Here is a 72,089-nt window from a genome sequence, read left to right on the forward strand (position 1 = left end):
CACAGCCTGAAGTTTCACAGGCACATGGGGAAGGTGGCAGGGCTCTGCCTGCAAGCCTGCGTCTCGTCCGGCTAGGGGCCTTGGAGAGATTGCAGCACACCAGGGACCCTCCACATCCCAGCATCGCTGCTACTGCTCCTCTGCCACCGCCCCGGGATGCTCTGGGTGGGTGGCCGCAACCAGAGCTTGCAAACACAGGCAGCACTTCGGCGCTGTGTGCAGGGAATAGCCGCAGCCTGACAGATAGTGTTGGCAAGTCGTTAACACAAAGCATTTCCTAATCCCTTGTTCATTTGCAGTAACTCTGTAATCAAATCCCAAAGCAAAGCTCCTGGCAATCACAAGGCCAGCCCTGATCCTGCCGTTCCTGATCCTGCCGTTCCTCTGTCTGCAAGTGGCCAGCAGGATGGGAGAGCCTGGGCAGAGCACGCTCAGGCCAGCACGCAGGTCTGATCATTACAGTTTATCACAAAATCACTGCATTTCATTGAAACCAACAAAATGCAGACCAGTGTCCGAGGGATCTGAAAGCGCAATTATATCAAAAGGAAACCTGAATTTTGTTGAGATTATTTTCCCTTTCTTCCCTCCCTTCTCCGTGCTGTCGGTGCTGGCAGGTGCCCCCTGTTCAGATGAAACCTGCCCGAGGAACCAGCCCCTGTGATCTTACGTCCACCCTCAGATGCAAACAGCATGAGCATCAAAACATTCCTGTTAACATCAACTAGATTAATATAGATCACGCAAGTATTTCAAAGTATGCCTGCATGCATATTCATCTTTATCTGGATAATGTGTAACACCAGCCCAGCAAAGCCCATGTCTAATCAGAAATGCTCTGTTTGAAAGCACTGAGCTGCCCTTCACACCACACCAGCCAGCATTTGCTCTTCTTCTTTTTTACCTCCCTTTCTTTTTTTTTAACACTGTGACTCTTCAAAGAGAATTTTCCACACTTTGGACACATGCTGTGTTTAAAGGCTTGGGAAGCCTTTTTAATTTGAAAAAGGCACCACTGAAAACAGAAACACTTGAAAGGAAAAGCACTCAGGAAATATTAATACGAAAGAGGTGGGATCCATGTGTTTTCCTTTGAAAAGTTCTAATATCTGAAAGCTCAAACATACCTTGATAGACAACAGCAGGTCAGCCAGGATGTATGACATGACATTTCTGTTGGCCACAGGTTCTTTCTTCTTTCCTTTTAAATAATTATGCAATGGTTTAAACTCTGGAGGCTGCTTACAATCCATATGTAATAAGACTGTCATGTTTGAACAACTGATTATGCAGACTACAAATATGCAAGGATGTATTTAATTATCTGAAATTACAGGGTAAGGGGTTGCATTTTTTTCACACATAGTTGGATGGTGTTTTTTTTGAAAGATCTAAAGTCAGTTTACAGTGTAAGAGGAGTCGGGACCAGCCTGGTGCCAGTGAAGATCCTGGAGCAGAGGGTTGCAAGTATTTATGAAGAAAATGCACAAAAGTATTAGTTTCAAAATTAAGTCTCTAAATCTAAGTCAAAAGCATCCACCTCAAAGCATGGGATGCAGCCATTTGCTCTCATCTGAAATATTCCTGAGTTAAAAATGCAAAATACTGTGGCAGCCTGGAATCAAAAGCGGAGTGCAACCAGATGAGACAGTGGCCATGCTCTTGGGCTCACGACAAGGGTTTTGCACAACATTTAACTTCAATGACTATGAGAACCCCCAGCACTTCTCCTTAGTTTTTTTGCTGGCCAGGTCAACCAAAGCTCGGCACCTTTGCTGGCAACACAAGGATGCTCCCCTCAAGCCTCAGTGCTTTGGAGATGCCTGGATGTCTCCTGCTCAAGGGCCAGACCAATCTGCCCAGTTGGTGAAGTGCAGTAAGATGACAGGGCTGAGGTACAGCCCATGTGGTCGTTCGACTACACGTGTGCCAACCTGCTTTGAGGAAAAGCTGTGAGAAAAGAAAGAGGAACGGGGGGAAATGAAAATTCAGTTATTCATGATTTTCTTCTAGAGTCCAAGTGCTATTCCAGTGAACACGGGTCACATGGGACTTTCAAGGCTGAAATGCTTCTGTAACTCAAGCATCTCCCTACTGCCTTTCTCATGCATTTACACCCTGAAACACTCTTCCCAACAACATGTCAACAGTTTCTTAATATTGGTGAAACCACAAATTTACACCAGCTCTTTTCTCAAATTTCTCCAGTGTCCTTCCAGACTAATACAAAACACCTACTGCCTGGTGAGTCTCACTCTGAAGAACAATGAATGATTCCTCATCAGCACACTGCAAAGGACAAACTCCACATCTCACACTGCCTCAAAAAGCTGCAATCATTCACATTGTCATCAGGAAATGCGGCATGCCTTCAGCTTCCGAAATCATGCCGCGCTCTTTGTATTGCATCCCATTAGCTCCAAGATAATAAATAATGACAATGTGCAGCACTAACATAACACTTCTATTCTTGGAGCACAAAACACTTTATGAATGCATGCAAACACCATTAATGCAATTTTGCAAGTGGGGAAACTGCATGGAGAGCTTTGGTTATTTTTTTCCTGAAGTCCTATAGGGAGTGAAGTGGTGGAAATTTGTTCCTTTAACCCAGTCCCATGGTGTATTTAGGCACAGAAAAGCCAGCAGTGGAGTTAACTGCTCAGATGAGACAGGCTGACTAGAAGGTGTGAAAGTTTCTCCCTCTCTCCCATATTTTGTTTGCCACTTTGGACCCAGCCAAAGCCGGCAGCGGCTGCGGTTTGCGAGCTCCTGTGCAAGCATTCAACACTTCCCAGGGCTGTCATCCACACCACGAGTATCTAAACAAAACAAACCCACCGAGCAGAGCTGCAGGGGCTATGTGTCCTCCTCGTGAGCCCAGACAATGCTCCATTGAGGTGAAATACTGACAAGCAAAGGTGGATGAAAGTATTCTGCCAGGGTTCATACCCAGAGCTGACTTCCCGATCAAAAATTAGACCCTTTCCTTCCCAGCACTGAGATCCAAGCAGCACTCCCACACAACAGCTCATCCCGCAGCTAAAATATTGCTGATTTATATGTCACCCGGATGTTTCTCCAGAATCACATCCGGATGAGAAAAGTGGTGGACTAAGTCAAGAGGTCATCTATTTGGTGCTTTGGGCTAAGCAGCCTTTCTGCAGCTGAGCTCCCTCATCTCCACAGTGGAACAGAGACTAACACCAAAGCAAGCAAACCAGAAGGATACACAAGATTAAAGAGGAAATAATAAACCTAAAGTAAATGGGAATGTGTGATTCCTGACAGTGGGGACAGACGGTATTTTGTTCTTTCTCCATAAAAAGCATCTAGATGCATGCTGGTCTGTAGAGGATCAGGAAAATACACTGTGCCCAGGATTGTGAATGGACTTACCAGACATAGTATGTGCTGGGCAATTATCAACTTTTATGTTACTTCAAGAAGAATACATAACACTAACATACACATTAGCCTTGGCTACTTTAATACCCACCGCAATTTAAGCAAGCACAGAGAATGCCTGTATAGCAGAGAAAATAACAACCAAAACTCATAGCAATGCATACATTGCAGGCAGGGGAGGAATAAAGTAAGATCTGTAAGGCAAAGCACACCAGCTAAAGCACTGTTTGAATTAACAACACAGAAATGAGGAAGGGCTCTCCAGCGGTTAAGCAAGCAGCCTGGCTAGTGGCTTAAATAGTATAGGCTGCACAATTTATTTTGAAGCCAATAGAGAAAAACAAATCTGCTGCTGAAGTAAACCAGAACACATTTATATGGTTACAGCAGCAGCTCAAGCTGACAAAATTGGAGCTAAATATTGGCACACCAGGCATGCCAACACCACCGCACTGTTTGCTACCATCCGGCCTCCCTACATTGGATGTCAAGATGAGGTGACACAGAGGTGTCACCCCTGGGCTCTGTTCTGGTGCAGGGCTGTGCTGCATGACAAGGACCATGCAGATGCTGCAGCCCAGCTCCTCGCAGCCTGTGCAGGGACAGGTTTTGAGCTGCAGCCCAGTGCAGGGTCTTCTCCCACCACAATGCACAGGAGCAATGTGGCATAACAGAAGGTGGCCTTGGAGAGCTGCCTCCAGATGGTCCGGCTTCTGAGTGGGACACCTCCCAGTGAGACAGAGGGGAAAACAGGGATGCAGCAATGATTACATGGGTTACTTATTCCCTACTGCTTGCTCTGTGATAAATGATTGCCTACCCTAGCCAAAATGCAACAGCTCGGTTTGTTAACACCAAAACACATCCATCCTCCACAGGCTGATTACATTCAGATATCCACAGGCAGCCTATTGAAAGTCTATTTTTTATTTTTGCAAGAGTTGGGCAGAGCTTAATTAACCAACCTAGTGGAACAGGGAATAAACAAGCCAAACCGTGAGTGCACAACTGCAGGGCAGGCTGCAAGGACAGAGGCACTGAGCTGATGAGTGGCATCTGGCACCAAAATTTTACATTAAACTTTTAAAAGGAGTGAAGCTTCAGCCAACAAAGTTTCCTTAAAAAAAAAAAAAAATATCAGAAGTAGACTAAGGGAAGGCCCAGAAAGCTTTTTTTGAATAAAAAGCTTTGTAGAAACAGAAAAATCTGATAAATGTTTGCTTATTTGCAGTGGTTTACTGAAAGGGGTGTTTTCCCGCTTTGAGAGGCTTGCTGTTTTCATTACCCCAAGACTAAATTTTCTCTGTAAAAATGACAGTAATCTCTCAAATATTAGTGAAGCTGCATTAAATCTTCCCTTGTTGCCTAAGAAAGTTGGTATGGTGGGTTTTTTTAAATCTTAAAAAAGTTCACTTCCAGTTCTAGATTAAAACCCCCAAACCATCACCATGCAGTTCCCTTTATGTGCTGATGCACTAGACCTCCAAACGATGCACAGCCTGCCTCTGTGGGTTTATTCCTTCTTTGCTGTTGGATAGGGGGGTATTTCCCAATCCAAAAGTCTTTCTGTCTGTTGGGGGGTGTTGTGGGGCCCACAGCCACCACATGTGGGCATTTTTCAGCAAAGAGCCTTAGCGCAGTGACAGATAGAGCACCGGATGGAGCTGTTACTTCCTCCTCTGTTCATAAACATCTCCATTACAGTGAAGACCTATTTTACTAGGCAGAAGATTTTTCCATCTTCTCTTGACCATCAGCAATCTAGGCAGGAACTGATCTACCTCCAAGGGTTTTTTGGTGGAAGGGACCTCATCTCCAGCCTCTCAGCTTTATGCTGCCCTTTGGTGTTTCTGCCAGTTAGAAACACCACAAGCAGAGGTTCAATTTGCACCATCACTGGTTTTCAAGGACCCATCCCAAGACCGGGATTTTGCCATGGAGCTGAGGACAGAAGCAAGGTGATGAGGTGATATTCCCTTTGCAGACTGACTTGCAGGAAACCTGCAAACTCTCCTTTGCATCAGCTGGAGCTTTTTGCCTTGCATTGCTACTGCTTTAAGACATTGGAAAAATTAAACGATCCAGCTTTTTGTTGAAAAATGCAAGACTTGAGTCTTGTTCAATCTATATGGAAGGAACAACCCAATTTACATAAACCCAGAGCTTGAAGAGGCCTTTTTTCCTATTTACCCTCCTGAGAAATGCCTCTCAGCGATATGTCAGGGGGACTGCTGGGTATTCCCAGCATTTCTGCAAACAGAAGGTGCATGAATTTAGTAAGGGGCGAGTCCTTCAAAACTGTTTCCTCTCCACCCAGCTCATTTCAAGCCCCACCTGACAGACCTGAAGCCAGCTGTTCCTCGAGCTGGGATTTCTGCAGAATTTGTGACTTTTTCATAGTAGAGAATTTGGGATAAATGGCATACAAATGACTGCTCTCAGAAGACCAGTGACAGAAGAGTTCATGACTTTCCACCTTTTCCCCATCTGCTACAAAAAGAAGGGGGAAAGGGAGAGAGCTCACAAATACTCACCTCCAGCCCCACAATCCAGCTGGAAAGGAGCAGCCACAGCCGGGCAGCCCCCAGGGGCTGGGGCTGTAAATGTTGCCAAGGGCTGCAGCACCATTGCAGCCATCTCCTCCTATGGCATCTCTGCATGTTGGTCTCAAGGGAAGGCACGATGCTCTGCCGTGCTGATAAAAAGGGCACCTGCTGAGGGCTGCAGTCACCTCCTGTGCCTTAAAAATTCAGCATGGAAATGCAAGGTCGAAGGTGGGACAATATCGCAGACATTTTCAGGGGAAATTTTCTTTTTTTCCCTTGAGTAAAAAACTAGGGAAACATTTTAAGCATTGCATTTTCATTCGGCAAGGAATCATTATTAATGTCCATCAAGACACATTAAAGTTCTCCCACCAGCTTGCAGAAAAAAAAACCCAAACCAGACCATTTAAACCCTTAGAAGGAGGTTTCTGTTTAAGCAAGGATACTATAGGATGAAGCACGCACGCAAAGGCTATCACTCTTGTATGCAGAAGCTTCCACCCAAGGAGGTCACTGCAGAGACATCTTAATAACAATCCTTACCACATGCAAGTCCAGTAGTTTCAATGTAATTGGAACGTCAGGGTTGCAGCATAACTAAATGTTTTAAAGAAAAAAGTGTCTTTCAAAGTGCTCACAAGATCAACAGCACCCAGTTCTATGTAGTCATTCCTCTTGTCAGGGTAGGCTTTAGCTGGCACCATTTCATTAACACATGTAAATTACACAATCTGTAATTTATACATAGGGCATCCTGCTAGAATTTCAAGCCATTACAGCAGCAAATAAATTCCACCATACTCATGGCTGCTGCATCTCTAAATCAAACCTAGCTGCATGTGGCCCTTACATACTACTGCCCCTTAGTTAATCTGTAGTAATGACAGCAACTCCAGCATCAGGGAGGATAAAAGCCTTGCTGTCGGATGGGAGCAACTTCCTGGGGATTGTCTTTGACCCCTGCCTCTTCCTCAGTTCCAGAATGCAATGAATTGGCAAAGGATTTAGCCCGAGTGAGGCTTCATTAACACTTTTTCCTCTGAACAAACCACACATTTTCATGGAGCAAGGCTGCCAGGTAGTAAGAGAAACACCTTTAAAAGGAAGGGCCCAATGAACCCAAGTAATCAGCTCACCAGCATTCTACAGCAGTGCCTTTGCTTTTACGTTTCAAGGTATGCAACTTTTCAGGAGATACTAAAAATAAACCTAGAGCAGAAAAATAAATCACTAACATCTATGTCAGAGCCTCACTCAACTCCCATAGTACCTGGAGACCTGAGAATATTCAGACTACACAGAGATCCCACAGCAACGCCAAGGCGTGGAATCAGGAATTACACAGCAGGCAGCGGTATCCTCATAAAATCATGGGCATCATGCAAATTGAGACACCTCAGGTAACACTTATGTCACTCTCTCTTCCCAGTTCTTTATGCAAAATCCAAAAGATTAGCTTGAGCTTGTTGTGACAATCCACTTTTCCAAAAAAGTCAATACATAAATTCAAGGTATTTACTGCATTTGTTCTTTAAATGATGTACTTTGATCTCCACCCTGATAACAAGCAAGTAATTGAGGCTAGCCTAAAGCACAGTGGCAGCATGTTGTTCTGCAGCACAGCACAGCCAGCAGCTGGGTGTACTTGGCATTCCCACAGCTCTCACTCGCTACTGAACAGAGAACACAGCGTGACTCTTACAGGTTGGGGAGTCCAGAAGTGAGAGACTCCAGCATCCAGACTCTTGGCCCCAGCACGCAGCTATCCCAAATTCTGCAAGTGCCACAGCTTTTCTCATTTTTCTAAAAAAGCAGTTCTCACTCAACAGAATCCTTTTTGAAAATGAACTTTGTTCAAACACAAAGAAGCTGAGCTTAGCTTTTGACTTCAGCACCTCTTGCAGCACTAGCAAGGATGGCACAGAGGGGACACAGCCCTGCAAAAAACAGATCAGTGGGGATGTGAGCATCCCCGTCGCCAGCGGGAGGAGGAACATGGCTTTGGCCTGTCGAGAAGCAGATGCTCCTGGATGTCAGGAGCTGCCTTCACAGAGTAGAAGCTGGAAGCAAACTCGGTACTCAGTGTTATTCCTAAGGAGAAGAAAAAAAAGAGAGAAAAAAAAAAAAAAAAAGAAAAAAAAAAAAGGTGAACAGGCACCACATCATGAGTCCAAACCACTGAGCTCTGTAAGCCTGTCTCTTCCACTGACCCAGGGCCTCACATAGCTGGGACAGGGAAGGCTTACATCGCAAAGTTTTGGGGGTAAGTAAAGAACTCAACAAAACTCCTCAAAACAGCAGTCCCAGCTCCCAGCCAGCTGGGAGGAACATCTCAAATTGGGGGCATCTGTAGCTTACAATTAAAAAAAAAAATGGCTACATTTCATCATTTAGCAGTTCATGGTCAGTATTTCATGAATTATGACCAGAATTGTCAGGCACAACTTGCTTCCTTATCCCTGGCTGCAAAAACCAAACCCCACACAACTCTCTCCTGAATTTCAGAGACAAATGTGTTTGCTCCTTCTCCTCTCCTCCCAGTTGAACATTTGCAGTTATGCAGAGCTGCCTGTTTAGGGCAAGGCATGATAAATAAAAAGCCTGTCTGACACCGAGCTTTGCTGAGGCAAACTCCAAAATCATCAGATTTTGATTAAGTATGTCTCTATGGAAAAGCAGCCTCTTCTTCCAAATAATACAATGGCAATTGTGGGGGCTACGTGCCCCGAGATACTCGCACTGTAGTCATTGGTCTGTGTTCTGACTAGCTCTGAAGTCATCTATAATTGTTTCTATTTAATGCACGTTTGATCATTTATACAATGAATTTGGCAAGTCCTAAATTCAACTCCATCATTATAAATTCGCTATTGTGCTTTACGCTGGACTACAAACTCTAAGACAGGACTGTCTCTCATTATGATGATGTAGATACACCCTTAATCTCTTCTTCGTAAGGAAATTGCTCTGCTCTCATCACTGTAATAGCTGGTCGTCACATTTATCCTAATTTGAATTCATCTTCCTGACCACGGGGAACAGAACTTTGTACAAAAGCAGCCAAGATCCCCATCACAATCCTCTCTTCCACCCACGATGTCCATGCATCTCCTCTGGGTATTCCTCATACTCGCTCCAAGATCAATGTAAGAGAGAAGCTCAGCCCATAGCTGATCACCAGGCAATTCCTTTCGCAGCCTCGCCCTCCTTGCCAATTCTCTATCAGCCAACTCCGTTCTCTTTGGTGTGTAATTCTCCATGCGACACTGTGACAAACACTTCCAGACATCTGGGAAGTTAAGACCCAAAGTGCTTCCCTTGTCTGAAAAACCAGCTCTCTCACTGAGCAATTGGGATAACCTGGCTTTATCTCATTTTAGTTATCTAATAAAATAATAATGTGATAGACGTCACCTAGACTTTCACCTTAGCAGTAAATTTTGATGCCTTTTGGTTGACTCTGCTGAGAAAGCCAGTGGATAGAGAGCACAATAAAAGTGAAAACCTCAAACATGTTCCAATGGTCACTTTGTCCATAAAGCCCAGTGGCCAAACGCAAACTTCTGGGGAAAAGGTGGATAAGGAAGGAGAGTCTAATACATCTGGGGAAGGGGCAGGTGATAGTGGGACTTCCCACGTCCAGTATTAAAACCATGCAGGAAACACAGGAAGGACAGCATCCCGTACGTTTTTAATGCAACTCACAGTCTGAAATACAGGAAATCTCACGTTACACGGATGTCTAGCAACCCTACCTCGTGGAACACCGTGGGAGCTGGACCGGCGCCTGAATTCCGCCTCTGCTTCCAGCTGATGTTACACACACTAAGAGCACAGTGGTCTGATCTCAGAGGGGACCAATGCTCAAGCCTCAGCTTGAAAATGGTGGGTAAGATCTACTGCAGCCCAGCACCCCTTCAGCTGCACCTAATACTATACTGGGGCTCCAGACAAAAGGAGGCTCCCAGGCTCAGGTAACACATGGGGGAAGCTCTTTATGAGTCCAGCAACTGAGGAGAAGAAAAATGTGGCAACAAACTCCAGGCCAGGCCATGCCAAGTGCCTCCTTAGAGCCACAAGCAGGTAGTTCACAATAACAGGAATCAGCATGTTGAGAAAGGACAGGGAGTGTCATGCTGCCCAAGGCCCTCGATGCTGTGTGCTAATACTTCCAGCTATTTCATCAACCACCTTCACTTGCATTGAATAAAATAACATAGCGCAGTGCAATGACATCACATCCCGGTGATGCATCTGCCCACAGTTGCCTCTGGTGAGTTACTGGAGTCCCACTGCAGAGGTTTGTGCTGCTAGGATAACAGAGCTGTCTGGGCAAGATGACGGCACCTTGATCTTTACTGCAGATTCCTCTCTGTTTTCTTAGGATTCCTGCTATTAGCAAGAGCAGTACACAGTTGTTTTCGTATGGCAAGGAAAGCACGTGATTAAAAGAAGAAAAAGCCTCTGATCTTCTCTGAGCAGAATGTCTGGCATTGCTCGCTCTTGCAAATCATTCAGCATAGTGCCGAGTCCCTGATAGCACATGGAGCTGCTTGCGACCACTTCAGTGAGCTGGGCTGCTAGGACACTGCACCAGTTTAGGAGAGTAAGAGATGTTAATATGACTTGGAAACAAGTACAGCTGTTACAGATGTTCAAGAAGAAGGGGGACAGTGATGCCCTCCATGCAAAATATCACGCCGGTCATGTCAGCCATGGCTCGGGCTGCCACGCCGCATTAAGCACTGACTATGCACCTAGTGTGATCCTGAAATGCAGGGATGAAGGTGGGTTTTCCTGGTGTCTGCAAGTCTCTACCAAGAAACCAAAAGTATCGGAATTAATCATTATTGGGATAAAGAGCCAGCAGGAGTCAAGGTGAAAGCCACCCATGAGGTGCTGTACTTTAACAGCTACAGGGCCAGGTTCGTAGCTCCCTGCTTGAGAAAATATAAAGCAAATGGATAGAGGGTATTTAAAATAGAGCTACTTCCCTTTTCTAAGATCTTTCAGGAAACAAGATACAAACTGAACTTCAAGAACATGAGTTTCCTCAAAGGGAAACAGGAGAGACATTGAGAGCCCATCACGCAGCAACATCCCTGGAACACAGGCTTCGAGGGCAGCTTTGGGGCCAAACCCTTGCATCACAGATGCCATTTACTCTAACCAACCAAATTTCCTAGTGGCCAGCAGGCATTAAAGTAGAAGCTGGCACTGCTGAAGGTCCTGTCTGACAGCTCCAGCCATATGAAGAGCAGGGGTGGGCTTGCCCTGTGCCTCAAAGACTGCTACACAGAGCTGGGCAATAAGGACAGCCAGACAGGCGCAGTCTCGGCAGACACTGCCGACAGAAAGAAGATGCTCCCACATGCTGAGGGATAAATGTTCATCACTGAAATGAAAGACACATGCAATCACTCAAGGATGAGTCCCACACTTCTCAGCAGATTGCACAGCACACTGAAAACTGATAACAAACAGATCAGTCTTCTAGTTACCCCAGTGCAAGCTAAGGGTCAGCCTATGGCAGACAGTTTACATGAAAGAGCAGGATTTGTGCTGTGCCCCACCATCCCCCGATCAGGTTGTAAAAGGAGCCCCAGAGCCAGCACACATCTGCTCAGCAGGACTAATCACACAGGTGCTACTCAGGATGGGGTGGGATGCTGCCAATTGAAAGCAAGGGACAGAAGGGAAAAAACAGCAGCAAGTTGCAGTGATCCAACAGGAATTCTGGGGAAAAGACACCTGAACCCAGCAAGCCTGGAGGGGAATTCTTGTCAGCATGGGGAGGCATGCCCTGGTACCCCTCTCCTACACTCAGGAGCCAAGAAAAACAAGTGCTGTGAAAACAAACACTGTGACACTCACACCTGCAAGCTCTCCTTTGCACAACCCAGCTCTCCCCAGGGAGCCCTGCCAGCCACCCATCCCATCCTACTACAGAATCCCAGGCTCAGCTCTCCTCCCTTGGTGTCTCCAAAGAACTTGTCCCTGTAGAAGATTGTTCTTCAGGAGCTGCAGTCTCTTGAAAACCTCTAAGGCTCTCTAAGCAGTAATTTCCATCAATTATGGTCACGCTACTCAGTCCCTTCTTTCCCTAGATACCCTTAGCGCATCCTGCTCAGTGCTCTCCCTAAGCTGTCCTGCTGGCAGAGTCCCCCGTAAGCTGTTCCCCTTGTGACATGTCCCACAGACACCCCGGGGCCATGAGGCTCCTTGCCCTCTCTCTCCCTGGCTGTGCTGTTCCTCTTGTTCCCAACCCTGTCATTTGACATCACCTTGAAGAAACTTTGCTGTTCCTGACAGATCCACCCTCACCCCCATACAAATCTCTTTCCCCATACCAACTATTTCATCACTTGATAGCCAAAAGTCATTTTGACTAGAACCAAAACCAAATCCAGCCAACACCTTCAAACAGGCACTGTGACCACCAGGTAGGTTATCTCAGCTTTATCAGCTTTGTCTTGAAACAATGCTGCCAGCAAACCCTATCTATGATTTTAAAGACAGCAAAGCTTCTTTAATAACTCAGCCACTTATTTTTCAGGTGATAAACCCTGCGCCCGTACGCATCTCTCCTCGCATCCACATCCTGCAAACCAGAGTGCCCACCACCATGAATGCCTAGCCACCACCACAAAAACAAACAAGCAAAACAAAAAAAAAAATCAAAACCCACAAACAAAAAAAATACCCAACTAAAAACGCAAGCCCTGCTGTGCTAACGCATAGCTGAGTCGGCAGCTGATGCTCAGAGACCTTTGTAGAGATGATGTGCAGAACTGCACCCTCCAGACTCTGCATCTGCCCAATGCCCCGCTGAGCACGCCACGGCTGCATAAAGGAGTCACTTCTCCTCCTCTCCATTTGTCTACCCTTGAAAGAAACCTCACTCGTTTTGCAGTCACCCACTGAACTGAGAGTGAAACTCCAGTATCAGGCAGGTTTCAAGGTCTCCATGTACCAGACACAGCCTGGCTCTGGGGTGAGGAAACCAAAAGCAAGAAAATTTCTCACCCATTCAAGCTATCCTTAACTCTTCTGTTAGGGCTTCCAGGTTTAACAGCAAAGGAGGGGGAAGAAAGAGAAAAGGAGGCAGCAACAGCAAGGTAGCCCTGTCCTGGGCAGTGCAGCTGGGTCCCGCCGCTGCTGCCGCTGCATGATGGACTTGGGGCCAAGAGAGCGCCGATGGCAGCACCGCTCCCCAGCACCGCCAGCAGTGCGGTCTGCGGGCACAGAGCCAGGCAAGGGGCTCTGTGAAGCAAAAGAGGGAGGGAAAGGGGGAAGGAGAGAGAGAAAAAAACCCAGAAAACCCAACCTCCCCAAACAACCCTGCGCTGAAACTTAATAAACAGCAGCAGCCTGCATGCACCTTTCACAGAAACCCCTCTTTATTATTCGTGGGCAACTGTATTTTTATCCTGTGGCTTTCTGTTTTTCAGACGCATTCCAGCACGAAACCAGAGACAATACGCACCACTGAGCAGCAGAGTTTATTTTAAGGGACAGAACATTTTCCTGAGAGGATGCTCTATTTGCATCTGCTGCAGGAAGCAGTAAAATGGCAGGTGTGTTTCCATGTAACCCAGAAACACAAAACAAAATGCACAATGCAAAGCAAACGCTTTTGTCTTGCAAATCTCTGCTCAGTGTGCTGAAAAATAGAGAGAAAAAAAAAAAAAAGAAGAAAAAAAGAAAAAAAAAAGAAAAAAAAAGAAGGAGGGAGAGGGGTTTTCCCCGGGGCCTGTTTTCTAGCTTATTAGTCCTGCAGATGCTCAAGACCTATTTGCCAGGAAGGAGATTCATGCCCACCGGCAGGAGAAGGCAGCAGTCTCAATCTGCAGGCGTAACCACCGCTCCCATTTGCATGCATGTAAAATTTGTAATTGCTGCCGTACATGCCGTGCCTTGCAGGAGGCTGCGCTCCCTCCAGCAGTACCTTCAGCGACCATCTTCTGGCGAGGCCTTGCTCAGGAGTGTGCAGGCAGGGTAATCTGGAGGACAGAGCAGGTAATTGTATTTAAAATATATACAATAACCCTACCTGGTTTGAATGTAGCTTCTTGAAGCCACAACAACTTCTTCAGCACACCAGCCCAGTTTGACTTGCCGCTGTAACAAGCCTGTTGCAGTTATTTCCTCTGAACAATTAGTACCTCCAGCACAAAAAAATACAGTGAACTTTCAGGACGTTACAGAAAGAAATCAAAAGAGTTTTGCGCTCCTTTGTTTCCCCCAGCCTTACACTTTGTGAAAGATGTATTTTTTTATACTTTGAATGCAAATATATATACCATTCTGCCCTGGCAGTTATTACCTCATTTTGCAAAGGTAAATGAGAAAAAGCATGATACAATGGGCAGCATTATATAGTGAAAAGAAAAGGGGTTTCATTTGGGTTTTTTTTTTTAAAAAAAAAAAAAAACACCACCAAAAAGCACGATGACTCCATGTCACAAAAGACCACCCTTAGTAAGATACCAGGAACACTGCAGCATTTGCAAGAATTAGCAATAGTACTTAGTGTTATGTTATATGGGATGATGTGCCACAAAGGATGTAAAAGCAAGCATTAGCTGCTCATGGGCCCATAAAAGATAGTGTTTCTATCCAAGTTAAAAGCATATTTATGGACAAACTAACACAAAGGGCAAAACAGGCAAAATCTTTTACTCAAATGACACACTTTTCAGGAAATTGAACTGTTTTTCCCTTTTTCTATTCTCTAGAAAATTCTGAGGTAACCCATGGGTGTTGCTGCTGTTTTCACTTTTTCATTCTGCAGAGGACAATACTCCTCTACCTGTTCCATCAATCTGCAGTCATCCTTTTCCCTAAGTACCCTACCTGTTACCTTGCAATCCTTTCCTATTTCTTTTTCTTTTCTACCCGTTATGGCTCACGGTTTAAGTTTTGTTTCATGGGAGTCTGAGTTATCTTTGGCCACAGGCCTGGATGGGCTGCAAAGCCATGGGTCTGATCTGGCCTCCAGGCAACACTGCCCTATAAACCCTAATAAAACAATAACGTCTGTGCATAATTTAGACCAGCAGAGCTCTCTAACTCTGAGAACTTAAAAATAAATATTGTGCTTTCACTCTGACTCTTGGTACGCGTGTGGGCACCTCACTGCCACGAAGGAGTCTGGGAAGCATCTCTGAAAGTCTCCTCCTGCTGCCAGGGTGCTGTGGCCAGCATGCAGAGACACTAAACCCCACCGAGTGTACCCAGCTCATCACCCACAAACATCCCCTGGGGCTGCCCCCCACCAGCTGCAGGAGCTGGGTGCCCTCTCGCACCTTGGCTCTACCAGTGTGGCACCCATGTGTGCTCCAGCCTCCTGCCCGGCACTAAACCACCAGGTGTCTCCTCCTAATGAACGGAACAAGCAGACATATCATCTCCAAGGTTCAGTTCACACGCAATTGAAAAGGCAACTCGGCTGCATGCTCAGGGACTCCTCCAATTTATTTTCACAAAGCACAGGGACATGGACAACACCCACACAACCATCCGTGCAGCCTTACAGCACCGATGGTACAGATGAGCTTCGCCAATGTAAATTTTTCTTATGAGGGAGGTTGCCTTATAGCAAAGTCACCCGGCAGAGCTGAGAGCTTAGTTTGCTAAACCTCACTGAATTGCCCACGCGATGGGAGGGATACAAGCACGGCGCACGGGTATGGGTTGCTGAAAAGGAAAGGGCTGGTTGAGCACAGCACTGCAAGGGGTTCAATTTGCATATCGGAAAGTTAGTGAGAGAGGGGAGCAGCTCCTCCCAGTATTGTATTACTGACAAATAATGTCACTGTGCCCTGTGTTACACGGTCAATAATTAAAAGATTATAGGTACCTCCCCTAAGGAAAGCATGCAGGGACAGAAGCTGGCAGAAAACAAGATGTTTCCACTGTACAAAAAAAGACAGAATATAACTTTATTTCATGCGCAGGGAGTTACTTCTACAAAACAGTTTTCTGTTGCAGAACAACAGAGAGCCCAGAGAGTATTACATTCCTATTATAAAGACTAACAGCAAAAATAAAGGGACAGCTTGTGCCCTGCCTCCATGGAAAGGTTAAGGGGATCTTTGGGTTAAAAAAAAATGGTTGCAAATCTGGAGTGCCAGTGCAGCCTCTTGCCCCACAGCCCCCCTGCAGCACCAGCACTTCATCTTTTGACACCCTAGCTCTCCAGCTGCAGAACAGATGTAATCCCTCCCACCCTGTTCCCCTGAGGGGTTTCATGTGTAAGCAGGGAGGAGGACACAAAAAACCCACCTCCCTTCTCCAGTGACCCCTGCACCACATCTCCTTCAAGGCTGGGAGAAGCAACAGGGGGCTCTGGAAGCTGCCCCACCTTGCAGAATGGATGTGATAAAGGCCTGACATACTGTTATTTTAACAGCAAGCAATATACCTATTCCTTTTGTCCCATTTTTTTCAGTCTTTTTGAGTATTTTTGGACTCACTAAAGCATGGAAGTTTTTTCTAACTCACAGCTGAGCGGCAGGTAACCCCCTCAGGACTTCCCCCATCACGCTGACAGCACCAACACACTTCCTTAGTGCCTGCAGCGCTTTCCAATGTCATGACAAATTTTGCCTCCCACTGCCACTCAGACGTAAACCGCAACAGCTGGCTGCTCGTGAGAGAATGCACCAACTCTCCACACCAACGGGGCACCGCTTGCCATTGCACCCTCAAATCCCACCACCAGCAAATGGGACAGCAAGTTTGGACAGTGCCACTTGAGAGAGATGGGTTGAAGAAAGCAAAGACCAGAGCTACAAAGTTGTTACAGGGTACGCAAGATCTAAGAGCAACCCAAGCCTCCCAAACCTCTCAGCTAGAGGAGTTCATTGTTGCAGCTTCGTGCAGCAGGCTCGCAGGTGCATAGCTGCCTTCCCCACCTGCCTGACCCTCTTCCCAGTGCTCATACACTCTGCTGCCACTTGCCTGTGTCCCTGCTGCACTAACCAGTTCCCAGGACCTTTTTCAGCCCTCGTGTTGCCAAGTGCATGATTCAACGGAGTTGCTGGCCTGGCTTTTGCAGTATGCACGGGCCACATATTCCTCCTGGGCCAAAACTCAAGCTCACCTAAATCCTGCCTGGCTCAGAGCCTGCGGATCAAAGTCAGCTCCTGCATGTTGAGCTCCCAAGTGGCTGAATGACTCACTGCAAGGGTGGCAATGGATAGACTGTGTCGACAGCAAATGAAGCTTGACAAGAGGAGCTGGATGGGCTTGGAGCCTTCTGTGAAGCGCTACGGTCCAGCCCAGGTGAAGAGCAGCAGAAGCATCCCACAGGCAAAGGACAGCACGTGCAGGACAGTCCCAACCCTGCGAGGCACCTACCACACAAACCCTATCACCTCTGTGAAACCATGCTGCCCAGCATGAAAGCATGCTTTTGAAAATGAAGTTTCCTGGTTTAGGTTTGTGCATGACCTAACTTCACCTCCACAGAGCTGAGGCTCACATGAGTGCTTTCAACCCAGACAAGAACCTGGAGAGCAGCAGAAACTGGAAGAGGCATCAAAGCTGCACTCCTGTGCCACCAGCTGACACCCTTTACCATTGCTGAGAAAGCAGAGATGGAGGATCAGGCCAACAGAGGTGATAAGGCACTGACCCAGCCAGCTCAGCTTCTCCTGGAGGCAGAGGTAAATACCAAGGGAAGGTGAAACAGGGCCACATCTGACCACCATTCACTCCTATAACACCCTCCAGGAGGAGGAAATTCCTCCCTGATGTTCACAGCAATCCATTTAACCTCACCAACGAACAGGTGAATCTCCATTTTGCAACTCAAACTGCATCACAGAGAAGGACCTGGGACCAAAGCTGTCCTAGTACCAGTGGGAGCATCTGCCCACCACTGGCCATGCATCTCACATCTCATCTTTTCTCCTCCTGCACTGTATCCCGCATGCTGGCTGAGCTATTTCTTTTCACTGACTCTAAGTCCACTGCCCATTAGTGGCAAAGTGACCTCTTTGTCCCTTTTTTATGACACAGCATAAAGAGGAGATGCAGCCGATTTCCCCTAAGACTTCAAATATTCACATACTCCCCAAGTCTACTCCTTTCCAGAGTAGGTAATATACTGACATGAAATGCAAATGGAGTGATTTTCCTCTTTGAAGTTATCAGCTGTAATCTTCAAGTTTGTCCTTACGTCCAAGCGTTTAAAAAAAATAATTTATATTAATTGTTCCCACTGCAATTTGGTTCACACACCAACCTCCCAGCATAAAAAAACTCCACCTAAATTCCTGACATGCCCAAACCTTCCATTAATTTGTGCCCACTCGTTCTCATGCTCATCTCTGGCCCAGTAACATTGGGAAATCATTTGCCTTAATTCCCCACATCCAAACACCAGCCAAGCTAGTCCCCACTTTTGACACAAGTTTTTTGACAACCTTTCTGGTACATTGACCAAACACATTTGGCCTCGTAAAACCTGGACAGCCATAAAATGCACCATTTTCCTCCATACAGACAGGAGGACAAGCAAACCAAGCTTTGACAAATGTGGTCTTTGTGCATCGTGGTGGCACAGCTTACTTCTGCAGTGCTCGCGTCTTCTGGAGAGGGTGCTAGGGTTGGCACCCTGCCCTGCATCTTGCAAGCTTTGCAGCCCTGATGCAGCAAGAGTTTTGTTTAGCATAAAAAAATATATATATATATTATGGGGTCCACAACAGGCATGCCAGAGGAACAGTGTGATGCTGTGACTCATGCTGGGACCTAGAGGTACATCACGGCACCATCCCATGCCAGGAAGAACTTTTCTGAGAGTACGATGCACAGCTCTGTTGCAGCATCAGTAGGTTTTGCATCAAGTTGCATCTGGGCTGCAATCAGCCTTCCCAGCCAGGGTGCCTGGGCTACGGACACTTAGGTGTTTTCAGCCCAGGCCCCCCAGCAGCTCTCTGGGACACCCCTGCTTCACTTCTGGTACAGACCACACAACTTCCCAGGTTTTAACATGGTGAAAAAGGAGCAGAAGCTGATACTGGAAATATTCTGCCTTCACATTTCACGGCTCTGCACAGATTTTTGTGGTCAGTGCCCAGAGAGGTAGAAGGCCTCATCTCCGCATCTCACTCTTTTCTTTTGAACACACACTTCTCCGCATGCCTGTGCATACAGAGACACTTCTCAGCTTTCTAAGAAGTCTGAAGGAAACCCTGAGCTGCTAAGTCCCCAAATGAACAAGGCTAAGGAGTTTCAGCAAGTCGCCAAGAGCTGAAAAGGCTCATTAATCCTCACCCAAATCTAGCAACATTACAAATCCTCTGCTGCTACAAATGCTGTATGTTTTATCATACCCCACAGCTCACCGTATTCACCAGTTCACCCCAATAATAACACAGATACTTTCTTTACCGGGGAGCTTCAATCCACTTTCCCTACACACTGCTCATTTCCTCGATGGCAGCAACTTGCCTGACGCCCATCCACGCTACAGGGGGCTGGGATGCTGTATCCACCTCCAGCAGCTCTTTGCACGGCAGTGCAACCTGCAGGATGCCAACACTGGCCTTGAATCAGAAAAACATTTAGGAACATGATTAAGCACAGCATTATTCAGGACGGCAATTAAACACATGCTTACAGGCAAGCACATGCTGAAATGCTGTCCCGGATGGCAACGCTTTCAGAAATCAGGGCCCCTTCCAAGGAAGATGCAGTTGCTGGGTGGATTAACACCGACCTGTTTGTACTGCTGCAGTTTCAGTATGTGTGAACAAACTGGGGAGAAAAAAACTGGACCCCCCCCCCCCCCTCAGCTGTCTACACCAGGTAGCTGGGCTGTTTACTACAGCTCTATAAGTTCTGAATTATTCTCCACATCCCATAGTGACTGGCACAGAACTGAGCAACACTTGTCACATACCCAGTCCATCTGCATTCGTTCCCAGGTTCAGGCACCTGCCTGGCAGCGCAATGGTCCCCAGTAAAGCACAGGGGGGACACAGGGGCTGCCGCAAGCCCTCGGGTGGCACGCACTGGGCACTGCACTGTCTACGTTAACTCCATTTCATTCGTGCTTTATCACTGTTCAGTGGCTATTCCTGTCCCCAGCTGTGAACAGCAGTGGAACAAATGGCTCGTTTCTGTTTTTTCTCTAGGATGCAGCAAGACAAAAGGTCCAAGTGCAGGGAGTCACACAGACCCCTCTGCCCCGGTGCTGCCCATTCGCACCCTTGGGCTGTTACATGCTGCTCAGTGGGGCTCTGCCACTGGGGTAGCCACACGTGTGCCAGGCCAAGTAACTGTGTTTGGAGACTGGAAACATGTCAGGGGGAAGGAAAAAAAGGTCTTTCAGTTGTTTTTCTATTAATACTGGCTTTAGGAAATGTTTTCTTTCCTATTTCTGTCAATGGCACAGAGTATAGGGTGAGTAGCTCCGGGGGGAAGAGGCTGCTATCAGGGTTACCTGCACCAGCTTCTTCATTTTTGCTTTGGGCCATCAGTCAGAAGCGTGCAGAGACCGGAGCACTCTGGAGCTTGCAGCAAAAAGAGGGTAAAAGGAGGCAAAAATGGCTAAGCCGAGTAAAAAATGTCATTGCACCAAGCTGTCACTGGTGAGGAAGCAGGCACTTCATGGGATTCCACAGGAGGGAACAAATGCACCAGCCCAGCTCCAAAACTCATGCTCACTCCTGCCCAGCTCTGCAGTGAGAGGAGAAAACGCAACAGCCACTAGCCCACCACATCTCTCCCAGGCAGCCAAGGGCACCAGGACCATAGGCACAGAGATGCAGGACATCTACAGAGGCCAACCCAGTCCTAGTCACCAGGTTACAGATAGGGGAAGTCAATCAGAATGGAAAGAAAATCAGATTTAAAAGGTTGCTCTGCTCTCTGCCCTGATTCAGCTGCAATATATTTACATTTCTAGCAAACTTAATCCTAAACTCCTTGGGCCAGATATTCTAAGAAAGGAAAGGAACTTTATTAATTATGTACTAGAGCTGCACCCACAGCGAGCTGCTCAAGGAGCCAGGCTTGGACTGAAATCTCCAGCACTGCATAGCCCCCAGGAATTTCTGGATGTATGTTATGTTGGTTTTGTTAGTTTACTTTTTTAAAAAATATGTGTTTTGTAAAATCCCAGATTTTTCCACTAGATATTCTCACAGGTATCAAGGTAGCATTCAGGCCTCTTGCTCTAAATATGAATTACACTATCTACAAGAGAATTCAGAGCCTGGCAGGCTGAAAGCAAGCAATTCACCTTCAAGCAAGCGCTCACCTACTATTTCTATGATAATGAATACATAATTTATTAAGTGAATAAAATGCAGGAGACCAGAATTATTAGCAGCTGCACTGTGAATAACCTGTGTTAGAGATCTAACACCCCCGCCTGAAAAAACAGCCACGTATCTAAAAATTAAACTTTTTCTTAGTTTTCCAAAGTTTCCTGCAAGTTAAAACAGTTTTCATATGGGAAAGTTCTGAAATACTGTCTCCTCGTAATGTCAGAGATCTGTGTGCATCTGTTTTACCGATACATAGGACAGACTGAAAAGCAGACATTGCATGTGGCAAAGCCCACGAGGCCGGCAGATGGAGATACCAGCTTTGTTCCACGTTAGCCTTTCCTGTAAACTGTCACATTTTCATCTCCCATTTCTTCAGGTCTGTTCCAATACTACATTTTATACAGCTCCAGAGAAGAGATCTTAAGGCTAACATTGCTTTGCATGCACTGCCACAAAACCAACCTGTTTTACTACAAACTCCCTTTGCCACAGTGCTCACGATAAAGACAAATTTCGTTCTGCATGGCCAAAGCAGTGAGGGTGCGAGTGGGGCTGGAGCAGCATCACGGCCCAGCCTGCCAAAAGGCTGTTCTGGTGCCCCTGCGGCTGCAGCTCAGGTCGAGGAGGAGCAGAACCCACCCTGGGGTACCAATCACATCCCTGCATCTGAGAGTTCAGCAGGAGGGAAGCATGTCGGCTCCTTTTCTCAGCTAAGGAGTTCAAGCGGAAAATTTCTCTGATGATGTCTTCTTATGGCTCTAGTGTTATTACCAGCATATCTCCTAATGAAATTATTCCTGGGGCTGCTGCTCCTTCAGCTTTCAGAAAAGCTTCAGTGCCACTATGCTCTAAGGGAAAGTGAAGAGCCCAGCCTTTCAGGGCTGGCTGGTGTGGAAGTGAAACTCCAGCTAATTTAATTTAGGAAAAAAACAAAAGCCCCCAACTCTTTGAGCCTGAATGACTTATGACTTTCCCTTGCAAAATGAAGGAAGAATTAAACCCTATATTAATACCATGAGGATGCAGGAGTGAGGAGCAGGCAATAAGCACAGAATGTCCAAATTAACCTAAGTCAGTCTGAACTCATTCCTCTGTTTATGTACATTTTAAAAGAGGTTTAATTAAGCTACCACATCTTAAGATGGGATTTTCAAAGCTATATAAGCAATTTATAAGAATCCAGACGGCAAAGGGCAGTTCAGGCACTCATGATTCTTTGAAAATCCTCAACTGGTGTAATAGAATTCATTTTCTCCTGCAAATTAGATACATATTTAACAAAAATAACCCGGGGCCACGTACAGAAGTTACAGATTATCATAACCTAAGCATGAGGGCAAAGTTAAGGTTACAGAGTCAAATTTTACTGCCATGTTCTCATGTCAGAGTGTCAAATATCCAAAGTATAAAAATGACAAGATAGAGAAAAATCTGAGCATCTTGCAGTAAGGAGTGGTTGGGCAGAGTCACCCAGTGGTGACAAATGTACCTGTGAAATCAATCAAATAATCAACCAAATCTAAGACTGGTCAAATTCTTTTGCTAAAGCTTTAGATCTGTTTAAGGTATTTAAGATAATCTAAGCCCTTATATTAGCACAAGCTGTTTAAAATGATCCGAGGCTTTAGATTGGTTTAAGCTGCTTATGCAGCTTTAAGGTTTTAAAAGGGTTTAGACTGCTAAAAAACATTCCCCAAAAAGCAAGTGGGGTTGTTTGTTGGGAGCTGGTTGTACCATTTCATGGATGTTAATATGGTGCAAATGCAGAAATAAGTACACAGGTATAAAATGTTTTGTTTGCAACACTAAAAGTCAGTGTCAGTCAGTCCCAAGTCTACAAATACCGAGTTTACAGCTGATTCCTATTGGCATAAGTTTGAGAAGAGCAGCATGCCATAGTTAAAGCACCAAGAACTCTGTCTTCTTTAAATTAACAAAAAAAAAAAAAAGAGGAAAAAAAAGGTACTATAGGAAATTACACAAAATTAATGCAATTCCACCCTATTATGAAAATACAGACAATGTGCTAGCATATAAACCCTAAAACTCAGCTTTGCTCTCTTCTGTTCTACTGCTCTTATTTCCAGCTTTGTATCACCAAAACACAGTGTCCCTTGTCACCCATTTGCAAGCCTACAAGTGTCTCTGGGGATATGAAATCCAAGGTGCCCAAGTGGTGCTGGGAAAGCTCAATAGCAAGACCCCATCACCCACACATTCACTTTCCTCCAGCAGCGTTACTGTACCACAGCGGGTGCTGGAACACACAAGGGCCAGGAAGGCTCTTCCAGGAGGCGAGGATGGGCTCCACTGTGATCTGCATCTTTGCAGCACAAAATTATCCTCACTCAAGTAAATTTTTTGCAAGGAGCATGCTCAAGCCCCACGCTTCAAGCTAACTACCCATCTCGCTGAGGTGCAGAACTCTTACCTGCAAGGAGCACTTTTTATTTTCTTAAGTCCTCCCTGGCAAGTCCAGCTGGGCTCAGAACATGCCCACAGCTCCCAAAACACACTTCTCCATGCGATCTGTGCCCTGGGTCTTGCTCCATCATCCCTGCACCCTGCTCTTGCCACCCTGGCAGGACCTTTTGCCAGCCCCAGCTGCAGTGTCACCCTGTTCCGGGGCATGGGAGGGCTACTGGGGCACAGGCTGCAACAGCCCTTGGGCTCAGCCCCAGCCCAGAGCTTCGGTCTCACCCAGACTCAGCCTGGGAGATGGCGCTCAGCTGCAAGGATGGAGTCACCACCCCTCCCTTGGGGAGCTTGAATTTCCTTCCCAAAACACTGTCTGGAAAATCAGGGCAACTCTCCTGCTTGAGGGCACACCTTTTATAAACAGCTGCACAAAAACTTCTAGTCTCCTTCAGCCAGTTAGATCACGACAGTTTACAGTTTGCCTTTCTGCCCTGTGGAGGGGAGGGTCCCATCCCTCCCTGCCATCTAGATGCAGCAAACGCAGCCCCATTGGGACAAAGAGCCGAGGTTTTTAGCCACTGGAGCAGAGGCACCACGGCACACAGCCACCCTAGGCTCTCATTTACACAAACATAAAGGCAGAGCATCTGGCCATGTGTCAAAAGTCTTTAATTACATGATTGAGCTTATCTTAAATATCTATTTATTGGAAGTTGTAAATAACACAAGAGTGCATTCTCTCTGATAAACACCACACAGACAAAGGGAAGTTATGATTACATATTCACCCCAACACTTTCTTATTCCATCTTTTGATTGCTTAACTTTGCAACCTTTATATGATATTAATGTAGGCATCCTGTGTTCCCCCCTCCACCTTTGCAGTTTGCTTTTGAGTACCAAGTTCATTTTACAGCTATTCAGTCATGGAGAACCAAGTAAGTTTTTTTCATAATCAAGGTTTTTATACTAATAGGTATTTTTTACTTGGGACCGGGCTTCTTCAGACGGCATCAGTCCCCAAGCAGTTTTTGCAATGGCAAACACTGAACAAAATCCAAACGACTGAGAAAAAAACCATGAATGCTGACAGAAATAGCAACAGAAGCAACAGAAACCTGTTATGTACCATTAGCTGAGAAAATTAGCCTCTTGATTTTTCAATTTACCCAACCTTCTCCTCTGTAAGAAACAACAGGCTGCTCAGGGATGGGTTCATGCCTTGAAAGTGTACACAGCATCCCAAAACAAAGTGCAGAGTAACTATGGATACAGAATTACAGCTTCCCTGGAGTCCTCTCTGTCTGCGGGTTATCACATGCTCGCAAAATCTTCATAAACAATAACATCACACAAGGAGACAGCGCTGGGAAGTGAAAGACCAGAGTCAATGAGCTGATTTCCCAGAGGGAACATGCCCTCCTTGCACCCCAAAATTTCAATGGCCAAAGGAATATAGGTCCTGCCAGCTGCAGGCATACCAGTCAAAGCACTTTTGTATAGCTTTATCATAACTTGTTGCATTCCTGCAGTCATAATAAGCCAAATTCCAGCTAAATTAGCTATTCTGAGAATTTAGTTATTTCCCTGGTATTCCCCATGCATGTTTTCCAGGACACTTTTGAGTTCTAGTGTTATTTACATTACCACGACACCTTGTTATCGATCCTTGCCAGTTGACAAAGGGGTGTTGAAACTGGAGCATGGAAACACAGCAAGACATGCAAGGAGCAACAAGCTCTTCCCCACAGCACTCTGATGAACACAGCCCAGCCTTCTGCTCCATGGCCCACAGTCAGCCAAGCACACCGCTCAAGTTCACTGTCTTCACACAATTCACTGAAGGGCACGTCCTTTCTGATTTTATGACCTACTCCATACGACGGAGCAGCCTGAAATCTCCAAGTCGAGGGTCCCATGAAGCTGGACCCTACACAAACAGCAAGAGCACCTTCCTGCTTCAACAGCCCACCAGCTGCACCCATGCCACACAAACACCCAGAGCACTGGCATCTGCTGAGATGTCCACGAGGAACTGAAGCCAAGGAACAAAATTTTTGCCTTAAAGAATGGTATATTTCTGTAAAAACAGAAACAAGGACTCTTTCTTCTCTTAAACTGCCTGTAGCACAGGGAGACACAAGAAATCTTGAGTAGCATCAACCCAACCATCCTGCTGTGTTGGAAGAGCATGTGCATATACCTTGCTTCAAGGGCACATGAGAGTGCACTGGGTGGAGGAAGACAAATAATTTCACATGCTATGCAATTTTAGGAGCACAACCTTCGACAGGACTTTTGCTTCCAGGTCCCCATGGCAAAGCTAACTCCCACTGATGCTTAATCCATAGCATAACTGTAAATGTAAAATGACATAATTCCTGCCCCAGCTAAGAGGCATGTCTCACTCACTATGAAGCAAGCCAGGTATAAATTCAGCACTCCAAAAAGCAACTGAACTATAACAGCAATATCTTCCATTTGTTACCTTAGTTGTTTCTTTGAAGCCTGTGGTTCATACTCTGCCGACTGCCCCCAGGCATCTTGCAGCCCGTAAGCAGCACACACGCCAGCACACCCTCTCACCGTTGTTGAAGCTGGCCCAGGATCAATTTTCACCCCCTGTAGTGGGTGGTCTGATCCACAGAGCCACCGTACTCGCTGCTTTCTCTTGGCATAGCACCACATCTTGTTTGGAGACACAAGGTCACCCTAAATATTTTCCTTCAGTCTGCCATGGGTGCACAGTACATGCCCTTCGCTTGGCAGGTAGCAGATTTTTTTTCCACCCCATAAAATTACTGTCCGATGAATTAATCAAAGTTATAATCAAATGCAACTATCAGTAAGGTAGACATTGCCTGCACTTGCTGGAGCCATCCCTGCCACAGAGGGATGTCTGGAGAATTAATTTCTAGCAACAGATTCACTGCAGCAGAGTTTTCAGACAAAACCTGGCCAAACTGCTTTTGAAGAGCCATTAAAAACAAAACAACCTGTCTGGCTCAGCAATTTTCACTCTCCCATAAAGTGCACTATGATGCCAGGACCAAAACAAAAAAAACAAAAAAAAATTGCAAATATGAGTTAAAGCAACCAAAACCAGGGCAAATGGGAACATGTCTGCAATGTACAGGATTACAATGACTGACAAGCAACACAGAAAGGCCATAAGGAGAGAGATGAGGGATGATAAATTTATTTTCATGGGCTAAAACACACAGGCAAAGGCGAATTGGCTGGTGAGGATCAGAAATGCCTTTGAAACATAGGTGACGTAGGATGCATGTGGGTTAGAGGGACCAGATCTGGGGCAGGACAGGATGATGCTTGTGCAGCCGAGCCCATCCCAGAAGCCTGCTCTTTTGCACATGAGCATTTATTTAGAAGACCATATGAGGTCCAGTCACACCTCTATCAATGTTTCCTTTGGTTATTTCAAACATAGTAGACCTTTTAATATCAAAACCACCACTTAACAGTAACACCCAGCAGGATATATAAAGCATATTTAAACTCTAAAGGCAACTAAAAAAAGTGGGCTTGAAGTTTTGTTTGTAGCAGAGGTGTATTCTGAAGGATGCTGAGATCATCCCTGACATCATCAGAGCAGCATTCACCTTTCTCGCTTGCACTCTAACAGAATGATGAATTCTGTGGTGACTTATTTTCAGCAGATCACTTGTTACATCAGGGTTTGCTCATTTCTTTTTTTGCTGGCAGCCCCCAAAGCAGGACTGTGAGTCAGCAGCAGCCCTGGGCCCTTCCTCCAGAGATGCAGGAAGCGGTCCAGCCACCTGCGGTTGTCTCCTCCACCGGAGTTTATTGACCAAGCTCCCTTCCAAGGTGCCCATGTGTCCCACATCAAGACCTACCAGAGTGACAAGGTGGCACACGGGAAGGGAAGCAAGCAAGAGACAGTCTCTCAACTGCACTGAAAATCTGGGGTGCTTGAGGGGTGGAAAACCCATCTGAAGGTCTCGAGTCCCATGGGATTCCCATGCAGGCAGTTTGCAAGAAGCGCTGGAGCGGCAGGGCTGTGGGAGCCTCCTCTCTCAGCTGCAGGGAGAGGCAGATCACCCAGAACCATTAGGGTCAGGGTCATTAGGGCATCCTGGGTCACAACCACCCATACAGACCAGCCCCCAGCTGGGATCAACAGCTGGGTTCCTCCCGGGGACCATCCCAGCAGCCATTTCTGGGGCTCCCCCTCCCTCTGCTCGCAGGGGATGACAGCAGCATCCCATGTCCCTCACCCACAAAGGCTTTTCACACATGGCCCCCCGAGAGCTCAAGCTGGCCACGCCACATGCAACATGCCTCGTTAAATTATTCAGGTCGTTGGTAACAGCAGCCGGTCTCAGCGTTCACCTCCAAACAGCTCAGACCCCGCCAGAGCACCCACATGCCCAGGAGCTAGCATTGCTCCCACTTCTCATGGCAAGGATCAACGCTGCAACAAAACACACCTAGCAACAGGAATTATCTGTACAGGCAGATACGTTCCCCCATGCATTTCCCTACAGCACCAGTGTCCACTTAGCAAATAATCATCTAAAAAAAACCAGCGAGCGCTGCTGTCTGCAGTTGGAGCTTAGAGTCAAAACTTGTCACTCGTATTTTCAATCTGCCAGGGACTCACACTAAGATCTTGGCCAAATGGCTCCCCCTCCCTCCTCCCCATTTCACACACAGAAGAAAAAGTAAGACTCAAAAAGGTTAAACGGGAACAAAAAAGGCCATACTGCTTTCCCCCACCACCACTTCAGTCAGCGGCTGAGATCAGAGTTGAGCAAATCCATTACTTACATAGCTGCTAGGTTTCCATTCCCGGAATAAAAGTTTCTGAGCTTTTTAAAGAGCTAAATGAAGAGATGTGGCCTGTGAATTCTGACATCCCTTTTGCAGTCCGGTCAGTAATATGGTTAAATATGGGTAAGCAACAACCAGCCCTCTTTGACAGTTTTGAAGATCCTTTTCAGTTAACGACATGCACCTTCAAACACTCAAATCAGCATGCTGGGATCTACTGTTCCTTGGTGCATCCATACTAGCCCACATTATGCATCTGCCTGAACTAAGCCAGCTGCAGATACTTAGCTTTACATGCAGAAAGGAGATATTTTTTAGCCCCAAACAAGTCTAGAGTGGTTTGTGCTCCTACCAGCACAAGGCAGTAAGACTCACTCCCAGCTGGTCCAATTAAAAATGATGGGTTTAAGTCAATATTGTGTTCCCGCTCTCCTGGCACCAATCCCTTCCTCACCAGCTCCAAGTCTTGAACAGTTAGCTGAGATTTCTGGTAATTGTGGGACCAGCCCAAGGCCAGGTGGAAAATCCAGAATTAAAGTGTGCCTGAGGAGATCTTCACAGCACTCTGAACCTGGGTCCCTCCAGGGGTCTGTAAAACGTCTTAGCCCATAAACAACTGTCTCAATTTTTAGCAAATATCCCCATTTACATAACTCGATTGAACAGCCCAGCCACAACCTTTACCAGAAATGAGCCAAGATGCCAAAGAACCATTTGAAAGCCACGACCTTGCATGTCATGTATGTTTATAGGAGTTTTACAACTGTTTCAAGCAAAATAATTAACAGTCCCCTTTGCAAGCACGATGCTGTCAGATGACCCAGGCTCCAAGTGCCTCGGAGAACAGCAGTGTCATTTCCCTGTCTCAAGAGGTGATGAAAGAATAAAAGTCAGAGTGATGCAGGGCCAACAATTCCCACTGGTCCCAAGGCATTACAGCTCATAAAAGAGCGGCTCCTGGCAGGACTTGGATGCCACCATCTCTACAGAGAAGCACGCTGGCGCTGGTACAGCATGAGACAAAATGCACTGTGTCCTGTTCTAGCTGCCAGCAGGAGGGTTTGGGTTGGACAATGCATGAAGGGTTTCATGGCCCCAGAGGCAGCAGACCAGAACCCTATGCTCTGTACAGGAGATGATTTGATAGGAAAAAGACCACCTTCCCATCCTCCCCCTCCTTAGTTACCACCTGCCTGGGCTTTCTCAGTAGGTTCTCATCCAAAATGTTTCCACCAGCCTGAGCAGAGTGAGAGCTTGGGACTGGAGACGAGCAGCGAGCTCCCACATGGCAGAAATCCCGCCGAGCAAGCAGGCTGGCCGAAAGAAGGAAAAAATAAAAGACTGACACCACCCCCACCCCCCTCTGCATTTTATTGCGGCTGGATTTGCAATCTCCAAAAGAAAAAAGAAAAAAAGTAGGATCAGGCACACTCCATCTTTGGCATACAGGAAAATCAAGAAGTTCCATCCCTGCAGGACCATGCAACCCCGGAGCGACCCGAGCATTGAGGTAGTGCAAGGTTTGGGGAAACATCTGTTTTCTTTGCATCCCAAAGCACATGGCTGGGGTTCACCAGCACCTGTCAGCATCAGGGTCTGCCACTGCTGGCAGAGCAGGAGGGCAGGGGACGCAAGGCACGCACAGCCCCGCACCCTGCCTGAACCAGGCTCAGAGGAGCATTCCCTCCTGCCACCTCCAAAGCATATCTTAATCATCTTCTCCTGTATACACCCTCTATCAAACTCCTAATTAAAAATTATTTGCTTTTGGAAGGGGGAGGGGGGACAGACCAGACTGCATGTTCAGTTTTGATTACTTTTTATCTGTCAGGTTAGGTATTCACAAGTTCTCTTTCTAGGAAGCCTCAAGGGGTTGTTTACATAGAATACGTATTTTATTTCATGTGCTGCCCACCCTCAGCTTGCACAATTAATTGGGGTAAACTTTTTGCAGATCATTTCCTTAACAGTCAGGCAAAGAAGCTACAAATAATCTTGCACACACACACAGAGAAGAAATTCATTGCTCAAACACATTTAAACGCACTGAAATATAAATGCAAACTTCCAGACAAAGGGCTAATTTCTGCCCTCAGAGGTTCACCCAGCCAAACAAGCTGGATGATCCTAGCAAGGGCTGGATTTGGCCCTTGGAGAGGCCACTGCAGTCCCTGCTACAAGCCCAGGCTCACAGCTGGAGGAACACCCAGCTGAAGGAACTGGATGATCCCAGTGAGGGCTGGATTTGGCCCTAGGAGAAGCCACTGCAGTCCCTGCTACAAGCCCAGGCTCGCAGCTGGGAGAACGCGGCAGAAAACCCGGAGCCCGAGCAAGAGCCTTGGCCAGGTGCTGCATGGGGCTGCCACTGCCTCCACCTGCCTCCGCCACAGCAGCCCGCCAGCACTGGGAAAACTCGAGTTCCCCGGCAAAGGACAAACCTCTGGGGGTAATATCCCAGCGCTGCCCAAATGCTAGCCCCAGTGCACGCAAATAAAATTTGGCAGGGTGAAAAAGAAAAGCCAGTGCCCAGGCTTTGTGCAGGTAAAAGGGGATTCAGCCACAGGCAGGGATCTAGCTGTTAAAATGAGAGGAGGAATATTATTTTTAATATGTTTATACATGCTGTAGCATCAGGTAACAGCTGCTTCTACTCTGCAGGGAGCGTAAATGCAGGATGGGAAGCAGAGCAGGGCCTTGGCACAGGCACTCAGCATCGCCCCGGGGGGACAAGGCTCCCCACGAAGCAACATGTCCATTTTTCCACCGCCGCAGCGGCCAGGGTGCCCAGCAGAGCCGTGTGCCCCTCTGCATGCCCGCATCAATCCTGCACATCGCTAACACACGCAGCATTTGCCTCCCACTGCCCCCCAGTCCTGCCTCCCACCAGCAAGGCAAAAAAAATATAAAAAATCTATGCACATCGGGAGAAAATGAAGTTGCTGTCAAGCAACGATAAATTCATGCGACAGCCAGGGCTAATTAAGCAGCAGCAAGCAGCAAAGTAGCTGGGAGCGTGGCGGGGACAGGGTTACAGGCTGGCTGCAGGCTGATTGACACCGCTAAGGTTACCTCGGGCTCGGGGAGCTCGCCCATCGCGCCATGCACGGCAGCCGCTGGCCACCCAGGGAACACACGCACACGGGGGGGAGATCTGCAGCTCGCTGTGCGGGGGGCGAGCGCCTCGGTGGCAACCTGGCACCTTTCGGGAGGCAAAATGGAATCTCACCGTCCGGTTGTGCACCCGCAGCAAGGCAGGGGGGAGAAAAATACACCATTCGCAAATCTGCACCCAGAGAACAAAAAAACCCCAAAACCACAAACCCAAAAAAACCACAACACAAAACCCCCGGTGCCTACCTTTGCTGGGTGCCAGCAGGCAGATCCCAGACTGTTTTGGGTCGGTGGCTGTTCCCTTCTTTATGAAATGTTCGGCTCAGCCGGTGCTATTTGCATTCTTTCATTAGCACCTGTTTCAAGTAAGGAAGGAGAAAGCTCATTACGAGATCAGCTTCCTTTCAAAATCAATTATTAAAAAAAAAAACAATAGATGCACACTGCCAAATAATAATCAAGCTAATTAAAAAAAAAAACACACACACAAAAAAAAAAAAACAAAAACCCAAAACCAAACATGTATATTAAAGCCCAAACTAGGCAGTTTAATAATGGGAGGTCTTGCAGGTTGTGAGCATGCTCCAGCCGGAACAAATCCTTCCTCTGTTATTCCTCTGAATAAAAATAAACCACGATCAAGAAACCCAAGCGGAAGCTTCCTCCTAGAATCCCTGCTGCTGAAAAATATGTAATAAATTCAGCCCGAAGACGCAGACTCTAATCAGCAGCTGTTTTCTGGATCCAAAGCCAGCCAAAGCCTCTCTTGTCTTTTCGCACTATGAGTCTAGGCCTTTTTGAAAAGGGTTTTAACCTTTTAAAGATACAGTACACCAATTATCACTTCTGGAGGACTGTCACTCACGGTGCAAATAAATTAATAAAGCAGCTGCGGTGCCACAGTAGGAGCAGGGGTTTGCACTAGCAGGCTTGCTTCATGAATATTATTATATGATTATATTTTTTAAGAGGATCTCCCCCCTCCCCTCCCCTTGGGAGAGTAATAATAAACAGAAAACTTGCCACCCAGCTCTTGGATAAATGCAAAGTCATTATAAAAATGAACAGCAGCTGGATGTGATTCAGGGAGTTGTGCGGCCGCTCCTTATCAGGGTTAAATTTGTTGCAACTGAATTGTAGGCATTAACAGTTTCCGTCCCGCGGCGGTGTGAGAGGGTTAATGACATGCAGAGGAGCTCTGTCAAGTGCTTCCCATCAAACTAAGGATCAGGCTGCAAAGTTTGAGCCGGGCAGCCCTGGCACAGCCATGAAGCATGTTTCCAGGAGGAGGGTCTGGGGGGGTGGGGAGTAGGGGGGTGAGCAAACCGAACCAAAGCCCCCCCCAGAAAAGCTCAGCCCTCCGCTAACAAGCACCGCCAAGCACCGGTGGCCCCGGGTGCGTGGCACAGCGCCCCGCAGGACAGTGCAGAGCCACCGGGGAGCGGGGGTGCCGGGGCCCCGCAAAGCGGCGGGGGCCCAGGCTTGGGCCCCCCCCGGCAGCGTCCCCCGGCAGCCTCGTGCCTCTGCTGGTGCCATCGGCCCACCTGGGTGGCAATCGCATCCTCCTGGGCAGGGAGCAGGGAGCCAGGGGCCATCCCCGGGGTGCTGGGCTCCACACGCGGCACTCCTCTCTGGCCAGTCCTCTCTGCAGCCCCCGGCATACGAACCATCAGGAGCAAGCGGTCCTTCCCGCCCTCTCTCTCTCTCCCTCCCGCCCGCCCTCCCTCCCTCCCTCCCCCCCCCCCCCCCCCCCCCTTCCTCCTCCTCCTCCTCTTCAGCAGAAAATCATCATATTTCATGTGTCGCTGCTCCAGCCTCGCCAATTGGCTGCGCACCCGCCGGCGGAAATGTCAGGAGCGGCCCCGCATCGCCCCCTGCTCCCCCTGGACCACCAGCTGCCCAGGCTGGGGCAGGGGCCGCAGGGCTGCCCATCCGAAAGGCAGGGAAAGGGGATGATGCATGGCTGGGTTGGGATTTTTTGGGGGGTTGGGTTTTTGATTGTTTTTTTTATTTTCTTTTGGGTTTGGTGGTTTTTTTTTCATTTTAATGCCACTTTGGCTCAGCTCTGGAGGGATGCAGGCTGCCAGCAACTTGACCTTGACCTGCACGGTTGCATTGCCAGCAAAAAGCGGTTTCTGGATGATGGAGACCCAGCACATCTGCTCTGCTCCACAGAGCTGCCCCCCTCCATGCCGGTCCATGCTGGGGGGCTACACCGACCCACCCCAACACTGGCTCCATGGGTGCAGCTCCACTCGCCCTACAGGTACCGTAGGTGTTTGGAGGGACGATGCCTGGCAAAGAGATACTTTCGCCCCCTCTCCCCCACCTATTTTCAAAGTCAGTGCATTTGTTTACAGCTTACCCCCCACTTCCAGACCTTTCAAACAAGATGTATCAGCATGTTCCTTTATCATCTTCATAGCTGGAGAAGCTGGGATTTGGAAGCTGTTTGCCTGAAGCTACCCAGTGTGGAGCAACGGCTCAAGTAAGAAGACAGCCCAAGACTTCTCATCACCTGACCACTTCTCTTCTCAAAGCAGGCCGGGGGGGGGGGGGGGGGGGGGGGGCAGGCGGGAAATATCCAAAAATTTTCTTGGAAAGTGGAGCAATGGAATAGCAGAACGGAATAATCTGATGAAACTGCCATCCTCCACGCTTGCAAATACACCATGTAGAAATGAAATGTGAACACATCCAGTGACGCTGAAAAATGTTCTCCTAAGAACATCTGAGCCATGGTTTCCTGCTGGGCTCTCCAGCACAACAGGAGCATAAGGAACAGGGGAAATACAACAGCCAAAAGCTAACTTTTATTTTGTGGCTGTTTACACAAGGATAAATAAAATTGCATTGTCACAAAAAAATAAAGAGGATTTGAGTGTGGCATTTATGGTACAAATCAGCTTATGAAACCTGCAGTTCTCTACTGATTGTGAAAAAACTCAGTCGTAAATGGGCAGTATATTGGACAGAAGGGTAAAAAGCTCCAAAGCTTCCTTATTTGAGCATCCAACAAGCAGCTGATGAGACCGAGTCTCATCAGTAAGTGGAGCTAGCCCAGGGCAGCGTGCTCCTGCAAGGGGAGCTTGGCAGTCACCATTCCCACCATCTACAAAGTCCTCTATCTCCCTGTGTCAAGGCAAGTGCTTTGGCACAGCAGAAACTCATCACCACTGTGTGTCACTGTAGGCATTAAAACAAGTGCAGTAAAAAGGAAGAAGGCAGATAATCTGGCTATTAAGCAAAAAGACCACTGTCTCAGTCCAGAGCAACAGGACACAGTTCTTCATGCTGTTCTTCCCCTTCCAGATTTCAAGAGGAAGCCACACAACAAGACATTTCATCACCTGTGCCAGCCTGGGCTTCCTCTGACAGATGACTCAAGTCTGTCATGGTAGGTCTACAAGGTGCCATGCAGCTCCATGCATAAACATTTGGAGGAATTAATTGAGCTACAGAAGTGGTGTCACGATGCTGGCATTGTGCTCCTACCAACATCACCACCCTCACATGAGCCCAGTTCTCCACATGCCATCACGGTCTACCACACAGACCTTGAGAAGTGGCTTGTCTTCAAGGGCCTTGCTTTCCACACCAGCAAATCACACACAAAAATAGCTGTGCTAAGAAAGCATGGCAGAGTTTACTGGAGTCTATCAAGCTGACATCTAAATTACTAAATGACTGGCAAAACCAGAGGAAGCATCAGCTTGTAACACAGCGCAGGGCAGCCACTGCTTGAGAGCATTGTGCAGGCTAGAGCACATGGTCCAATCTCCCAAGGAAAATACCACGCTGCCCAGAATGAAATCCTGTTTGAACAAGAGACTTCCTTTGGGAAAATGTACAATCAGCTTAAACATTTCCCCTTGGTGGCTATATATCTCCACTGTTAAACATCAGCCTCATCACGAGCCTGCGTCTACCTGGCTTCAGCTCCTGATCTGGGGACCTCCCAAGCAAAAGCCAAGCCCCTCTGAGCAAAGCCAGACTCTTGTTTTTATTCCCTGTGGAACTTCAATGAGAAAGTCCCAAATGGGCAGGAGTTAGAAGAGATTACCTGCTACTGATTTTGCTCTCCATTTTTGCTCTTTTAGACCATTGCCACATTACCCTTATCTATGTAAGAGAAGGACAAGAGGTGTCACACAATTCTGCTTTGAGGCATATTCTCCACTTACAGGCGTTCAAGCTTCCCTCTGACCCCACACAATTTTTAAGAGATCCTTCCAGAGAAGCACATACTAGAAGGTGGCACAGAAGTTGCAGCAAACCACAACCACCTGATCAACCCCTAGAAACAGAAATCAATAAAATAATCCTGAAAACAATTAGCTAACTAGGTTTTAATCCTTTTCATATACACAGTGCTAAAGTTTCATCACCCTTTCTTACAGAAAACAGCATGCGTACAACATCCATGCAAGTGTTTTCTACCAGTTACTTTAGCACTTGGCTTGCTCCACTTCCCCCTATTTTTTTTTTTTTAAAGGCAATACAAATTCAACTTTCCTCCAGTATTCTGAAACTTTCCCAGCAGTTCAAAATTTGTTATAAATCAACATTAACAGCAGGGAGAATTCTCTGAATAGCAAAGGAAAGACCTGCACTACAAATAATCCGTGTCTTCCCATGCTGAGCAGGATCTGAAACCTGGGAGACCTCACCCCCGATGGGTGCATGAGTTCACTGCTCCCTACGCAGTGAAGCACACCCTCATTAGAGGCGACACACACCACAAAACCTGAGCTAATAAGTTTTGCGGGGCTTATTAGTTGGGCTCCATGCTGGAGCTGGTCTTTCTGGGAACTAGCATGACTGCAAAACCGCCCTGCTGTGTGGCCAGGGAGGGGAGCTGGCTGTCATCAGTGAACAGAGTGGGCAGGAGCAGTGGGATGGGCCAAAAAAGGAGGCAAAATTATTAATTTTTTATAAATTTATTTTACCTTTTTTTTTTTAACTTGCTGCTAGCACACCCAGCTACTGGCTGTATTTTAGAGGCCCAAGACATTCACTCCGTAGCTCATTCCCCCTCCTCTTTCTCCCATGAAAATGATCACAGAAAATTATTAACAGAGTTCAAAATTTGATTCAAAACTATTTTACACTACCTTGTGCATGCTTTTCTTTTGACAATACTAACCTGCTTAACCCTAAGCAAGTAGGTAGGGAAGGACACAGGTGCAGGGACCAGCTTAAAGCTTGTTCAAAACTCTGGGCATGTTTGCAAAAGGCAGCCTGCCCCTTTCCCCACACGCTGTGCAGGGGGCATCTGCAATGCCATGCACATACTGTGCACAGCACCGTGCACATTGCTCAGCGGGATGAGCCTGAGCTCCTTACATGGGAATTCATGGGTCTGACATTTAACGGGCACTCTCCTGCGAGAAATGACAGAGGCATGTGACGCTACATATTTTTTGCCTTTTTTTTTAAAACAACCTATCAAGCCTGCTTGACTAGAAGCAAAAAGTTGCATTTCCTTTTAATTGCTAGCTTCACTAATGCTCTTGGGATCAAAAAGGCAAAGGTAGGAGTTTGTTCTTCTGTTTTTCTTCTTGCACTTTTTAATAAGTAGCAGAGACACAAAGACAAAGTAGGGCTTCGGTTTCAAGTCCTCTGCAGCTGCTGCCTTCCTGGGACCTAACACATCAAAACAAACAGGATTCCTGGTGCCCCTACATAATGCATTGCATTTGGCTTACACACTGTGGTTTAGGAAGATGCAGAAGATAACAGCAGGTAGAGGGAGAAGGGATGAGTTGTAACCAGGGGAACAGACAACAAGGCTGTGAGTGCTGTCAGAGCCCCGAGTGTCTGTGCCTTAACCAAGCAGCTGGATTTTGATCTATCTCCCCTCAGTGCCCACCTTGCTGCTGAAACTCGGGGATTTTGCACGAGAGCAAAGTGGGGAGCAGGATGGGAAGGATGAGATGCTGAGGAGCACCTGGTTGCCATTCACAGCTGGCGTTTTATCCCAGGGAGCTGGCTGCCTCCTGCATAACCCAGCAGCTCAGTCCCAGAATGGGAAGTGTCATGTGCCATTTGACTCTTTCTTGAGTCAAAAAATTCCAAAACCTTATTCAACCACAAACAAAAAAAGTACAGGACCTTGCAGACAACGGGTCTATGGAGGTTGCATGGGGGTGGGAGCTCTGCATTCCTTTGCCCATCATCACCCCACAGCCAGTCTAATGGGTGTCCCAGGGATCACCAGGAGCTGAAAGGGGCTGCACCAAGTACCTGCGCCTGAGGCACTGCACGAAGGGACCTGACCCAGTCTGGTTCATTTTGGGTTGAAGGGGGCACAGTCTTACAAGGGGAAGTAAGAATCACTGAGCAAACCTGAGCCTATTTCCTTACCAACCTCTCAGTTTTCAGTAGAAGCTTTTGGCCTTTTTTTTTTTTTTTCTTTTCCCCTTTTCTTCTATTCCTACAGGAGGATGCTAGTTCTCTGCTACAGCAAACTGTATCTGCAGGGAATATTCACACGTTTGCCTGGGATTCCCATTGCATCATTTGTCCTCATTTTAGTATATATATTGCTAAGCTTGTCTGTACACCCAAAATGAGCATATGTTAACTAAGACTGATTAAAGAACAAACATCTGCAAATATTTGGATTATTACTTCCAGCTAGTTCTGTGATCCAAAGTTACCATCCAATATCAAGTGAATCCCCAAAAGATTCATGTTTCAGATTAGAAAACTAATTGATATTCAGGAGAGATTTTCCTGTCAGCTTTTCACTGAGCTCACAACCTAGTACTTTCCAGATCAGAGACATTTTTGCCCAATTAACTAAGCGACTGGGATAAAAAATACAATCTGCCATTGTGCTATAAAGAATACCAAAGCACAGAAAGGACAGGTATAAAAGCTCATGAGTCAGTAGTCTGTTCTCATGTTTTTGTTTCGGTCACTAAACAGCAATATCTTGCACCTCAGCATCTATCACCCAAAGTGATATTCAGGGACACAGGCATTAACTCCCCGTTGGTCTCTGTGAGGCTGCTGCCGGCAGAGCCCTGCAATATTGATTCCTCATCTCCGCTGTCTCACCACTGACTGCGATGCTTCTCAGGACAAGTTATGGGGCTCTTTAGCACTCCCAGTTGGCACTAGAGGTTTCGATGATCTCAGCTGTCAGGAGTAGAGGGATGAGAGAAACCAGCTTCTTCAGAAGAAATTATTTGTCTAGGTATGACACTACAATGAAATTTGAAGTTTGATGAATCACATCATGAGTCAACTTCAGTTCTAGCCTGAGTCCTATTAGACAAGAGCTATAACAGCAGCTAAGCAGTCGGATGGGCTTTTCTTATTGTTGGGAGGGAGTTGTTCCCTTCCCTTTAAGTCATTCCTTGTCCTCGTTAAACAGAAAACATTACCTAATTCCTCTACAGCCTGTACAGGATTGTGCGTTATCCCTCTACAACCACAGACAATAACCTCGTACCATTTGGTGCAGGAAGCATCATAATCTGCAGTGCATTAAAGGTCTAAAAAAACCCTGCCTAATGTTAGAAGAGTCTCAAGCTGTTAAGTGTCTACTTAACTATGGTAATTCACCATGAAGTCTCTCCCATGGCACAGCTAAAGAGTTGTTTTCACTTTCTAATAATGAACACGTGACTTTGGCATTTAATGAGGTCCCAAAATAACTGAACTAAAAGGCAAAATCCAAGAGGTTTTACTGCCCAGGGAGGGAAAAAAAAATAATCATAATTAAAATAGTGAATGGGCAGAAGAATAAAAGATAGGCCAGGGGTGATTGTAAAATCATTTAGGTGGAATCGTGAGCGTATTGCTTTCCTGTCCCAAAAGGGGTTTAAAAGTGTGACAGGAGGCAGCTGGCCTTGCAGTATGTACCTGGGGCTCTACATCTTCTCCTTACTTATCACCCTGTACCATCAGGAATACCGGTCCCTTGTCTTGGATTCAACACAGTGATGATTAAAAAGAAGCACCAACAAAATCATTCACTTTGGTAGCACTTTCCTCTGTGGCCATCAGAACACACTGCAGACATCGGTGATACCTCATTGCATCATCACTGAACCATCTGTTCAAAACTATGCAAGCAGAGGGGCGGAGAGGGTAGGCAGTGTGGAGAGCTGTATTTCGAGTTAGCAGGAAAAGCCCACAGGTTATGACTATGAACTCTCTGCTGTAAGGACAGGGCTGGAGAGTCCGTGGTCCCAGTGTCTTGGGTCCAGAGTGATCCCAAAGAGCCATCACCAAGGTAGATCTAGTTTTAAAAATTCTGGAAAAGCCTGGCCTGTAAATAGTTTGGTTTGGGGTTTTTTGGGGGGGGTTGTTTGTTTGTTTTACGTTTTAAATTCCAGCAGGGGAGTGTGTTTCTCTTCTGCGGAGATAAGGCTTGCCAAGCAGCAAAACCCCAGGGCAGAAAATTCATTTGAAGAAAAAGAGAGACCCAGCCACTACCAAAACTGCTCTGTGGGTACAGTGCAAATTCTGCTTCAGAGGTGACTGATTTCTGACACAGCAGCAGAGGTGGGCTTCCTTACTCATCGGGTTTGGAAAAGTGGGGTACAGTGCATTTCTCCAACCTTGTACTTTTACATCTGCCCAGAGCAGGAATGTGCTGCCAGCTCAGTTCTGCAGTATCTCAGAAGGATGACCACAGGCAGTGGTCAGATCCTGGTCTCATGAGGACACTGGTGTATCCAGCTGCAAATGTGAGGAAGGATGGTTGGAGACTTTGAGGTCACGTGGTAACCCCAAACTCAGAAATGGTTTGGAGGTTGAGACAGTCCAAGCTGCGGGTCTAAACTACATCCTAAGGCTGGTCCCTGGCTCATGCCTTCCTCTGAACCCAGCCCAGGCCTGGTTTACAGGGGACACCTTGTCTGCACCAACACCCTGCCAGGGACAATTCAGCACAGGTGCCCGCAGCAGGTCCACAAGCCAGCACAGGTGCTGGCCCCTCACCTGTAACCTGAGGGACTGTGCGGTACGCATCTGCCCCAAGTGACCCACCTCGGGTGACAAACGCTGGTCAAAGGCAGCCCTCCATGGTATGACTGCAGCAACAGTCCTGAGTTCAGAATTTGTGCATGTTTAATTTTCTTATTTAAATACTTCTACACATTTAATTCATCAGGTTGTTTTACAAACAGTAGAAAATAAGAGCTAAGAAAACTTGCGAATTTTTAGATTAAAACCTGTGGTAAGATTTCATTTCAAATTGGACTTAAGGAAAGTAAATTACATTTTGGCTAAAGGCCAAGTTCTGAATTTCTAATTAATGCAATCAAACTTTTTCATAGTCTAACCCTTGATAATTTATAGAACCAATTTCGCTAAAAGGCAGTTAGGGTGAGCCTTGCACCAAATAAGACAGAAATAACCAGTGAGTTCAAAGGATTTGTTCTCATTAACCCTAGAGAAAATGGGTTCAGTGATGAGCTGAACAGTAGTAGCAGATAGTAACTCAAAAAATGTATTTCAAAAGGTTGAGTAAACACTGCATTGTTAAGTTTTACCAGAGATAGGCAGGTAATGTTGATCATTCACATAAAAAACCCCACATTTTACATTAATACTAAGAAATGACGAGAGAATTCAAGCATGTAAGAATTTGCATCTTTTCATTAGACCAACTAAACGGACTGGAACCAAAATAGATGGAGCAGCATGCCTAAAACTTCACCCACTTTTATCAGTCTTATCAGCTGGTGCACTGAAAGATACGGCCAGTCCTCATGGGCTCCTTCAATACCTTTACACTAGCATGTCAGTAACAAAACACATCATTAATATATATAAGCAATCCGCAGTCAGGCTTTCAGAAACCTGTTATGACCAACTTTATCAGGAGATAACTGTTTTATTTCCAGCTAAACAGCCAGGTTGCCTGTAGAAGCAGTCACTGGAAAGGAATTAATGAAAATATCCATTGCAGAAACAACCTAGTTAACTAACTCAAGACCATCACACTCAGGGGAAATGGCATATGCTGGCCTGACCCGATGGAGTAGGATAAACTGTCTGCCTGGTCCCGGTCACCCACTGCTCATCCTGCTCCTGAACAGCCACCCAGGGCACCTGCTCGGTCAGGTTTTGTGGCAAATTTTTTCCTGTTGCGTGATCTGCCAGCCCGAACCTGTGTCAAAGCTACATATTGTTTTACTACAGAATATTCTGCTTGCTTTTTCGTTTGCCCCCGGCCCACCCCCCACCCCCACCCACCCCTTTTTTTTCTCTCTTTTCTCTATCAAGTGGATGATCCTTGCTACCACCATGCAGAAGGAGCCTTGCCCAGGCACACAGATAACCACTTCCATTCTGCAAAACTGTCAAGTCCTGAATGATGTGACAAAAGAGGCTCAGCACCCAAGAAGGGCCTGATGTGCACAGCAGCAAGAGCAGGAAATTAGAAATTAGGGCCAAGACATCTGCAGAAGTGAATCTGGCTTGTTTAGCTGACAGCCAAGGAGTGTGACACACCTATGAAACAGGGCTGTTCTGGTGACCCCGAGCAGCTACTAATTAAGCTTTAGTTTTGCTCAGGAACCACAGCATGATCTATAGCATTAGCTATATGCACTCTGATACACATACATGTTCACTACATAAATATATTCAGTGTTGAATATATATTATATTGAACCTAATGGCTGCTCATACTCCTGGGAAATCACTCTTGATGGTCTCAACATGATTTTTGCTCACATTAGCTATGGGGACAGGGAGCAGGCAGAGCTTCTGCGAGCAGGAAAACATCTTACATGCAAGAGCCCTCACAAACAAATCAAGCACCTTTTGGAGCAGCAGTAAGGGCAGCAGTGCAGCGCTGGCTGCATCAGCCCTCTCTGCCTGAAGGTGCCCCCAAGGAAGCAGTGGCCAGTTGTCATGGGCATTTCCAGTCCCAGATGCCTAATAGAAGAGAATACAAATAGTGAAATTTGGTTAAATTTATCAAGTTAGTTGCAAGAATACAACTATCAAAACTGTAAATTACACCTTTGATTCAAGAGGAAAAACTCATAAATGAAGGGAACTTAGCAAGGTCAGTTGAGGTAAGCTTAGAGATGGGAACAGAGAGGATGACTGGAATTTCTTTAGCTATTGGGTGCAAAATTAGTAGGAATTTGCATTCTGGAAAAAGAGGGGGTGATAAAAAAATCATGAAGAAAAGCTCCAGACTAGCTAGATAATTAAAACTCTTTCAAGGCATACTAGCAGTAAGCAGAGAGATTGTGAAGACAGAGGAAAAGAAACTATCCCAAAGCAAGCTGCATCTTAAAGGCTGGGAAACAATGTTATAAGTGAAAAATAGTGCAAGTCAAACTGAATTAGAGTCTGCAAAGGAAATTAAAGCAACTCATTGAAATGACAGAATGTTTTCTCCATATAAATATAATTAAAACAAGAAAAGAGGTCACTATGGGTGGCACCAGGATTAAAGGTAAACAAAATATGTTCCAGACTGTATAATACTTCACTTCAGATTTCAAGAGGAAAAGGGGCAAAGGCAGGATGACCACTGGGAGCTGATCACATCAGGGGCTGACATAAAACTGAGAGACCAATGGCTGTACACAGGTCTAAGAAGTGGCCTGAATCCAAACAGTTATGATGACTAAGACTTCATGTTACATTTTCCCTGTGGAAAGTATCAAAGTAAGCTGAGTACAGGCTGCTGCTGAGTCTCATCTTGCTTTGTAGCACACAACATCAAGGTCTTTTGAAACTGGACTAGAATACTCACTATAATGCCATGTAATCATGCATCCAGCTGGGAAAATGGCAGTAAGAAGAATTGTAAAGGACATAAGAAATTGGTCATCAGGAAGTTTCCCACCGTTTTCACCAATAACAGGACTAGTAAGCCAGGATGACCCTTGAAACTGCTCCAGAATTGTTCTCCAGACCTATTTAATATAAAATTTTCATAAGGCAAAGCAGGTGGATTCTGAGGAAAACTGCTGACGATATGAAGAAAGGAAGCATCATCAATGAAGGAAAATGAAGTATCACACAGGGCAAGTGGAATGACTCTGAAGACCGCAGCACTAGGACCAGGATGGAGCTTCATGGTGCAGAGGATGAGCAAGTTTGTAAGAAAAGGAAGAGGGTGAAAAATATTCTACAGATAGCTGGGAGGTCTTTAGTTAGAAAAAGAGGCTTTGGAAAGAGAGACTCAAGTGCACCAAAGGGTGAAGGCAACCAAGAAGAAGCAGAAAACAAATATTCAGTGTTAAAACACAACCAGCAAGATCCATTCAGGAGATACCCATGCTGTTGTACAAGTCCCTGATGCAGCCTCACGTGAAATCCTTTTAACCAAATCTCAGAGAAATGCACCACCAAAGGTGCAGAAAACCAAAACCATGATCACTGAAGCAATGGGGGACATACGATCCAAAGGAAGACTAAAAGAGGACAGTTTGTTTGACCTAGCAAAATGCAAGCTGAGAGGAGAAGAGCTATTTCAAGGACAGTATTGGCACAATATCAAACAGAGATAACACAGCCAAGGACTGAATTTAGTCTGGAAGTCTGTCATAGTCTTCAATGTTTCTCTTCTACAAGAGTAAAGGCAAGAAGTTACAAGACAAAACCTGGTCCCTTTGCAAGAAGCCCATGGGAAGACCTTGGCACTGGGTCAAAGAGGGCTTTGAGCATCTGAGCCTCGGTCACCCACCTGCCTGCACCAGGGTTTGGGCTCACAGCGAAACCCCACCGTGAGCTACGGTCACCTGCAGGCTGCAAGACCTGCTTCCGCCTTCATCACCAGCAAATCAGGAGTATCAGCACGGTTCCTCCATGGCTTTATAAACAACATTTGCAGTAAAGGGCTAAAGTTAGCCCTTTGTAACCGTGTCCAGGTGAATAATATTAAGAAAAACCCACGATGGAACAAGGAGGAAATAAGAAAATTTCAACAAGATTGTCAGGAATAAACATCTACAGTGGTGTGGGAAGGAACTGGCCTTCTGTGAGAACCAAGGTCAAGTCAAACCAAAACCAAATCCTAACCTGCAGCTAAGACCAATTGGACTACAGTGGTCCGGATCCCAGCTAAAAGGCTTTGTTTTCGTCAGTGAGTGTTTGAGGGGACAGATTCTTGGTGTAAGCAAAAGATCTAAACCGTATTTGGCATCTGTTTTTCTGCATGGATCAAAGATAAACAATTCAACTGATTTGTTTGATTTAGGAGGAAAAAAATAACACTACTGTTAAATATTTTAGGTGAGATTTCACACAGTTTCCTTTGTGTCCAACACTTGTTATTTCAGATAACATCCTGCTTGGATCAAGAAAATATTTCAATTAAATTCAAAACTGTATCAAGCATCCAACTATTCAGCAAGATGAATATTTGCACAATATTTAGCTTGACATTCATTGGAATTTGACTACTGGAAGCAACGAACCAGCTTGCTTTTTTTCCCCTCCTTATCTCAATTCTGATAATATTTTGCAGTTTCTCAGGCTGGTCAAACTCCGTGTTCACTATGAAAGTCACGTTCAAGTAATCTGATGGCCATCAGCCCCTCCAAGCCTAGCAAGGCAGCACAGCCCATTCAGTCAGGGATCTAACCCCTCGCCGGCTGTGAGCAAGCAGTCTGTCAGAGGATGATACATTTCTTACTGTGCTTCCAGTGAAGCACATCTGCGAGTCAAAAACACCATTGCAGTGTGGAAAATCTATGCTTCCTCCTGTCTGACCCTAATCCAGGTGAGTTCAGCTGTGGAAGAAGGAAAATGAAATAAAATATTAGCTTCCAAGTGTTGGATTAGTCCTACTAGAGGTGACGCTAGCAGTATCTTTTAGAAGACAAAAGGAAGAAAAGAAAGCTAGGCTTGGGACTTACACTGAAGGCCTGAGTTTGGAATTAGAAGTTGCTGAAGCTAAACTTTTCACTTCTGGCCCTCCAGTGCCACTTTCTTTTAATTTCTGAGGTCCCAGGCTAACGCACCTTTGCCTGGCTGCAGGCACCAGCTCAAGCATGCAACAGCCGTGCTCTGCTTCCTTCTGTAAAACAACAGCTAATTAAAAATCCCCAGAAAATGGATATTTATTTTTGACATTGCTCTTTGCTCATCAGTTCTCCCAAAGCACAGTAACAGCAGCAGCAGTTTCAGGTTGGATCACTGGACTGTGCTGAAGATTAACCCCTTGCTGATCCTCCAACCCAGAGAAGCTCATGAATAAATTAATAATCCTGCCATCAAAAGAGGGTTTGAACAATAAGAAACAACAAGGTGATGACAAGTGGGCACAAACAGAATGATAAAGATAAAAACTAGTCAGCCAAGCACCCCACGTAATCTACAAGAGTCCTAATGTAGCTTGCACATGAAAATGAATTTGCAGGCTGCATCACACCCTTAGCTCTGGCACAACTGTTTCACTTGCAAATGTCATAATTCATTCCAGTCTCTTATGTGGGATATTTACAAATGATATGTGTTTGAAATGAGAGTAAATTATAATTTATTATCCATATTTTTATTTCTAATACTGCCCTAAGTATTACTGAGTATTTTTAAATGCACCCAGCTATAAAATTTATTCAAGTACCTCTGACAGAAGTGAGATTTACTGAGAATAATCATTAGATCCACTGATATCATTCATGGATATAATTCAAAAGTGTCTACATAGACTACTTAGGCATCTTTCAGTAAGAAAATGTTGAGGGTCATGTCTTGGTTCCTCTCTGCTAATTAAATTACTGTGAAAATAATGGACACTTCGGGGATCTGAGAAGACGAGAAAGCCAAAACTTGCTCCAAAATCAGAGGTCTTTGTTCAGTTTTTTTAATAGTCCTGAGGAAGCTGAGGACTCACTTTTCAAAGAAGAAAAATCAAGTGCATACTAGTACAAAATGCTCCTGTTGTTTCTTCTGTGGCATTTGTACACCCAAAGAGAACTTCACACATATCAGTGCCATCTACAGAAGGAGGAAAATGAGCCCGAGAAGCACAGAGGTCAGACCTGCTGTCTGATGAGCCTTGGATGCTCTCCTCACGTGGAGGGCTTTTAGCCCTGCTGTCCAGGCAGGGGCTGTGCCCCTTCACAGGGGTGCAGTGGGCTGCAGTGTTTTGCATCCTTCCTGCACACATCCCTGAGGGAACACTCGCCTGCAGAAATCACGCGTGTGTCATTTTGAAATAGGCAGTCTGTGGACTTTGTGAGAGTACTTTCTGTAAATTACTTTCAAAACATAGCCATCTTTTCAGTTCATTTGCCAAGTAATAATATTTATACAGTGCTGTTCATTGAAAGAGTTCAAATGACAGCTAATAAGAGACGTTCAAATTGGTGCTTCAGCTCCCTTCACCTCAAAAATAGAAGGAAAACCACAAACCAAAAGAAAGAAAATCCAGCAGAAAAGCACAAAGAAACCCATGTTTCTTTCCTGAGGGTGTACAAGCTGTACAAAGGGGCTCTGGAGTCAGGACTGAGGACCGATATCCTATTCCAGCTCCAGGTGGACCCTCACAGGTTGGCAGGCACCGCTACTCAGCGCCGTTCCCAGACCAACATCTGGGTGAACCAAAAGCTCCAGGCAAAAGCAGCCTCATCCAATAAATCAGTTATCACCAGAGCTGGTGATGGCAGATGAAAACAGGCATCCCCACAACTGAGCCACACAGCAGGGCAGTAAAATGCACCCCACAAAGATACCTTCTTACATTGTCACTACTCTTTGCAAAATTCACTTTTAAAGGCAGGCCAAATCTAGTTTATTTGTAACACAGCTGAAAGTTTTATCTAACAGTGCGCACGTACCATACCAGTGAAGAAGATGTAAGCAGTATGAAAGAAATCTGGTGACTGAAGTCGGGCAGACGGCTGGGGCATTGCAACTGCAGTCACTGACGAGCGGTAACCAGGTGCCCGGACTGCCCCAGCCAGTGCGAAAGCTGCTTTATGGAGCCTACAAACGCTCTGCCTGTACGCAGTGTTTCCTGCATTCCAATGATTGAGTGATCAAAAGATTTCATATTTTTAAGATTATTTCTTTGCAATATGACAGTGCAAGTTTAATGATCCATCCTATCCACTCCTTTGCATTGAATGTCACAGGAAGCCACGTGCTTAATGAGGCATTGGAGATTCCCTCAGAGGTTTCTCATCCAAATATTGACCCAATCATGTGTTGAAAATCCAAGCAGCCAAGGAAACTTTGGGGTTTCGTTAATAAAAGTGCAGTGACATCATCTACCCTAACCTTCTGATCTTCCAAGGCAGGAGGTTTTAATTTGCTTTTCTCCCTTCTTATAGTGGCAGCTGGTTTAGATTAGGAATAAGCTCTCTAGAAACTGGAGGATCTCTCCAAGAAGACAGTTTAAATTCTCACATACAATCTCTGCACATACTTTCTCCATCATGCTATCTTTCCCAGCTTGGATTCATTAAAAAGAAAAAAATCAAAACACAACTATTAATCTGGAAATCAGTGAAAACAAACAGCTCTTTACCACTTGACACTAGATAAAGAAGTAAGAGTAACAAGAATCAATAGATAATTGCCTACGATAGCTGAGCAGAGCGCCTTGGGTCAGCACCCTTGCCGCTGAGCTTTCCTGTGCCACTGGTCACTTGCCCACTAAAGCACCAGCCACAGACCTGGTCAGGGTGAAAACAGCCCTGAAATGCCCCAAAAGGCTGGAGGCAGAGGAAGAACTCAGGCAGTTTCACACTGAAGCTGCAGGTTAAGCAAGCACACCTCACCCTCCCCAGACCAGTCATTGCAGCAGGATTTCTGGAATGATTAACACATTTAATTTGCAATATCGAGTCCTGAGCACGAGAAGTTTTCAAGACAGTAGCCTGGATACAGCCACAGATGGGCTGGGCAGGAGCAGTCTCACAGTAAAATAATGCCTCATAACATGATTGATCTACCTGAGTAAATGTAGCAAGGATTAAACAACAAGACTTTTCGCAGCTTCAAATGCAATTCCCTGCAGGTTACCACCACACCTTTCATTTCTCAGCACTGGTAATAATGTTTAGTTTTTCTTTTTAATTGCAAGAACTTCTCTAACATATTAGCTAAGCAAGAGGAAAACCAAACTCTATTTAATGGCCTTCTACAAAAAGGAAAAAATGCCTCAGGGCAGGGGTTTATGTATGGTTTGGGGGGAGGGGGGTTGTTGGTTTGGTTTTATTTGTTGGGTTTTTTTAAAGAGAAACTTTTAATTCTTCAATAAATAAAACAAGGGAAGGGCTTGGGTGTTGCCACACCAGCCATTTGTTTCATCAATAAGCTTACACAAGTGACTGTAGCAAGTGACAAGGAAGCACGAAAAATGAAGGCAATGCTTTGACAGGTATCTCATGCATTTTATCAAAGTAAATGTGATCCAGAAATATGAAAGATAGGTTTTGCAATACACTCTGGCTTCAGGAAATTAAATGCTTGTTTCTATAGGGCAAGCAGCAGCGACTGGGCAAAGGATGACCTTGCAGGGCAGCCTGATGGACTGCTGTTCCAACTTCACATTACACCCCATGATATCAGCAAATCTTCTCCAGGGTCCTGACCAGCTGCTCATAGTCTCTGTTCAGATGCCACCCTCCCCTTCCCAGCTCAAAACACTTCACTGCAGTTCCTCCACTGGCAAATGGAAAATATAAGATTTAAACCCTCTGAAATTACAAAAGCTTGGTGACAAACGAAGATCCATCATCAAGGCCCTTCAGAGCTCACCTCCCCATACATAGGCACTGGAAGGTCCTCCCGCACACACACATGCTAAAAGATGATTTTTTTCCCTGACTGTTCCTTTGAGTTTCATCTATTCCAGTGCTGGCACATTGTGCCAGTGGTTCATTACTCTCCAAACACACGTCTGAAACTTTTAATTAGGCAGAAGCTCTGGTCTCTGAGCGCCCAAAGCTGCCACGCGTCGGCTTTAGGGAGCAAAGCACTCGTGCCTCCGTGGAAAGGCAGCGGCAACTGGGGGCAGGAGGAGGAACTGGAGACCTGACAGCCCTGTCTGATGGGCAGCCACTTAACAAGTCTCACGTTTTTTAAGTGAATAATTTATTTTAAATTACTTCTAGTGCTGAAATTAATTTAACCTGTTTAAACTTTGTGTGTCGTCACATGCTGCAGAAGTACAGCTTGCCATTGCTCCATGTGTATTAATAGCAATTCTGAGACTATTAATAACTGGAGCCCAGCAGCTGATCTGTGTCATCTGCCTGGGGGTCTCCAAGCACCAGCAAATGCCAGTGTCCCCTTCTAAGCAGGAGGTACATAAGCATCAGAAGGCACAGCTGGTGATGGGAAGAATGAGCAAAAAAGACACAGAAAAACCCAGCTGTGGCCAGCCAGGGAGGCTGTGATGGTCCTGGGAGCAGAGCCCAAAGCCTCATCCTCTAAGCTTTGATCTGGCAGAGACTGGGATGGGCAGATGGGAAACTGTGATCTCCTTGGGGCAGGGAGTACTCATCTCTTTTCTTTGTACATGGAGGCAAGCACAGTATTCAAAGATGAAAAAACAAATATTTTTTTTAAATGAGCACTGGAAACCCCCCTGATAATTTTGTACCAGTGGCAAGACCCAAAACTTTCTGTTGGTAGGTGGCAGGGTGGGATGAGAAAAAATTTCATTACAAGATGAAAGGTTTCACACTCCTCCCTCCAGCTAAAATCTGCATTACTCTGAGCATGAGCAGGGGGTTTCGGCTCCCTCTGTCCCATCTACCCTGTGGCAAATCCTTTGAGCGGTTACAGCAAAAAAAGAAGGAGGCAATGTCCCTATCTGGAAAGTATTTTTTAAAAGCATCTCCTCTGAATAAGTTTGTCACATTAAATTATAAAGAAATCAGAAGCCAACTTCACTTCTGTCATCCCTGCTGCAGACAGCAGATGGGAAGACCCTCAAAATACCATTACTGTAAGTTGTACGTTAAAACATGAGGTTTGTCTTGGGGCAATAAAACCAGATCACCCTGACAAGGAGAGATGAATATCTTCAGCTGCACCCTGTTTTTTGCTTAAGCAGGTAAACACAAACACATCCCCTAAAGCAGAAATCCATTGTTATCAACATATACATACACACACATACTTAGCTATTTTGTAAATTACAGTGCAGAAAGGAATCACAGATCAGTGGAATTTAATTTTCAAAATAAATGCCAAAAAAAATCATGGCACCATAGGCTTTCATGCTTTCTGTAGATTAAATCATCTTCAGCCAACTGGTGGCAGAGAGTGGGAAGTCAGCTGAACATACCGACAGTTACAACCTCAAATTTTGCCTGGAATGGCACAAAATTTAGTGTTTTACTGAAATCTCCAACTCAGCGGGACAGTCAACTACAGGAAAAAATCCACCTTTCATGTAACATTCAAAAGCCTGTTTTTCACCTTACTATGCAACCGGAGGGAAAAACCTGTGCCCGCTGGAGCCAGAGGGTAAAGCTTTCCTCTGTGCAGTGCTCGCTGGTCCCAAAGAACGAGAAGCCTTCCCCGCTCTGAGATCTGAGACGGGAGCTGGAGGCGCAGCTGGACCCATGGGCGCTGAGCTGGTGCCTGCAGGGCTGGCATGGGCTGCTCAGCAGAAACCCCCCCAGCCCCGGCTGATACAGGCGGCAGAGCAGCACCCAGCTCCCACCCCTGTGTCCCGGGACACCTCTCCCAAAGCAGCCCCCAAGCCATCCTCTGGCACCTCAGAGCAGTGAGGCTGGAAAGCACCTTTCTCAACAGTTTTTGAGGGCTTTGGAGAGTTTTTCTGTGCTCTGCAGGAAGACACCAGAATTTCAGAGGAGCCTGAATGTGCAATAAACTCTCTGCATATTGTATACATGGATATTTAAGATGCAGCCAAATCCAAATAATTCCCTATATCACATATATAGTATTTAATTATATTATTGTATTAATTATATACGGTAACAATTTTTTTCCTATTATGTCACAAATAACATGTCACAGAGGAAAGCCCATTACAACCTCATCTGGGTCCCAGGAAGTTTGTAGCCCCATTCCAGCACCTGTTGCACAAGCATCCACATGCAAAACCAGACCCCAGCGCCGCCCACAAGAGGCACCTGAGGATGGATCTGGTTTTGCAGACTGCCAGCACTGCCTCCTGCGCAATGCCGCCAGCCCCAAACAGGGCTCAAGGAAACAACCGAAGCATCAGGAAAGTTCACATTTTAGACACATTCAAACTTCAGAAGCATACTGCCACTCCTTTTCTCCTAGTCCTGGTCTAGGTGTGAGAAACATTAGAAAACAGCAACAGATGCATTTGTCTGATGCAAGGAAAAACACGGACTTATAGATGATTAATATAACAGTTTGCTCTAGCAACACATTCAACCACTTTTCATTTATTTCTGTCACCATCTGCAGAGGACAAAACTTTTCCCATTTCTCTTTCAGCCACTTCCCTCCCAGGGGAGCTTTGGCAAGTTTTTATAAATGCTACGCAGACACTCACTCAGTACAAAAGGACAGTGGTTCTCCAACTCAGGCTATCCACAAGCCCTTGGATAGCAACAATTTGGGCTTCTTTCTCCTTCAGGCTTGAAGCACCAGCAGCAGCGTCAAAAGCCTGCACAGGCTGCCTGTGAGCCCTGGGGCTTTGTGCTGATCAAGCCCAAGGGTCTGGCAGGAGCCATCTGCGCCACCGGCTGCTGGCCCGGGCTGGCAGCCGTTCCCCTCATCGGCAGCAGCATCCCAAGCACAGCCTGGGGTGCCCTTGCCTCAAACTCAATAGCATGTCGAAATTGCTCAAATGTTATGTTCCATAACAACAGGTTTTTCAGCAGAGGCAGTTTTATACACATATATATGCTCATACAGACAGGCGCATGTGTATATATAGATACGTATATATATGTATATAATGTGTGTTATTCAGCAAAGCACCGCGCAGCAGGTGGCTGGTTTGCAATCAAGGCCACTACACCACGGTTGCTGCTCCCAGCCCCACATGCCAAGGCTGGGCAGCCATACCCAGAAACAAAGAGCTATTTCGAGTGCCAAGCTTCACTTTCCTTTCATCTGCCTTTTGGGCTTCTCACATTCACATTTTTGAGACTTCTTCTGAAACATAAATATATATTTTTTGCAGCCAGTCTGACCTCGAGCACACACAGCCCAGCTGGGCTTTTGCTGGGATCAGTTGGGTATTTGTCACCTAATCAAATGACATGCTTTCATCTGAGGTTGCAGCTTCCCGGTATAAATTATGTCTGCATCAAAGGGCAGAAGCCAGCCTCACTCCCTATCCCAGGCCATTTGATCAACTCCTTTAGAGCAGCATCAACTTTTAACATGGCCACCAATCTATGTGGGAAAAAAGTTATTTGTTGCAAAAAACTTAATGGATGCAAGTTATTGTGTTGCTGCCTGTGTACAAGCATTGGTAGCTGATGGCACTGCAGCTCAGAGGACAGAGGAAGACAACTGCATCATCTCCTGAGGCCAGATAAAGTCTTTAGTTCCAAGACATAGCATCTGAGTGCTCCCCATAATGGCTTGTCATCTCCTGGACATCAGATCTAATGGCCTCAATGATGGCTTGAAACTCAACCTCTCACTGAATGCTTTCTCTCCTCCCTAACCCGTACCTCCTCTTTGTCACCACAGAGTGCCACAAGAACGTGTGGTCTGGCCCCAGGTCTCTTGCAGAACCTTGTTTCTTCTGTTGGGCCCTCTCCTTCACACACTTGGACAGCCACCCAGTGCATGAAGAAGTGAGTGAGGATACCAATATGCTCATTAAATTGTATTTTGCTTCCATTCTGCAAAAGTTATGACTGGCAGCAGACATGCAAGTCAAGACAATCAGCCCTCTATGTCTTCCAGCAATACCATCTTCCTGTCCAAATCATCACTAAACTGATTTCCTATTGCAATTAAAGGTGCTGCCAGCAAACATTAATGAAGACTCCGAAAGGTTTCAGTTATTTTAGAGGCTAGAGTTGGTTTGATGACTGTACTCTGATTCAGTACATTTTTCTGTAGCCATTTAAAGCAAGACTTTACCCATCCTGGTTTCTTTTACAACCCTCAGCCTCCTTAACTATTCATTTCATAGAACAGAATCATAGAAGCATAGAATTGTTTAGGTTGGAAAAGACCTTGAAGATCATTGAGGCCAGCCATAAACCTAACATTGCCAAGTCCCCACTGACCCATGTCCCCAAGTGCCACATCTATATGGCTGTTCAATACCTCCAGGGATGGTGACTCAGCTGCTTCCCTAGGCTGCCTGTTCCAGTGCTGGAGATGTTTCATATGATATTCCTGAATTCCAGACAACTTTAGTGATGCCCCAGAGTTTGGGGCAGAAATCTGACCCTCAAATTCCTGAATTTGAGGAGAAGGATTTAATTCTTTCCTGTGTTAAAAATACCTTTAACTGGAAACCCATCTTCCTTGTGTGCTAATGAGTCTGCTTGCGACTCCTTCTTGGCTAAGGCTCCTTCCAGTTTAACATTTTCTGCCAAACTAGCTCTCTCCTGACAGCTACTAATTTAGAACTGTTTTGCCTTAACTCGCATTTCTACTCAATTGACCTCATGGGCTTCTTTCTCAGTAATTCCAGAGAAAATGCGCTCAGTGTGCAATTCCCAAGCTTGTTTTTTTCGTTGTTTATTTATTTATTTTTAGCTTTTCAGTGCTGCAGACTCTAGCCTGGAACATGAATATTATTCCTGGAGGTTTTTTGCTATGTCTGTTATCCAGGGTGCCATCACTGCAAATACTTTACCAGTTGAAATATCGCTCATAATTCCTAGTACAGGAGGGGAAAAAAATGGAAAAAAGATCTGTTTGCTCTCCCACAGGTGCCCTGCAGTGACACGAGCCTGGAATGGGTGAGCACCAAAAAACCTAAGAAATAACTGTTGTTCATAGCTTTCAATACACATATATTACAAATACATTACACAATACATTTTAATTACACTTTCAGCTCTAGCCTTGCCAAGACATTCAGGTTACATTGCATAGGCCCAGGATCCCCCAGCTACATCCCTAAATAAAACATCTTTATCTAACAAAGTTTAGGAAGGGTCAAAGCCTGGGTACCTGTGGGTAGGTTGCTCAGCCCTTACCTGAAAATTAGCTGAAAGAGCAATGCATGAGTGTTCCTGCAAGTCTCATGGGGAACGTGTCACCTTGGGTTTGGATTCCTTCTTGCTGTAAAGGAGAGCTTAGCCTAAACCAGGGCTGGAGCCTAACTGTTAAAACGGGGAAATAACGCCTCGTTTGCAGTGATGATATATACCTGACGTTTGTAAGGAACTTTGTAAGATGGTAAGTGTCACAGATACAGCAGCTCTAATTTATATTAGGTCCAAATACCATCAAATTTGTATTAACAAAACTGCTGCAGGTGTTTTATTCCATATGAGCACTAAAGTATTGTGCACAGTCTCTATACCTGACTTTAATTGTCTATCAGACTTTGCTTAATTACAGTGTCTCTTATCAACCTACGTAGTATCTGACTTAGCAAAATTCAAACTTTTTTTTTGATAGAGAAGCCAGGGTCAATTGCTTAGTGCATATTCTCTCACTGCCCTCTTTTTGAATACAGAGCTGTTGGCTCAGTCTTACCATGGAGAAGCCTTCAGATCAGAGCATGGCCTCCAGAGACAAGTATTTTAGTGCCTAATGATTAGAGTACCACCTAATCATTAGAGTACCACAGGGAAATTACCACAGCAAAGATCATATTCCAAATTGTGCATCCTGGCACGCTAGTTATGAAATTTACAGCATAAACGTTTGGAAGGTGCTCATCTGGAAGCTACAGAACCTGACGCAGGAAGATCAAGTGGAGGAAATAACCAACCATTCATAGACGGATTACTGATATCGTAGAAAAGAATTTCTCTGTTCCTTTTAAAATACACATGCAAACAGTGCCTGGCATGGTCTGTCAACATACGACGACAAATGCAGGTTTGCCAACTGTGTCTGAGCTGAAGCATGATGCCATGGGCATGATTTGAAGCATGACTTCTTCCTCAAACCCCAAACCAACCAGGATCTTCCAGAACACAGGAACCATCCCAGGGAGGTTTGGTATCTGTGAGAACTGGTCTTTATCTTACACTTCACGAGAAATAAGAAGTTCTCCATTTAACAGAGTAATTTAGTTAAACTGCTCAGTTTTTTAATATTGCTATTTAAATACAGTAACTAGTGCCTTCGGTTTTATGGATGTCAGGAGAAACATAAGTTACAAGTTATATGCAAACCACAGAGGAAGTATTTTAATTTCCAACATACAGCATTTCTCCTAACCTGAAATAATGATTTTAACTTGCTTGTGCTCCCAGAAGTCATGAAGTCTGCAGGGCTCTGAAACATTAATTTTCCAGGAGGTGTGAGGGAAGTAACACAGCATACCTTCTGTATCTGCTACATCTCTCAAATTAAGAGGCTGTCCTCTAGGAAAGGTGCTTTACTGATCTCTCTATTTTTTATTCATGCACTTTAGGAATGTCTCTTTATGCTGTATTTCAGGGCTTCGTTAAAATCAGCTAAGTAACATCAAGCATCACAAAATATGTTCATCTTCTCAACAGAGAGTGGTTTTGTGAGGTTCTCCATCAAGTTTCTCTAATTAACAAGTGAAAGGATATTAGCCATTAAGAGAAAAGACAAATCTGAAAACACAGGCTGGTGTCTGCAGCTCAGGCTGGTTTCTCTCTGGCTCCCATACCACCAACCACAAACACGCTCAGCCCTGGTCAGCAATTTGCTGGTGCCCAAGCCTAAAACTAACCCAGCTCTTCCTTCCGTGTGTGCTGCCTCTGCAGTGCAGCAGCAGAACGCCATCCCACAGGGTATGAGTGTGTCATCCATGAGGTGGTTTGGGTTTGGGTTTGTTTTGTTGGTTTTGGTGTTTGGTTGCTTGGGGTTTTTTATTAGCACAATAGTTTAGAGAAGTTGCATTGGGAAGACAAAGACAAATGGAATCTTTGCTCATTTGTCATTTAGTATTGGTAACCCTTCATCCTGCCATCAGCTCAAGTTTTTGTGAGCAAAAAAAAATAATGTAACAGCTGTTGGATGCTGGTTTGATCAGCAGAGTCTGGTGGTTCTCAGCTCTCAGCCTCCCAGGAACGAGGGATGCTGCTAAGTGGCCCCACAGTGAACACGTACAGGGAAAATACAGGTTTCTGTGCAATGAGCACTCTTAGGGACACACTTGCTCTCCCAGGCCAGAGATAAGGCACATTAAGCAGAGGGTACACACAGGACTTCTCTTAGGCTATCTGGTACCTTTCACCAACATTTAAAATAATAAATTCCAGAGTTCAATGAATGTCACAGCTACTGTTTGATTTTTATTTTTTTCCCCCCTCACCTCACCTAACCATTCAGGTCTTAATTATACTCCAGCAGTCAGTCACCACCAAAACAGCAATAAGAAAGACACAAAGCACATAAACATGGGTCTACCTATTATAATGGAAACACAAATTGTGTTGCCTTGTAATGACTCCAGTCAGAAGTGGTGTGAAAAGCAAAGGAAAAGAGTCCAGCCATGCTTAGCTGCTCAGTCACTTTGCTGCCCTTTTACCTGCGGAAATTTCAGTTTAATTTTCACTTACAGCTCAGGCAGGATGTAATTCAGTTTCCTTCTAGACCCCACCGGACTTTTTTTCCCCTCCATATCACAAAGCATATGTATTCATGTAGCCATGAATACAACTGAAATCCTCAGAAATGCCACATGAAAGGTCAGGATGGTCTAACATCTGCATTAACAGGGTTTTACGAGGTGCAGAAGAACCATCCCAGAATTGTACTGTATGGGCCAGTTCAGTCGTCTGGCAAAAGTACAAGGACTCCTGGCAGATGGCTTTATTTTAAATTAGGATGGGAACAGCTTCAGACCCCATCACTGCAGTACATCCAGACACCCACAGAAAACAGTAATCTGGCCATGCCCAAGAGTTAATTTTCAAAGGGGTAGGACTCCAGCTGCAGTAAGGAAGTGTGGTTTTCTATTCTCCATTGTACAAGGCACAGGAAAGGACTAAATCTGCATTTAATTTAACCCACTAAATAAATAAATAAAAGCAACCCAGCATCTTTTGACCTCCCCTTTCCAAAGCTCATCAGTGGCCAGAGGGAAGATACCATGGGAGCAGAGAGGAACCAGCTGCAGCTGTTACCAGCAAGACGAAAGAACAGCAGGGATGGCAGCCAGGTGGGGGGAGACACAGGGAAGCCCTGCTCCCCACCGGCTGCTGGGATGGAGGCAAGCTTTGCCCCTGTTGCAAGGGAGGTGGATGTAACACAGCAAGAAATGCTTGTGCCAGAGGATGATGCACACTGGGTGCGACATCGCCTCTCTCATCCTTGCAGCCACGGGGATTTGCCGCCTGTGGCATCCTGCGCCTGCCCTCTGCAAGCTCCTCTGAGCGCCTGGTGAGATCGGGAGCACCAGCACTGGAGCTGAAGCAGCGTGCCGGGGCCAGACCCATCCTGCTTCCAGGACTTCAAGGAGTCATCTCTCCACCGTGCTGCATTTGCCAGTTCACCCACCCCAAGTACTCAGCCCAGCAGCACTGAGGTCCTGCTAGTTTACATTTTCACCTCCTCTGAGAGCAGTGTGTGTCCAGAATTGGTTATTAAAGGGCCATGGGTCTGTAAGATGCTCTAGCAACAGTTTCTTGCCTCTAAGTCTGTACAAAAAAGGGCATCATCAGCCCTCTATCACCATTCTTAAGAGTAAAGACAGAAAAACAGGCCAACCTTCAGTAGGACAAAACTGCTGCTTCTTGCCCTGTAGAAGAGCAAGCACAAGTGGGGGGCAGGGAGCAGCATCCTCGCCATGCCTGCTGCTGCTCTTGCCTTGCAACTGCCTTTAGGACTTTCTCCTGAGAGGTTTCCCTTATCTACACCGGTGCTATTGCCTTCCTACTAACTCCCCCACAGCAAGACAATCCAGATTTCACAAAACGACAGGAGCCACGGCTGGGGACTAGCTTTGCATCCTCCCCCAGCATCGCCAGCAGGATGGGGCATGAGATGCAGGGGAGAGCGCTGGGGTGGCCCATGGCCGGACCCCAAGAGGCTGAACTTGCATGACAGCCCAGAAACCTGACACAGAGGTAATGACAGCCTTGCTGATGAAGTCCCATGAAGGATAAACAAAATTGCTGCGTTAAATTGTCATTCCTGGATTGTCACAAATACATCTCCATGATGTACCCAAGTGGCCTTCAATTATGTTGTCTGAAAAAGCACGGGCATCTACCACATCACTCAAACACACAGGTATCCTGCCTGAAAGGCTGAAATCTGGGGGAAAGCAGGAACAAAAACTCTGTACTGGCTGGCAAGGGTGGATTTCAAACCTGGATTTCTCCTTTACCCAGAGGCTGGCTACAAAGCCCAGTCTCCCTGGAAATGCAGAAATTACCTGCATTGCAAGCACCCATATTATTATATTTCCTTACCTTATTCTCTGGTCTTGTGTGACTGTTTTGCTTTGTTAGCATAACACAAGTATTTTGTAATATAGAACTGAAATTTAGGTAAGAATTACCTTCCCTGCCCTTTAATTTACACCAAAGCCAGAGTAGATTTAATTAACACGACAATTCTGAGCATAATTTAAAACCACAAGAAACTTTAATTTTAAAAATTGATTTTTATCTAGTTCTAGCTATTTTCCTGAAGACAGACTGATGCTTGTTAACTGACGTAGCGATGAGTATACAGTAATTTAACCTTCATGTTAAATTTGGTACATTTTTTGCTACCTAGAAAGCACAAAATATTCTCTAAGTGTTGTCAAGCAATTATATTCCAGATTCTTTTAGTCAGAAGGTCTATTTGAAGTCCTAATTCATTTTATATGCCTTATTGTTGTAGGAAATAAAGTATTTCATATATTTACTATTTAGTAATTTTTGTCAAGATGTCTTTGAGCTGAAATTGGAATTCTGTTGAAATTATGTAAAGCTAGCATTTTTATTTGCTTGTAATTTAAGCAAATCAAATTAAAATATGCTGGAAAGACAGCAATAATAAATTATCAAAGTATATTTTGCATATAAAACTAAGCACCTTCTACAGGAGGTGTATTAACAGTAGTTAGTAATCTGACTCTTTCAGGTTAACATATGATTTTTCAAATACATTCATGTGCCCCAAGATGCACATAAAGTACCTAACAGGAGTTGTTAAAGTACCTAAAAATAGTAAATAGCAAAGTACTATTGAAATGAGAAGTTAATTCCCAGCTTCCACAATTATCTACTGGGATTTTCAAAAACTTTTAGGTAAGAAGATGGCTTTGAAAGCCTGACTCCAGGACTTGGGAGGTAGCAGAGTCAATCGTTCCCTGTGTTTTTCAACTGGAGACTGGAACAAACTCTCTTGTTTTGGTAATTCCTATCCTTTTGCTCAATTTTGCATGAAGAAATCCAAACGAAACAAAGCAACCCTCCCAAATACTCAATTGAAAACAAGAGTGACAAAAGCAAAAGGTTTAGAGCATGGACTTGGTGAAAAAAAAATAATCTATCGGAAATAAAACCAGAACTTCCTCCAGTACTCTTCCTTTATAGAGACTAAACCCCATCTACGTTTAGTAAATGTATGAAAGGGTGTATGCAGTAAGCTTGAGGTGACTTCCAATCTTAAGACACAAGTTATCACTTGAGAAATATTTTTAATGCCTTAAAACCCAGAGAGGTCCCTTTCACAGGTTCTTCCCCAGCAGTTATTAAAAATACTTGATGTAAACTATGACTTGAAACAGATTTTCAGAATTTCCAACTAAACAGGCATCCCCCAGTACTAATTTTTTTCTTCTAAATTTTTTTTTTTAAAAGTCTCATTTAAAATCCCAAAGCAACCAGAAATGTTTATGGAAAGTTTTCACATGTCTAAGACAGCTGCAAGACTTCCAGCTTCACACATAACTCAGTGTTTCCTGCAGCAGCTCAGACCAGCGTGCCTCAGATTTCTTGGTGGCTTTTCTCACCAATTGCAGTAACAAGGCTCGGAGGTACGAAAGGCTGATAAGGGAGATGTCTAGGAAAAATTAAACAGTGGTGTGGGACTGTGAGAGGCAGCTCCTCACCTCCCCCCCTCCCTTGGAGTGCTCTGTGCTGGGCAGCTCAGGTATTTCAGCATCTTGGGGCTGGGGGCAGCTGGTGGATGGTAATTACAGCCGAGACGTGAATGCTGAACATCCCGGTGCAGAATGACCAAGCCAAGACAAACCCCAGCAATAGGCAGAGGGGGAATACGCAACAAGGAAATAATTCCCTAGCCTGGGGTTTCACCTACTCCCCCCATCCCACGGGTCAGCAGCCCTCACCTGAACGCTTGCACCAGCAGAGAGGTGATGCCCCTGCCACAGCATGGGACACCTCCCTCTGGCACGGCATCTACAGGAGCCCCTTACCTGCAAACGGAGCAGGCACAGAGTGACTGGCTCGTGCTCTGGCTTGTGGCCAGAATTGCCACTTTTTCCCTAACAAGACAGACAGTTGACTGTGAATTGGCATAAAAATATACATATTTGCATAAATCCTGGGGCAGACCATGCACGGCTCGTGCCTTCCCTTTTGAAAATGTGCTGCCTCTTCCTATGCAAAGATGGTTACATGCATGCAACAAATAAAGAAAAGATAACCTCATGACATATTCCAACAGGAGCCTCAGGTTTCTTTGTTCATCTTATCGTTATTAAAGAGGGAGGAAGGAGGGCCCCCTTAGTGCTATTTTCAGCCATTATTAATGAAGATCAAAAGGAACAGCGGAAAGTCAGACCCCTCTGAATGGTGCAGTGCCGCAAGCCCAGCCAGAGTGGATGCTGGCAGGACAAGGTCTCACACTTCGGTTCCCAGTGCTCTGCTGGGGACACCCTGCAGGCTCCAGAAACTCCTGCAGCAGACTTAAAATTCAGTAAGGACAAAACAAGAAATCCAGTAACAGATGTCTAAAGAGAGAGAGGGGAAGGGATCTGTTTGGACTTGCGAGAGTAAAGAAAATGAGGTATGCAAATCGCTTCTCTATTTCATACAAAACCACCCCTTTCAAGGTTTGAGCCAAAGAATAGAGGAAAACAAGAGTTTGCTTCAATTTGCTCATAAACCTGGAGGAAAGGACAGCACGAGACTTGGCTCACGCCACCAGGCACATTGTGCATCTGCACAGGAGAGCTGCCTGACACACACCCTGCTCTTCACAACCCAGGCAGGGGCTCCTCCTGATTTGGGTAAGTCCTGGAGAAGCCAAGCACCCTGCGCAGAGACTGAACCAAGTCAGGGTCAAGAAAAACTTTCAGCTTCTGGCATTGCTACCGCTATCACTCCATAAAAGACAATGAAGCCTTTTCCACAGCCTGTTGCACAAAGAACCCAACACATGGCACAGACCCACTCGGGGCTGGGTGCTTTTATCAGGTTCCCTTTACCACTCCACGGGGTTTTCCTCCTGGAAATCCTCCTGGGTGAGCACACACTGCCAGGGGATGCGCTTATGGCTGAAGCCTCCCCCCAGCAGGGCATGGTGGCAGCGGAGGTGCTGCAGGGAGCTGGTGAGCAGCCGTGTGCCCAACCAGTGCTGGCAGCCGAGGGCACCTCCCTTCCCCATCCTCTTTGTTTAGGTTGTGCTTTGCTCAGCCTGAAGGTCATTTATGGATTTTGATTGTCAACCTTAAAATCCTACTCCTTTGATTAAATTAACTGGAGCATTAAGAGGTCTTTTCTATTTAGAAAAACCTTGAATTCAGCGTATAAGCACCAGCTTCTCTCCATGCTAATGTCACCCCATGCACACCCCACCAGAGCTACTCTGGAAGGTCCAGTCAAAGCCCCGCTCTGCCCCTCCACTGCTAGGGACATGTAACTCACTGCATCATTGCTACATGTGGCACAAAGGCATAAAAGAAAGAAGAGGCTCAACACCGGAATATAAAACCATTAACGATCACCAGTCCTGCCATTTCTGACTTCCACACGTGGAGAACCAAGCATGGACTCCAGGGCTTTGAGTTGGTGCCACACCGAGCTTCAAAGCACACCACTGAAAGCAGAAATCTGCCTGCCATTCGCTGGTGATGTCATTCCAGGGCACGCAGAGGGATGCGATACAGAGGCTGAAGGGTTAAATGAATTCTCCTATTCAACCACCATCTGATGTGTGCACATTCAAAGTACTAATTATGTCTAACAAAGACAATGCACAAAGCCCTACATGATTCTGTAGAAGATTTCAGTCATGCCAGTATAGCTTATTAGGATCTTTTTTTTGCATGTGTGTGGGTTAAAATAGGCGACAAATATTCAAAACTTGCACAGATATTTGCATGCAGTGTCCCTAAGCACAGTGAAATCTGAATTAAGAGCAATTATCAGAAAGGTATTGCATGTTCTGTTCTATAAGTCTATTACCTTGTTCAAAGGTCCTTCAAGTACTAATGGAGAAAAGCTGCAGGGAAATTTAACCAACCATGACCTGGGGATATCCAGTTAGAAACCGAGGTGGATGTAGCTTAAGCAAAAGAACTGGAGAGACATTTTCCAAAGCAGTTTCAAGAGATTAGAGGAAAGGTTTGCATTGCTGAACAGCAAGGCTTCCCCACAGCAGAGGCATCAAACCCATCCGAACCAGGGAGAGTTGGCACACAGCTGGGACACAGCTCTTGCATCCTTCACTCTCTTCTGGATTAACAAGGAAAATACAAGTCCACACATGGAACAAGATGTAACACTGGAGTTCAGCATACTGAAATAATGAGATGTTGCTGAGGTTAAGGCGAGGACAGCTGGGAACTGAGACACAAGCCTTGTCCCTCCCATGCAGGCAGCTGAGCATTGGCTGAGCCAGTCTGCAGCGCTTGCACTGGGGCGGCTGAGGCAGAAAGGAGACAGGTGCTGAAAAAGGAAACAGTTGCTAGCAGTATATATATGCACATTTATATATGCATATGTACATGCATAATGGCAGCAACACAGAGAGCCGGCTCCAAGTCCAACCAGTAAGCAAGTGCTAGATTAGTACTGTTTTAATTATAGAACTTTTGGCTTTTTGCTTTGTTTGGACTGAGTCTGCATTTTTATGTTTATGGAGTACAGATACCCAGGAGGCGTATAGCAAAGTACCTGTGTTTCTTCTGTTTGTTATTACTTGGCATTGCAGAACCGGGGAGCCCAAGGCACCATCATGCCCCAACACGCAGGCGTGCATTGCAGGATCTGAGTAAGTCCTTCCAACAGTGGTGAGCGGCAGGATTAAAACGTGGATTTCGATTCCTGGTGGCTTTTTTAACTGCTGTATGTTCCAGTGCTACTTATTAGTAAGGCTTCCTATGGAAATAAGGTTTATGTAATCACACTTCTGCACATCCAAATAGCTGCTAGATTTAAAGTATGGGTATAAACCTCAGGGAATTATGTCTTTACAAAGGGGAGACATAAAAACCGGTGAAAAGCAGCATTTGGGTAGGCGTAAGTAAACAAACGCTGCTCCAACGTGTGGAAAAGCAGCAGGAGTTAAGCCACTGTGGCTCTGCCTGGTTGTCACCATCAGGCCCACCAGCATGAAGTGACGGTGCAGATGGTCCCTCAGGCTGCCGAGTGCTGCCAGCACACAGCACCGCTGCAGGGACACAAGGTTAAACCACAACAGGGACCTTACATGAGGGTTACTGCAACGGGAGCACCACAAAGAGTTTGGAGACCAAAGGCCCCTAGGGAAGCACACCTCATCTGGGCTGCTCCTTTTCTCTCTCTAGAAAAGGGACATTGCTAAACCAGAAGAACCTTCGCACAGCAAATGCGATACAGAGCAGAATCAGCAATACTGCCACGAGTCCCAAACTCACAGCTTCAGCTTGTCAGGAACCTGCTGGCACCGCAGTGCACCTCAGGGATATGAATTACTGCCTGGGAACGGCAGAAAGTTTGAAGAAAAAGCAAGGGGGAATGTAATCAGCTCCATAAATTTCAGTATGCAAGTGCTTTGGTCCTTAGAAAACCAGTTGCTAACACAGAGCGTTAATACAGTCACCATTTGAAGTAAGTTTCTCTACTCGCATTCAGTGCCACACTTGCTGCAGTCCCTGGTAGTGCAAGCTCCTAAGGTTAGCAACGTCACGTGGGCGTTACGTGTCAGGAGAGAGCTTGCACAAGCCGGTGTATCACAGAAGGGGTAAGACTTTGATAAAATTTCCCATGAGCAGTGCTGAACTGCAACCTGACCCCGGGCTCCCCTTCACCAGCTTGCCAACACGGGGTTATTTAGTCTTTACTGCAGGATGGATTTAGGAATGAGAGAAAGAGAGGCAAGAAAATGGTAGAAACATTCAAAGCTTATTCAAACTGTTCCTAGAGATGCAAATACAAAAAAGATGGACTTCTGTCTCTCTGAGAATAATTATTTTATGCTGTCTGAATGCCCAAGATTTTTTCTATGGGTACTGTAATATTGGTGTGCTATAGCTAGACTTTACAGGGCACAAAACTTACATATCTATTATGAACATATCTCCCATCTTTTTAATTGTGGCTAAAATTCATCATTTTTCCCCAGTACAGGTGGTATTTACTTTTCAAAGCCAACAGAATATTTCATTTTAGCTTTACATTCTCACTGTTTTTCCCTACACCGGCGCCTACCTTACAGTGTGCTTTACCTGATTACCTGGATGGCAAAGTCCAGGTGTCCAATGCTTGGAAATACAAAAACCAGGTTCTTCTGCCCAAATGTAAACAAACCCTGTTGTACATATGAATTTTGCTGCAATGAGATAACTCGCCCTTTCACGGGCTCTCTGCCTCCCTCAGCACACTGAGGAGATGCTGTGCAGGCAGCAAGCAGAAATTCAACAGCCCATTCTGTTCTCACTCATCAGTGTGTGGCCTTGTGCCTTATTTACTATAATTATTTCAACATCTGCTCTGAAGACAAAAATTTGTTTATTTCCTCAGAGGCTTTTCTATGGCACTCATTGCTATGGAGTTTGAATGCTTTATAAAATATTAATGGATTTCTGTTCTTTTCCTTCTGTTATCATCTCCATTTTCCAGACGGGAAATTCTGGCCTGCATATTAAATTGTGAATTTGTTCACCAGTTTTGGAGGAAGCACCAGATCTCCCACATACAGGCAAACCAACTATGTTTGCAAAACAAGCTCTGGCCAAGGGGTATGTGCAAGTCTACTGGGTACAGACCTCACCAGCCAGGATGAAGCAGAAGACCCATCCAACATGAAGTGGTGCAGCATTAAGCAGATCATTCAGAAAGATACTGAAACGTTGGGATTAGACTTGGGATTTCCAAATAAAAGCAATACAGAAATAAGGAGGACACATCCCTCTTTGGCATCCACGTCTTGCATTAGATGTCTTCCTATTTCTGCCACAGGACTTACAGAAACAGCATTTACCCAACATCTAGCCACCGTATGCCATCATGGCTAGCCCTGCCATGAAGGTCAGATCAAGCACATCCTTACTCACTGCAGCAACATCTTCCAATCTAAAGACTGATGGCGTGTACCAAAAGTCTTTGTTGTAGATTAAGTATTCCCCATCTCTCTTTTCAATTCCAGTTTCCCAGCCATCTGATCATTCCCGTTCTTTATCTCCAAGTGCTCTCTCACCTGGCCCCTTTATATAAATTGTGGGGTACCAAAAGCTGCCCCTGATGATGAGCAGAGCAAGTGGACTTCATGCACCACCCAGCCCCACGCACACCACAGCCACCCCATGCCCCACGGGCAGGCTGGAGCCCACCCCAGCCCCCCTGTGCCACATTGCAACCCGGGCAGCCGCGCTGCGGCCTCACACCTGAGCAGTCAGTGGATCTTGTCTATATTTAGGAGGTTTTTTGAGCCCTTATTGAATTACTTTCTGATTTGTCCACTTTGTCGTCATCAATTTGAATTCTGATCCTGTCCTTCAACATCCTTGCAGCCCATCTCAGCTTTGTGCCATCTGCACATTTAGTAAGTGTACTTTCACTAATTAAAACAGTTGATGTCACCAGAGCCAGGACAGGCCCTCATAGAGCCCCACTCTGTAAACTTGTCCATTTTGACAGGGAATCATAATTAGTTTGCAGATATGGCTGTCTAACCAACTTCGTATCCATACTGTAATTGCTTCATCAAGCTGCAGAAGACACCAAGTTAGGAAAACCACTGTAACAGTCCCACGCGCATCTGCAGCTACATAAAACATAAATAAAACCCCATTACTGCTTCTCCCCTGCCTGCAAATCTGTCCTCCTTGATATCTCAGAAATAACCACTGGCAGGGGAGATTGCTTGAGCTTCTTTTATTTATATTCATGCACACCAAGAAGTTCATCAGACCAAGGTACCTGAACACACCCCCATTTATCTCATATATTCTAGACTGTTCTTTCCCTATTCAAGCTGGGGATCCTCTCCTGCTGCTGCTGTTTGTTAATAATGATAGAGACTGGACTGCAGCTGATCCTTTCAATAGTGGCAGATGCAGAAAAAAAAAAAAGAGGCATTTACTGCTGAATAATGCTTTCTTTGGTTTTGCTATTAAATACAGTGTAGCTAACCAACTACTCATTACATTTCAGAAGTCTGCACTCCTAGTCCTCTTTTCCTTCAAAATAGCTGTGCAGCAGGTTCATGTTTGCCATCTGAAGCATGGCTGCAGCCACCTCAAAGCAGACCAGCAAATAACTGGTGAGAGGAATATTGTCCACCAAAAGAATAGTCAATGAAGGGCATTCTGGCAAGGAATACTGAAAATTTCTACTCTACAATATACAGCTTTAAAAAAAAAACCAACCATATCTCGGGAGAAAACACCACTCTGCTCTAGAAAGTATTTCAAATCAGTTTCTAAGCTCCAGTGTGCCTCCACTGAGCTGTTTCATTCTTTGCCTCAGCAGCTAAAGTGACTTCAGCTGTTGCAGTTTTGAATCTTTAAGCGTTAATTCCAATCCTATGTAACTGCTGTGCTTGTGACATGCCTGAACCATCTAAGGGACAGATTCACTTTAGAATTACACCAAGTGTTCAACCTGGCTCCAGATGAGCCCACATTTCCCAGCCCATTCCTGACTTCCGTTTGCCTTTAGCTGAGCCACACCTGTCCTGTCCCCTCCAGTACCAAGCAGGAAAGGTTGAACAGAAAACTGAAACATGGCTGTTGTTTGAAAAGACAATTAAAAGCAGAAACATGAAACTTCAGATTTAAGTCTTGACACACTGGACAGGATAATCTCTCAGTTTGCAAGGAAAAGGTTCAGTTGTTCTCCCAGGCTGGCAAGCGCAAAGACAGGCAAATACAAACTGGCTGAGGATCATCAACAGCACAAAGTTCTGCAGCTGGTGTGGGTGACAATGCTAGTGATGATTCAGGAGTGGAGACACATCCAGCTCTCTGCATCAAGCACCAGTTCTTTAGGAGAAGGGAGAAAAAGTTAAACGGTGTTTTAAGCAGTGAAATCAGCAGGGTCTAGTTGTCAGCATTTTTGTTTGGTTTTAGTGCAAATTTAGTAGTTGTGAATATCTCAAAAAGTTGCCGTCATCTGGGAATTTCAGGCTAAGACGGAGCAGACGCGGCTGTTTTTGCTTCCTGCCATAGCAGCAGCAGCAGTATGGCTGCAAGCCCTGAGCTCTTTGCATGCTGCTTCCAGCAGAGACCATTGCAGCTCCTGTTCCCCAGCCCACTAACAGGGAGCAAAGGCAGAGACAGGCTCATTCATTCAGGGTTTCACCAGCACAGCACCCACCCATTCCTACAAGCTCCATAAAGCTCTACAGTGGGAAAAGCAAACGTCCACAAGCTAGGAAATAGAAGGATGCCCCCTCCTGCCAGCCACTCAACAGACCCTCCAAGGGTCTGGAGAAGGGCCAAGAACAGCACAGGAAACAAGGAGAGGAGATGGAGATGGGAATGATGCTCTGGGACTACCAAGCCCAAGCAGTCAGGAAACACAAAATTTCAAAAAACATTTAGGTTCTTTTTCCTCACAGCTTTGGACCTCTGAGGGTAACCTGAGCCAGGTCAGTAAGCTCTTGCCCTCAAGGTTACGGAAAAAGCCAAGTACTGCTTTCCTGCAAGCTGATATTCCCCACAGTCACATGCTTGCAGGAGCTGAGAATTTCAGAAAAAGTTACACAAGTCACAAAGAAGTTACAAGAGTTAGTGCCTTTCACATCCTGAAAAAGGGCAGGAGTGAGCAGCAGGAGGGACAGCACCGTGCATCAGCAGGGGCAGAAAGCACAGGGCAGACCAGGGTACCAAGCAACTGGGACATCAGCAGGGCCACCCCACTCAGCAAACGACAGTGCAGACACAGCCCAGCTCGAGGAAGCCTCAGTCCATAAACACTGTTCAAAGCTTTTTAACACACCAAGGCCAGTACAGGAGTAAAACCAGAGGGGTTACACACCTTCCAGCTGTGAGCCAATCAGTCCCACAACAAGCTCCCCCCACCCCACTCCCAGGCAGGCAAAGCCAGCTCAGGTGCTTCTGTTATATAGGCATGCCCCTGCAGCAGTAACAAGAAACACACTTTCCTCATGAGTCACAAAGATATTTAGAGTTTTTTTTCACTGTGCACAGATTTTTTAGGGTCATGTCATTCGTTTGGTTAGCAGGTGGAGGAATGCATTAAATCATTCAATGTAAGCTAAGCTGTCAGCATCGATCTGCATAGGCATGAATATTTGAAATGCAGGTTTTGCCCATTTTATATGTATCATCTTTCATATAAACAAAAAGTGTTCCAAATCTTCTGGCACTAGAGCATACGGAGCAAAAACAAATTATGGCAATGCACACTGCAAAGTTAAAAAGGCAATTTTCTTAACATCCAATTTTCAGCAGTGTGTGACTATGTTTAAATGCAGAGGGGTATATTGCTGTGAACCAAAGCCCAACAGTGCCTACGTATGAGTCAGAGGAAAGACTTAAAATGCACAGAATAAATAATAATGATTGCCAGACTCTTCAGGTTTTGCAGTTTACTAAACAGATGCACCAGGTAATTCAATTTAGTGGCTACAAAGAGTATAATAGCTTAATGCAGTTTCATATTAAGCACAGTGGGTTAACCATAAAAATACAATTTATACTAATGGATATTCTAATCAGGGCGGCTTCCAAAGGGGAGCTGACAATTTAGCCACTTCACTTTCTTACCAGTGCTATTTATTAATGATGCTGGATTGCAGCTCAAGCAGCAGGAAGACTGTTCTCCTGATTCAAACAGCAAGTAATAGTACTAGGAGAGAAATAAGTCACTCAGGATTTTCTCAATACATTGACTGCTTCTATAAAGCTGCCAAGAAAAGCCTCCCTTTCAGAAGTATGGTTTCTTTCTGACTCTAAGACTTGAGGGGACATTCCTGGCCTAGGAGGTCTAGGACTTTGCTGTCACGGGTAACTAAAACTTCAGCCACAGCTTCCTCTCTTCCCTGGATCCTGTTAGAGGGCCATTCTAAAACCTCACTGAAGATGTTAGGGGAAAAAAAAAAAAAAGTCTAATTTCCTACACAAAGTTCATTTTTGACCAGTTGAAATTAAACCTAACTTTAATTTGATGCATTTTGCCTTGAAAGATGAGGGCACAGTGGCTTTGGTGCAGGAGGTGCCAGGCCCGGGGCGAGCAGCACCCCCCACCATCCGAGAGCACGCGGCAGTGTCACAGCACGAAAGTCTCATGGGACGGTGTCAGGGAGGGCTTGGAAGGAACCAGGACAACCCTGTGCCTCTCTGAGTTTCTCCCTAACACACCACCCCATCCAGGCACTAGAATTAACTTCTGAGCCCCAATAGTTTTAGACAAAACTTCTCCACATGGCCAATTCCTAGAATTCAAGGACAATGAACCACCCCATAAAAATAATGGCATTATCATTAAAATATTACGGTCCTAATTATTTATGTATTTATTTATAAAAATTAATGTTTTCTTTACCTGTCCTAATTATTACCTGCAGCAGGCTTGTCTCCCTCCTTTTCAGAAAGCAAAGAGCGAGGTACAGCGCACCCCCGAAAACTGCTCAAGGAGCGTGAAAATAATGAAGTGTTGATGCTGGACTTCAAGGTTAACATCCTATATGCATGTAATACTTCATTCAAAAATCAATCAGGAAACTGTTAGTGCCTTGTAAGAGAGATTTATGAAATTATTGTAGCAGTGCTGAGCCGGGGCAGTAACACAGCGCTTAGAAAAAGAGGTAAGGGAGGAACTTGTAGGCAAGAACTATGAGAGAGCAGCAGCTTTTCACTCTCAAATTAGCAGATATTTCATTTTGAAGCACTGCTAAAACCTTAGGCAGCATGCGTACTTAATGAATCAGTAACATTTCATTTTTAAAGGAAGAATATCAGGTGACTACAGTGCTAACATTTGGTCATTTCATCCCATTAACAACAAAACTAGCAGTCCCTCACTGAGGGGCAACTTGTAAATACTAGTTAACTAAATAACTAACATTATTAATAACATCAATAACATTAACCGAGGCTCAAGGTGTCGCTTCTTACAGCTGCTTGGTGCCCATCTCATCCATTCGGAGCTTGGCACTCTGGGCACACAGAGGTTCCTTTTTACACCATCATGTCTAACCCTGATAATGAAAGCTAGCTACAATGTTTCATTTGTTTATTTAAAAAAAAAATAACCAACCCAAAACAAAACAAAACCCCACCTTAAACGAAAACAACCAACCAACCAACCAAAAAAAAAAAAACAAAAAACAAACCAAAAATAAAACTGATGAAGGTTTATGTACTGGTGGTAACTGTAACTTTCAAATCATCTTTGCATTGTACCTCTGTGAATTTTTTTTTGGTATTTTAGCATGATGGCAGAAAATGTTTCTGAAGGGAGCAAGGGGAAGATACTCCGTGGGTTGGCATGATCATTCACCTGCACAGCTCTCCCTTCCCCATGGCTTTTAAACTGATTGACTAATTCCAACAAAGTTGACTGGCGGGTAAAGGGAATTGTTTTCCTCCTCTTCCAACATGCAATGGGCAAATACCTGGGGGAGAGACCTCGTACAGGAATGGGATGAACTCACATCCCGACAGGCACTGGAGGGTTCACAGGGGAAATGGCTCCACACACCTCCAGAACCTCCAGACTCTGTGAAATGACAGGCAGCTTTGAAATATATTCCTTAAAATTACAGAAAACAGACCATCCTGCCTTGGCAGCTCGCTCTCGATGGAGCTGAACCTATTCAGCCTGTCCCTTCATATAGGAGATATTTTGCTCTATGGTTCAGGAGGGTCAGCTTGAAGATTAAGTCCCTATTATATCGTGGCCATTCAATAAGAGAAAGAAACCTAAATGATGTGTCGAAAATGGTTTTCAGTTAATTTACATGAACTAAAGGCCATTTGGTTAAAGATTCTCACCAAAAGCCTCAGCTGGTTCACACAAGCTGCATTTGGTAGTTTCTAAAATGCTCCTTCCTTATCACAGGTTGGCAAAGTGGAAGAAATTACAGCCTTTTAAGGATCTGTGAAGTGCAGCAATTG

At 45.5% G+C, this 72,089-nt stretch overlaps 1 long non-coding RNA gene across 2 annotated transcripts; it reads right to left on the minus strand.

The window, feature by feature from the left end:
• Window positions 1-13,698: 13,698 nt before the first annotated feature.
• Window positions 13,699-33,260, minus strand: LOC130147055 (uncharacterized). 2 transcript variants are annotated; one of them, XR_008821087.1, is made up of 3 exons: window positions 33,130-33,260; window positions 31,832-31,941; window positions 13,699-13,957 (listed from the first exon to the last, which is right to left on the minus strand). It is a non-coding gene; the product is annotated as an uncharacterized LOC130147055 (long non-coding RNA). The 2 variants fall into 2 exon arrangements; XR_008821088.1 differs by lacking the exon at window positions 13,699-13,957 and adding an exon at window positions 30,766-31,673.
• Window positions 33,261-72,089: the final 38,829 nt, after the last annotated feature.

This window comes from Falco biarmicus, chromosome 3, assembly GCF_023638135.1.
Source record: "Falco biarmicus isolate bFalBia1 chromosome 3, bFalBia1.pri, whole genome shotgun sequence".
Lineage (NCBI taxonomy): Eukaryota > Metazoa > Chordata > Aves > Falconiformes > Falconidae > Falco > Falco biarmicus.